The sequence below is a fragment of the Trichoplax adhaerens genome, genomic scaffold (genome assembly GCF_000150275.1).
Source record: "Trichoplax adhaerens TRIADscaffold_11 genomic scaffold, whole genome shotgun sequence".
NCBI classification, from domain to species: Eukaryota; Metazoa; Placozoa; class Uniplacotomia; order Trichoplacea; family Trichoplacidae; genus Trichoplax; species Trichoplax adhaerens.
In genome coordinates, this window is record NW_002060953.1 from 1,019,709 (window position 1) to 1,091,797 (window position 72,089).

Sequence of the window (72,089 nt, forward strand, 5' to 3'; positions counted from 1 at the left end):
GTTGAATGCAATCTCTACAAACTCATCGACATACAAATATAATGTCAATCAAAGTGTCTAATTACCCAATCAATCCGTACAATACTCTACTCTGATCAATATTTTACACCCTCACTTAAAGGCTACATCTAGCAAGTAGCTTTAAACACTGTAGTCTCTCGTCACAAAGCGGTCAAACATTCTAACATCATCATCAGTAAAGGCTATTTGACCTTCAATGACGGTGATTGCTGTCAGCTAGTGCCAGAAAAAATAAACTTGATACAATCATGACGATGTAAAACATGATTGACTGTGCTCGTAAGACGTAGTTACGGGGTACTACTGCATTGGCACAGTCATTAATAGTCAATAGCTTCCATGGCCCGATCTTTGGCCAAGCATAAATGTCCTACAGGTCAGCTGTAGGCTACATCTAATCATTGGTAGTCCAGCGAAACGCAAGCTTGTTTTACGGTAGTTGCCGAAAATGGCTCAACCGTGTCAGGGACAACTCTACCATTTTAACCTCTAAAAAAGAAGAGTCTCTTCTTACAGGGGAAAATCGTGGAGTAGTCCCTGATCGTGTGAACAAGTCCAAATTTCTTGGCGATACCAGTAATCAAGTCATGATTAGCACAACAAGGAAGCTGACGGAAGCTTATTGAATCAGGGTAGCAATCAGTCAGTTATTGGAATAAGCGAGCTTGATACAGCCATGAAGAAGCAACATTTCCTGACTATATCAGGAAGGAAGTCACTATATTATGAACACAATAAGAAAGCTTATAGAACCAGGATAGCAATCAGCTAGTTGCCGGAAAGAAGCGAACTTGATGCAATCATGAACAGCTCAAAATTGTTTTGCTGTATTCGTAATTGTTTGCACACTGTAATAAAACAAACTATCCCACCAAATAATTGTCTTACACAATATAAAATTTACAAAGAGGCTTTTATTACGGACTTTCAGAATAATTAATCATAGAGCAATAATCAATTGGAAAATTTTTTCACTCTATTACAAATAAATGATCAACACAGTTAAAGAAGCTGCTGAAATACGATAGCGTATGTAACTTGTTAAGGAATTAACTTCTTCCTTGTACTAGTAATGAATTATTATCACAATCATGGCTCTTTAGGTAAGCCTACTTGCGATAATGGCAACTGCTATTACCGAAAATAAACTCTATTGGATTGAGATGCCAAGAAGGAAACTTTTTCACAGTATTTGTAAAAAATGATCATAATCAAGAGGCATTAGGAAAGCCTATTTACAATGATAGCAATCTCCTACAGTCCGATCTAAAATCGATTGGATTGAAATACCAAGAAGTAAACTTCTTCACGATACTGCCAAATCATTGATTTAAGGAATCAATTTAGAAATTAAGCTACACATTGCCACCAATAAATTTACAAAATAGCGGAGTAATTTCTCATTATTCCTCTTTGAAGGATTCCTAGCGCATCGCTCGGAGCTTTCATTAATACTAATAATTGGTAGAATTGGTAAAATTTAAAAATGTCAATTCATCTTATTTGACTGGGAAAATTAACGGTACTTTCTAATCGTCTAATCGATCCGTTTACCTCCTCAAGGTTTATTTCTAGTATTAGTTGCACTCGAATATTTTATGAAAATCGGCGTAATAAAAATTGATACAGACTATTACTAAACGAAATACAATTACCCATTAAGCTTGATACTCAACTCATCGGTAAATAGTATTTATTTACTCCATATGAGGGTTTAACTATTACCGTTCAATCTATCATAAGTAAGCTATTGCCGGAATACTACTGATAAGTCTTCTGATCATCTAATTTTATACCTTTCGTGTACCACGTTAAGAACTAGTGCCGGGATTGCAGCCAAAGGCACCTATTGACCAGTAGTTTCGACAATAACAACGACAGACTGAATTTCGATCAGTATCCATCGCATATTAGCTTTTTGCCATTTTATATTTCATATTTAAGCTCTGATCCATGTTTTCTGTCAGCCTTTGCATTCTTTAATACCTATTTAAGTAAACATCCATACATCCACATAATGTAAATATTCAATGTTAACGTATAATTTACCGCGGAAACTTTCTGAACTTAATTGAACTGAATTTCATTTAGACCGATAGGATTATTATCATATCCTTACGTGGTAAAATTGATATTATTTTTAAATAGCGATATATCACTATTCATAGCCATTTTCTGAATGTCGATATATTAACGAGAAAAGTTAATTTATAATGATGCAAAATGGAGATTTTTCATCTTCAAGTATTAGTATGCAATACAATCTTTCTGAACTCGATTCAATTGAGATGGATTTATAACGATAGATAGATTCTCATATCCCTATACATTATAGAGTAAAGTAAATGATCAAGTTTAATATTATATTCGTTTACAACAGCAAATTTTTGAAGCTCTTCTTTTTATACGTCGTATCTTGTATGAGTAATTTAGTGAACTATTATTGCCATTTAATCTTGTTCATGATACCAAATAACTACCGTTAAGGTTATTGAAACCGATAGTTATAACTTACTACTTAAACAAAGCTATCGTCCGTGCTAAACCTTCATTTTATCCTTCTACCACCCTGTGAGGCTCGAAAGCTTGAACTAATTATCGTCCGTATACGAAAACTTAGCTGGGGAGGAGAAAGAAAATCAACCGTTCATTTATCATTCCGATGTAATATAAACTCAATCTGTAAGACTCTTATTGCTAATAACAAATGTGAACTGATTTCTTCCTTATTACTACATTCATTTCTTCCGTACCCTTATTGACTAGCGAATCACTTAATCAATGCATACTTGTTAATCACCTGTAACAAATCATCAAATCGAATTTCATTGCCAAGTGTCGTCGTCGCATACTATTTTTAACACGATGTTTATTTATCTACCTAATCCATCCTTTCTACCGACCCATTTATTTTTATTTTTTAACTTGATTTTATTATTTTCCACCAATAAACGCCTGTAAATCCTTCGGTTAGTAGCTATAATGCCTACAAGTTCAAACCTGACTACCCTAGCAGGTGGTCAGACATCAATTATTCCTTAAATTGTCGTCATCACTGGCTAATTTTATCCCAAAATTGATCTCTATATCAGTTAGAACGTACGACCAAGTTATAAAAAAAATACTACCGTCATTTGCAAGCCATACAGCTAAATTGACGTGAAGAAGAAGAAGAAGAAAAAAATAATAACACATGTCTAAGTGCAATTCATATTGGATATGTTTTGCAATTTTATTGCATTTAGTCATCATTAGCAATGCTAACAATCAATCCAGTGTTTTTAGATGGGATTGTTTAGTCTCCTTCACATCTGTAGACAGTCAGCCATGGAAAAGCTATGGAAGATTTTATTGCATTTATAAGCCGACGCATAAAATCTCACCTTATTACTACTGTCGTGATATACCTAAACCGAAGGATATCAATAGTCCTTGCTCCAATTCAACTTTATCTCATATTTTAACATCTTGGAATTCATGGCAATCTAATTCATCGCTAAATTTGCGCTATCGAACACGAACTATTCTTTATAGTAAAGTTAGTAACTTCAAGTCAAAGCCTAAATTGATGGAAATGAGCATTCTTGATCAACAGCATGAAGAAAATGCCAAGTTTACAAGATGGATAGTAGGACCGTGGTCTTCTTGTAAGCAACAATCTATTTTAAATAGTAACACGGCTACGAGTATGGCAAGATCAAGCCAGCATATGCTACCTACAACAATATCTAAAAGGTATAGAACAGTTCAATGTGTAAGCTATGATGGCCACTTTAGCCATGGTTGCTCAATTCAAGCCAGACCCCATGCAGAAGAAATTTGTGCCATTGGTAGTCAATGCCAAGTCTCTTCTTGGTCATCGTGGTCAGATTGTCAATTTAGCCATAATCCATCCAAATCGCCTCAAATAGGAATTCAATCCAGAAAACGCCATATTAATTATCTCAATCCTGATAATGGAATTTATTCGTGTCCTCCGTTGCTAGATCAACGAACTTGCAAGCTCATTCATAAGCCAAAACCGCAATGGAAAACAGGCGAATGGAGTTTATGCCAGATTCGTTGGCCTTCCTTATTAGCTGGGCAACAGCAATGTGGCAATGTCGGATGGCAATCGCGAGCAGTATGGTGCGTCAATGATCGAGGTAATATGGTTAATGAAAAATATTGCCAACATGATGGAGGACAAGAAAATAAACCAGTTTTCAATCGCTTATGTATAATCGATTGCAAGAGAGATTGCTTAGTTGGGCCTTGGTCAGAATGGTCATCATGTTGTTCACCTTATCGTTCATTTTCAAGACGCCATCGGCAAGTATTAATACCACCAAAACAAAATGGACAAGCCTGTCCACCCCTGACAGAAAGTAGAAATTGCTCAATGCGATCTTGCTATCAATGGTTTGCCGATAAATGGTCAACCTGTTTACTATCCAATGCTAATAGTCGTCCATATTGTCAAACTGGTCGTAAATTTCGTAGTGTTTATTGTATCGATCAAAATCATCGTATGGTCATGGATAGATATTGTAAATTATGGAAGCGGCCAGCTTTCAGTAAATCATGTACACTGCCATGCTTAAATGATTGCATCCTTAGTCGTTGGAGCGATTGGCAAACTGAAACATTACAACTAATACCGATAAGATTGAATTCAACCATGATGATGCTACAAGAAAATCGCCAAGTTCGTATACGTTATATCTTAGCAGATCCAGGTGTTGGTGGCAAACCATGTCCATATTCATCCCAGCTTATCGAAAGTATGACTGTTAGGCATTATTTGCCTATATGGATCACTCAGTCTTGGTCAAATTGTACTTGTTTTGCCGATGGATGTTACCAATATCGGACCGTAAATTGCTTTGATGTCTTCGAGAAGAGAATTTTACCCATGTCATTATGCCAATATCGAATGCAACCTCCATTAGAGCGAAAATGTCATGATCAACAACAAGAGCGCCCATTGCATTGCCAATTATCACCATGGAGCGATTGGTCTTCACCCCCTCCATCCTCATCAATGATCTTTTGCAAACCAAAAGCGCAAAATAAACGATTACGGGTTGTCCTACAATATCATTCTGTTGGTGGCCATCCTTGTCCAAGTAATATGACTCGTAATGGTCTTATCGTGGAATATACAAAATTGACCAATCTATCTTGTATTTCGTCTGCTTCTTCATCATCATCCATGCCGTACTCATCTTCATCCAAGCTATCATCTACAAATTTTTATACTTGGCGTACAGGATCTTGGCAAGCATGCCTATTATTAAATTTTGACCGAAGAAACCCGTTGTGTGGTGTTGGCATGCAATCTAGAATGGCCCAATGTATTCACCTAGAGAATAACAATATTGTTGCGCTTAACTATTGCTTAAAGAATCGATCATTAAAAATGCCAGAAATATTTCGAAAATGTTTCGTTCCATGCCAAGGTGATTGTAGTTTAACTCCATGGTCCGCTTGGTCGAATTGTTCACAATCTTGTTCTAATCACTGGATCAATCCAAATCGAAAGCGATATCGCACTTTTACAAATTATAATCGAGAAGAAGGTTTAAGAGTTTGCCGATATATCGATCCAAGCCACCTCGAACAGCAATCTAAATGCACCAATCGACATTGCTTTGAATACGCATGGTTACCCAGTCCCTGGTCCAGTTGTTTGCTCAAAGCTTCCAATTGCGGCCAAGGTTTACAACATCGCCATTTAACATGCCAAAGAAACGATTCAATCATTGTCGATCATCGTTGGTGCCAGCAATATGCTAAGAATAAACTCGCTATTAATCGTCGATGCTTCAAAAATTGCTCGATCGACTGCATTGTTAGTACATGGTCAGTTTGGAATCCTTGCCAACATGATTGCGGTGACAGCTTAAGAAATCGTACAAGAACTGTATTACGAGCTCCGCAATATGGTGGTCGTCCATGCCCAAGTTTATTCCAGTTAGAAATATGCCAAGAGAGACTATGCCATGATATTCGTTGGCATTATACAACTTGGAGCCAATGTCTATTTCGTAATCTATCGAAACGTTGTGGTCAAGGCTTTCAAAGCCGTAAAGTTTACTGTAGTGATCGACATGGCCATGTCTTAGATGATCAACGATGCTTATTAATAGCTGATAAACCAAATTCAGTAGAATCATGCCATATTGCATGTCCTGGTAAATGCGTTTATAGTTTATGGACTCCTTGGCAGCCTGGAAATTGCATCTTGAACTTACGACCCATTAATAATCGTACCAGTGGTAAACCACAATGTCGTACTCGAAGAATCTTAAGGCAAACCAGGAAACGCTACGAATGTTTACAACCTAATTTATTATTTCAACAGCGCTATATCGATGAAGATCAATTCTCATGGGATGCTGGCTCATGGGCTACTTGTCGAACTTATCCACGATCTCGTTGCGGTGATGGCTTACAATATCGTCCTATTTATTGCAAGAATCAAAATCAACAAATTGTTGCAACATCGTTATGCAAAACTAGACCACCTGAAGGAGTACGCGGTTGTCGAGAAGATTGCGATGTTGATTGTGCACTCTCACCATGGTCAGATTGGTCTTCTTGTTCAAAATCATGCGGATTAAAAGGCATTTCAACACGCCATCGTAGCATTCTTTTCAATGCTACAGGTATTGGAAAAGCATGCCCATCCAGTCAGCAATTACAACAACAGAAGTCTTGCAACATTCGCCCATGTGTAAATTATATCATAACTCGAAGTTCTTGGTCTGCATGTAAAACATCGCAACGTCAATGTGGTTATGGAAGAAAATCTAGGAGTATTACTTGCACACGTTATGACGGGAAGTATTTTGATCTCACCTATTGCCTTAATCAAAAGCTAACGCAATCTATGCAGGAGGTAAAGAATTTTACCAAATTAAATGAACTCATTCAGTTTATGGACATTGACGTTGAAAGAAATTGCTATATTCCATGTAAGGATGATTGTGTTATGACCAGTTGGAGCTCATTTAGTCCTTGCTATCGTAATTGTAATAGAAATGATAGTCAACCACATCGTATAAGGGTTCGCCATGTCTTAAGGCCTAGCAGATATAATGGTCAGAAATGTCCTACAAACAATATCCAGATCATAAATTGCACTCAATCACAAGCACAATGTGCACAAGTTGAGTGGCAAACTAGTCCTTGGCAGAATGGAACAAGACAAGTTTGGTGCCTAGATGTAAATACTGGATATAATGTCACAGGTTGTGATGAATTAACTAAACCTTCCACCAAAAAATCCTGTGACAGTAAATGTAATGAACCTTATAAGGAATGTCAAGAAGGTCAATGTATATGTAAGGTAAGAAAGAATAATCATCTACTTGAGTTTTTTTTTCTACATTCTCACATTGAAGAGTTTAACCTTCATTAGTCATTTCACTTGCAAAGTTTAGCTGGCGATGCTCAATAGATCTGTAGAAGTGATTAATCTAGCATAAAGGAGTTACTTCCAATGCTCTATCTACAACAAGTAAAACTTTAGAGATCGTAGAATAATCAATCCAAAATTAACAATTTAAATTTCAAAATTCCATCTTATTCAATCTAGAATGGAACTGAAGGTGATGGTCAAATCTGTTTGCCAAAATCAGGATGTTTCAATAATCATCATTGTCCAGTAGCAAATATGAAATGTGGTCCAAATCAACAATGCCAGTGTATTAACGGATACCACATGAATTGTACTTCTTCAAATCATTGCCAGTGCTTTATTGATGAAGAAGGTAAGATAAAAAGATTCTGAAGTTAAACCTAGTATCATCATGATCTTAAATCATCGAATTAAATCACGGTTAAAATTTTAATAATTCTTCTAACGTTAATATTCATAAATTTATAATCGCCATCTGATAAATCTATCTAATTATTATTCTCTGTGAGCAATAACATTTTGCCTTCTACTCTGGATAAATCGACGTTATTATCATTTATAAAGTATAATTTGTATTACTTCTTTCAAATCTATTTCGTTCTTATTTTTAAAGCAAACTTTATAATCTACTACTAGATTCTCAGGCAATCAATTGCCCTGTTGAGGAAAAAACGTCAACATCTGGAACTATCCATATATCAAAGGAACCAGCATTAGCTATTGGCTGTAAGCGGAAATTACATCTTCCAAAAGCTCATAATATTACTGTTCAAGTAGAATTTTTCAATCATCATAGTGTAATAAGTTGTGCCCAAAATTATTTAAAGTTAGTGCCTTCACGTGGTAAAGCGACCGTCTTATGTGCAAATTTAGTTGGCAGACATCAATTAGCATTTCCAGTTGACTCATTACTGGTTGATTATCATAATCGTATGAGAGCTATTCTTCCTGAGTTACCAACATTTGTCATGGAATATGCTTGGGATAAAAAATAATAAATAATGAATAGATAATCGAATAGATAAAATTGATTTTAATTAATAAAGTAAACTATGCAAAAATTTTGAAATACATAACCTTTGAACTTAAATTAACCACAAGTTTAAATTATAACTATTATTATTAGGGAAAGTAATCATTGACGCGACTGGAACTGGTTTACGAGTATATGTGTGTTTGATCTTAAATCATTTTTACAAGCCAGATTGCCAGCATATGAGTAAATACTCGCTAGTTACAGAAATCGATAGTTAATTTTTACAATCCGATGCTTATATCGAAGAAGTCATGGTTAGACTTGCCTTTGAGTAACAAGACTCTTTTATACCAACTAAATATCTATCATGCTAGTTTTATAAATTAAACTTTAATTTATATTGGCCACTTCAATTTCTTACTCTGCTATTTTTGCTGTACGAAAATACAATATATTAGCTATTTGCATTACTTGGCCATAACTTTTTCGATACGATCTGATAGTTTCATGTCGACACATGATACAGTTGTCTTATTGTATCTTTGCGTAGGATTTATTGCTTATTTTACCATGATTTTGGTGATATCTACTGAATAGAGGTATTGAAACAACCTCATTACATCTATAAGATGTATGATTATTCGCTATGATCGAATAGGATGATAATTTGCCCGAGTACAATTTCTATTTAAGAGGTAAATGGTATATTTTACTCGAAAAAGTTACATACAACTAATAAATCAATCGATTATTACCCAAACTATTAGTGTACGTCTGTGAATCGATGATGATGCAGTCATGGTCAAATCAATGACTTTATTTTAACTATTTCGCAGAATAGATTGGAGTGGGATATGACTTTACGTCTGTATAGAGATTAAACATATAGTTCAAAGCTAAGTATTTACTGTAATGAAGTGAGGAAAGTTTTGGCAAACCGATTTCTGGTGCTGAAATCTGCTTCCATCGAAGTAGCAGGTACATAAAAATGCGCCTATACTGTATTATTTCGGTAGATTACTGCCAGTTATCAATGCTTAACGTAGCCAGATAGAAAGTTCTTGCTAATCCACACTAATTTCAATATCGTCTTGTAATAATTTCAGCTAATTAAGGTAGTTATGTGTTAGGAATACAGTGATAGTATACAGTGTAAAACTTTATGTTTAATAAAGTAAGTCTTGATAAATATTAAGAACTCATACATTATACGTCCTTATGATTGAGTAGTTGAGAAAAATAAATAATTAAATAAGGCTTTCGAAAATATCGGCTACTGGTTGTAACAGAATAAAATTTCAGGCGATGAATAATATTACGGTACTTTCGTCTAATCTAGACGGTGTACGATGGAAAGAAACACCGAAAAAAATGCATTTAAGCAAGCAGGAACAAAATTTCTAGACATATACATTTATTCATCTTCGCATACAGATGACATTAAGCGTAAGGTATATAAAAGTTCAAAAAAATAATTAAATGTTATTTGCGCTACATTAATTTCTTAGTAGCAGAGTGTGCTATTATTCCAATTACATTTTCCTCATCCACATGGCGATTAAAAGTAGACATTGCCTATTATTCAATTGTTGTCTTAGTCCGATGGTCATTAATGTCTTGTTTCTAAGATTTAAAATTGACAGTAAGCTACGCTAAATACAGTAAGAAATAATAATCATAATGTCATCACAGTCTGATAAATAATGAGGATATAGACAGGAATAGCTTAATGACAATCTTATTAATCGTACATGATATAGAAGAATTTTTCTAATTATTATTTTTTAGTCCAATGATAAAAGCTATAACAGAAATGAGTTATATGCAGAAGCCAATGAAAGATTATTAACATTCATTAAGTGAAAGAGAAAAGCCGTTAGGCAAATAAATGGTTATTCTAGAGAGAAATAGTCAACAATTCATAATCTATTGCGATACCAGTCTGTGAATTGCTACAATATTTATTAAATGGTACTGTCTTTCCATTTTGTTGTCGTAGGCAAAAGAGGATAAATTAATACTTTTAATAATGCAAGAAGTCGAAGTAGATTTAAAAATAGTCAAAAATTTTCATAACAATAAGAATTTCTCGACATAAAAATCTAGTTGCTGTCTTTATTATTCCTCTAATTGGAGATTAAAATCCCATTCCATGAAATGAGATGTTGACTTGGTATCATAATTTTTTCTATGGGAATTTGGAATCATACCACATGAAATCCATTCTTAGCATCAATCTTCTTTATAGAAACGCAATGATAGAACATGAAATCAGATAAATATCTTTGCGGTATCTTTATCTTTGGTTTCATTAGACATTCCAAAAGAGATTCCCATTGCAATACATAAAATCTAGACAGTGTCCCATCAACGCGTCTACATAGTGTATATTGGAAGAATATTACATGAAATTATATTCGAGATCTAGCTGCAACACATGAAATGTGGCCAATATCTTTGTCAATTTGACTAAGAGATGACAAGAATATCACATAAAATTGTACTAGGATTTCAACTGTAGCATAAGAAATCTTAGCCTGCATCTCATCAATCTGACTAATGGATATTACAAATATTTAGTATGTAATCATAACTAAGCATTCCTATCAAATTATCAATCATTCCATCGGTAAACTACTGCAACATTACTTAAAACCCAGTTTGGCATCAACTGTTATGCTAAAGGCTTTGATATGATCAATTTGATCCCATTTCAGGTCTAAAATGCAATCATTCTTGTAATTACGTAGTAAACTTTTCTGTACTCTAGAAATGGTTTGGAGAGATCGTAGAACCGTTGCAGACTTCTAGACTGATTCAATTTCATGATTATTCCATTTACTACGATTACATACATATATGATATCAAGATGGTATAGAATACATTATATACCATAGATTAGGATTGAGGTCAATTTTCTAATACATACCACGGTAGGGCATATAATTAGAAATTAAAATGTTACAATAAACAACCGAGTAAAGAAAATGATGGATGAAAATAAATCAATTTAATAATTTTAATGTACTTTATACATGAAACAGGTAAAAGTAATGCAAGCTAAAACATAAAATCTCTACGAAAAAGTTAAATAAGCAGATTCTGGTCACCTAATAGACTAACAAATGAAAAGCTTAAATTACAAATCTGATCATGATATTATCAGAAACCATTGACGAACAGAGAAAATACAATCAATTCAAGTATAGAATTACATTATTAAGTAAAATTATCAAGGTATTTTGACTATTTTAATAGCCCAAAATAAAAAGATTGTAAATATTTCGCAGCTACTTGGCTATTGCAGCTTAGTAGTTGCTGCTGTGGAAATAACTTTCTCCTATTTGTTGGAAAAAGCTAAAACATATCACCTACATGTGATGAATTCGTTTCTCAAATCATATTAACTTATTTCTTGGCTGTTTAATTGAACAGTAAATTTTAGTTCTAATTGCATCTTTTCGATTATAAAGGCAAAAAAAAACAGAAAGGTTGAGAAGATATTATTAAAGATATGTAAACAATTTCTAGATATTTGCCCATTAAAAGGACTGCTGGCCATTTAATTGCAATTGCTGAAGTAAAAGTAAATTTTGCATGTTATTGGGATTGAATTGATCTAGTGGATTTTGATTTAATGCCTGCTGCTGAAGTAATAACGGTAAAAGTTGTTCTTGTGTTCCAATTGCAGGATTTGCTAATACGTTTAGTAATGGATTGAACTGATTAGTTTGGCCATTAGCTGGTGTATTTTGCCCTTGATTTTCGGTCTTGCTGTCTGTGGATTGATTTTCTTGATTATCATTGCCCTGCTTCTTTTGAACTTGATTTTGCAACGTATTAATCTTCTGCTGTTGTAATAAGAGCGTTTGTAGTAATTCAGTTTGTTGCTGTTTGTGTTTTTCTGTAGCTATTGCTTGTTGTATAGACTGTTCTTGCTGTTCACGTTGTTGTAGTATTAATTCTTGCAATTCTTGTTGTTGTTTTAAGGCAGCTGCTGTTTGTAGTGCAATCTCTCCTTGTTGTTGATGATGTGCAATGGCATCTTGCTGAATTAGAACTTGATCGCGTAATTGCTGAATGATAGCTGATTGCTGTATAGCCACTTGTTCAACTTGTTGCTGCTGGGAAATTGCAGCTTCTTGTAAGATAGATTGATAGTCACTTTGTTCTTGTTGTCGCTGCAACAAGGATTGATACCATAGCTGCAATTGCGCCTCTTGAAAATCAACTTGTTGCTGTGCTGCTAGCAAAGTGTATTCATTGATACTTTGATCCTGAGTAGGAGGATTGAACGTATCTACTATTGAAGGCGATGCTGATGAGGAAAATTTATTCGCACTGAGTCGATCTATTTCATCTCGCCCCGTTAGTAATCGATTGGATTCTTCCGATGTTATACTAAATCGATCATCATTATCCAAATTTTTATTTTTAGAACGACGAGTTTTCCTGGATTTTTTGCTACTCTTGGGGGTTGACGATTGATCTTAAAAAGATTAGGATGAATATTTACCCATAATTATGCTATAGCAATAGTTTTGTTAGCAATACCAATCTATTAATCAATTACATATATTTTATCATATTTCGCTGTGATCTAAAAAGATTTGCTTGCTAATCTGCTCCACATACCATTTAAAATTTAGCCCTCAATAAATAATTATCATTTTATCAATTTATACTGAGATCACTACGGTATTAGAATTTTATTTTGCTGAAATGTAAATAGTAATGATGTAAGAGCAAGGGTAGGATTACAGATATTGCTATTCGTAGAAGATACTAAATTAAGTCTTTGACTAACGGAGGATATCGATTCAACGTAGATTTATGATCACCCTTTCCATCTATCTCCTCATATTAATTAGAAATTATTAGCCTAACTTGAGATCACTACCTCGTATAAACTAAGAAGAAATGATACTAATATCATTTGTTAAGGATCTAAATCTGAAATATATTGCAAGTAAAAAGTGTTGATTCACTTTTACACTTTATTCATGTAACAAATTCTCTCAATTTATTTAAGAACTACCAATCTATCCTGAGATCGCTACATAATTTATTAAGAACAGTAACATAAAGGTATTACAGGTGCTGGTACTAGTATTTATTACGGTATTAATCTCAGATCTCAAGTGACTACGATATAGCGATTTGCTTGCAGTTAAAAAATTTTGCTTATTTTTAAATATTATTAGTAAATTGCCGATTAATTATCTGAGAACATTTCCCCTTGCAAGGTAAAGGTAAAATAGTAACGGTAGATGAATGATACTGACATTATTTTACAAATCATATTAATCTGAGGTATAAACTGCTATAATTGACGAGATAGATCCAAGCTTTGGGAGCTAGCTATCTTTGCATGAACTTTCTATTTTTAAATTAATAACGAAACTGTGATCCATACCTGATTTTGCTTTATTATTTAATACATCTTTGGAAGGAGTTTCCTTTTCACTTTCTGAATCACTCTCACTGCTAGACGATTCCTGGTCTTTTCCATTTACAGAAGTGGTTGGCTCTGAATCTTCACCTCCTTCAGAATCACTTTGGTTACTTGCAACTTTGTTCTTGCCTTTTTTACTCTTTTGCTTCTTGCCTTTTTTCGTGCTTGACTGCTTAATCTCATTTGGGCTAGACTTTATTTCTTTAACTGCCTCAATTAGATCTTTTAATAACGTAGATGTTGCTGTATCATCTTTAGTTTGATTAGTAGTAGTAAGATTCTGAACAACTGGAGGTAATGGTTGTAGTTGCTGTTGCACTTGTGGCTGCTGTAGTTGCTGTTGCACTTGTGGCTGCTGTAGTTGTTGCACTTGTGGCTGCTGTAGTTGCTGTTGCAGTTGCGCTTGCTGTAGTTGCTGTTGCAGTTGCGTTTGCTGTAGCAACTGAGCATTTTGTATTGCTCCAATTTCAGTTGATGATGGAGATGCAGTTAGTACTCGGCCTGAAAATGAATGATCTAAAACCGACGTGGGAGTGCTATTATTACTAGAGTAAGGTAAATTAGGGGAAACGGAATGATTTGCAGTTGTCCTATCTTGTAATGGATGCGCCCTCACTCCGTTTGTAATAGCTTGTGCACGGGTTGTATGAGCTGGCTCTGATGGAGGTAGAATCTACAGTATGTAGAGAAATTCAAGATTTAGGTTATAAGCAATATCCGCTAATTCTACTACTGTGCGTTGACTTGATAAAACAACAGTGAAACAATACCCTATTTGATTTTTGTAAATGGTTGGTTGGTGTCTTCGCTCTAGCTACATTAACTTTATCAGATATCATTTCGGCCTAAAATATACGAAATAATTCAATGTTATAAAGTATTCGATTCCATGAATAAATGTGAAAATTACTTAAGAAATCATGTGCCTGTATTTAAGGATAGGATAGAAGATTGCTTTAAAATTTTCATGATTATTTTCAAATGCGAAATGTAGATACAAGTAGAGAATAGCGTATCAATTTAGCAAGTTTTAATTGTTAGTTCCATTTATGACCTTATTTCTACTATATTGTATATAATATATATGTAATAAGTAACTAATATAAGCAGACAATTTGAAAATTGTATACTGTTGAGTTGGTATTGCAGTTACAGGAAGATGATGATAGAGTAATTTAGCAAGTTTTAATTCAACTCATGACCTTATTGCTATCACTCAGAATAGCTATGTAAAACTTTAGCCTAAAGAACTACTAACAGATCTATCAAGCTATGAGAATAATAGGGTACTGGTACGAGTAATGCAGATTTTAGTTAGGAAAATCAGTAAATTTTAACCATCCGTCCGACCCATTTTGGGCCTAATCGCTATTTCATGGGTAGATCTTTTAGAGATTATACCTTTTAATTACTGTATAATATTATTGCTAATGGTTAGATTAACATGAAATTTCTAAACAACGATGAGATTCAATACAGGAACGGATTTACAATTTTAGTACTCACCGGTGTTGTACTACATTGAAACATATAGATTAAACGCTGCCTATTATTATTCGGGACAAGCATAATTAATAGCAGCAAGCTATTAAAGATTTTACTGCCAGTGATATGATGGCAGGCTTCTAGACGTTCAAATTGGAGTAAATCTTGTCTCTCCTAAATGGCGGAAAAAAGAATTGAAATTAAAATCATATCAAATCGTTGCTTGTAAATATTATCAATCAAGAATGGATTCATCTTGGTTAATTTAATTTTGCAATGGTAATGTCAAACCTTGGTTGCAGCATCGTACAGAATAATATCATAGGGACATATTCTCAATTCTGTAGGTTGTATATTGAGCAAATTTCTTGCTTTTCTTTCCTAAATCGAATAAGCAAGATGAATAGATGAGCAATAATTTAAGAATGTGTGCTACTAATTTACTCAATTTACTAATTTAATGATTATTCAGTTTTCTTAATTGTAAAATAGAAGTAAGATCGCCATTTCAACAATAGAAACGGTTGTTATTTTATCAATAAACGAATTTATTTGATGGAGTTGATACTTAATTCTATGCATTTTACCTGTAGATGTTGTAGAATGTATTTTGCGGTCATAGTTTCCATTTCTTCTTCGTAAACTAATGTGCTCATCAGATACTGCGGACAACAATAGCGACCATCGATTATAATTGTTAATAGAATATACGCTTAAAGTCATTCCAATTTACTTCAGCATAAGGTAATCTGAGCTTTTTCGCATAATTTATATGGCAAACTACGATAGAAACCTTATAAGAACTCTTTAGCTGTCAATAGACTGTCGTTATAGAATAAAATGAAAGTTATCTCCAGACGAACTACTGCTTTGGTTCTCATATCGTACATTTTATGGAATAAAAATAGTAAAAGAATCTATCCGCTTACCTCAACTAAGAATGATTCTCCTCTACGTAATGCTAAAGTCGCTGATCGATGATTGCCTTGAATATTGAAGGAGTATAAGAGAAAATAGCAACACATGAATATATGCAACGGGAAGACAGAAAATTCGAATATGTTGTAATGGAGACGACCATAATATACATGGACAGAAAATAGCACAAATGTACAAGCGTTCGATGAAACTGGAAAAACTTGATAATCCATTTAGACTGTAACTAAAACGCACTATTGATAGAATTACTAATAGCAAATAAAATTACTCTCAGCTACTGTATTAGTTCTTGTAAAATTCTAAATTGAAATGATAACTCAATGTCTTTCTGACTTACCCGCATCTCGGCTGTCTCTACTGGAGGGGAGGCCCTAATTATAGTAGAAAGAAATCGGCACTTAATTCGGGAAATGGATGTAATCGCTAGATGTCTTAATTTTGCCCCATAGAATAGGTAAATAGTACTTTATGCCAGAGCTATTCTCAAAGCTAAAGGCTAGATATATTGATTATGAACGTTAAACTTTGAAAGTCAGTTTGAGTTATCATTGCCCGTCTACTTCTAGAATGGGTCAATAATACTTTATGCTAGAGCTTTTCTCAAAGTTAAAGGCTAGATGCAATGGCCATGCACGATTTATATCGTACTCTGCTTAAAGTCAATCAGAGTTCACAATTGCTCTTAGTCTATATACTTCTAGCTTAATTGCAGTATCCTTTATGTCTATCCTTTGATTCAATACTGAATAAAAACTGGACATAAAGAATCCATCAAATCTTATACTGTCAATATGCTTAATCAATGTTAAACATAAATTAAACATAGAAAGAATTTATCCATTTTTATGTCATCAATGCGTTTAATTAGTATAGAATAAAAACTAGACGTTCGCCTAAAAGATCCATTCATTTTTTACTATCAATATACTATCAAATTAATTGACGTTATTCATCTAGTGCATTTATTAGTAATGATTTTGAACTGGAATAAAAATATCATAGTAAAAATTATTTTCTTCTATTTCTACGATAATATTTGGACGTCAAGATGGAATTAATCTTTCGCTAGGATGAAAAATGCGAGAGAAGAATTTTGTTCCGTTTGAACATCAAATCTTTGCACGGATAGATGGAATTCATCTTTGGCTACAGTAAGATGAGAAACATGCAGAATGTAGGATTTTCTCTCAATTTCCATATCAAATCTACGGTATAAATGATAGAATTAATGCTTCACTATGACGGATAAACGCGAAAAATATAATTTTGCTCATCTCCTATATCAAATTAAGGGGTAATAGGGACGATATTAATCTATCACTAGGTACAAAAAAAACGTGAAAATTGTGTGATTTTGTTCAGTTTCTACGTCGAATCCATTGCATGTAAGCATAGAATTAATCTTCGACTACGATGGAAAGATGACAAGTGAATGGTTTCGTCTAACTTTTACAGTAAGTCTACCGTTTCTTAACAGGGATTTAGCGCTGCAAAATGACAAACTTAAAAAAAATAATTCGATTTTGTTCAGTTTGAACGTCCGATCTAGCGTTATTAGCATGAAATTAATATCTGGTCGTGATAAAATTATGAAATAAAAGAATTTCTTTTCAGTTTCTACGTTAAATCAAATGAATTAGCCATTGACTATGATGAAAATACGAAAAGTGAATTATTCTGTTCAGCTTCTGTATCCAATCCACAGTTTAAAATAAGAAATTTACCAATGAATACGATGAAAGCACTAAAATTAAATCGTTCTGCTCTGTATGTATCAAAATCTTTGGATATAAAGATACACGAAAATAAATCATTTGGCATCGTTTCACTACGTTTTTCATGCCTGATCTAGTTAATTCTACCGTTTGTGGCTACAAATAAGTCTTCAACTAGGATGAAAATTTCAAATAGATGATCATTTTCTTCAGTTTGGTCTGAAACTTATGCCTATCCTCTTTGACTAGGATGAATATAGCCCATCATTGAATCCTTTGTTGGGTCTATATATCCAAAGCTATAACGTTAAGGGAATTTATCTTTGACTTAGATGGTATAAAATACAAAATAATAATTTGTTCATTTCTTCCTATTCAATAGGTACTACAAAGAAATGGATTTTCATGTTGTCAAATTGATCATTTGATGTTGTCCATAACATGATCTACCCGACCGATATCATATCGATCGCGACCCCATTTAACAGCGTTAACCACAACATGGATCGTTGTGACGATGGAACAAAAATCAATATTAATTCAATTATCTTCTACACGTTTACGAGCATAACTGAGCGGTCTACGCTAAATAGACGAAGACGGATGAATAATAATTCATAAAAAAGAATACTTTACAAACTGAAGAGAATTCTTTTCAAGCAAAATTGAACATACATCTAAGCTCCGATTTCGTTGGCGTGTTTCCCATGGATCAGCAAATGAGGCTCGTACATGTTCAGATTTGTTGCTTTGAGGGGATTGATTATTTCGTGATCTAAAATAGCAATGGAATAAACATTTCAACTCACATCAATCCTCTCCTATCTACCGATCATCAACATAGTATCTGTCATGTCTATTTTAAATAGGAATAACAAGCGGATATTGATCAATTTCTCAATCATTGTTTTCAATATGAGGGCTACTTTTATCTTATTTGATTCCTAAATTAATGGAACGATTGTAAAGGAAGGAAAGGATTCGCCAAAATAAATTACCTTGCCTTATTTACTTCCTTGGGATCCAATTTATGTTTGGGTTTGCTTTTTTCATTGCCCATGTTGTTTTCCTAGATTTTGATTACTATGTCGATAAATAGAAGTAATGTGATAAGATCGTTTTGATCTGGCAAGAACCAAGATAGGAAGATAGTTAATAATTGAAGAAATGACTGAAAGATATTGCTGTAAAGTAATGAAATAGAAGACAATATCGATCATGAGCAGTCAGGAATGGATTGCTGTACTCGTATGTCTGTTTTTTTGTATTATTTCTGTAATGTTTTTCATTATCCTATTTGTAATGGTTGTAGTAATAAGTTTACTAGTCCTGTAGTCGGATGAATCGCTGGAGTTACTCTAATACAATAAATTCACTTTATTAACGATAAACTACGATCAGCAAGTTATCTAAACATCGTGTAACTTAGTCGAGTTCTACCAAGACTATAGAGAGGCAATTAAGAATAAAAAGAAATGGTGAACTAATCCTTTCAATATGGGTATCTCTATATTAACCGAGACTAACCTGTAATATATTTGATTAATAACGATCCAGGTGATATCGTTTCTAGTTTAAAACTCTTACGTCCAGTTGAAATGGCGGGTGAAATAACGATGGTAAAGTGATAAAATTTGGCGAATTTCTTTAATTAAAGAGACAATAGCTAATGTTTAGATTAGGATCCGCCCTAGTGGAGCAAGACAGAGATGGAGCGCGTTTGATTTTGTCTATTTTATATAAATGAACCTGAGTAAAATGATATTTTATGCCCGATTTACAATTGTCTTGATGTTCGTTGGCTGGATCAAAATAGAGGATGGAAAAGCCAAATAGATGGAAGAGTAATCAAGGATGATAATGATGATGAATATGTTTTCATGAAAGTTGCGTTAAAGGACAAGGACTCGGTTAATTTATTGAATAACCAGCAGACGACCCCAACTGCTTTATCATGAAATGATACTGTATCGTCAAATATTGGCATGGAGTTGGATTAGAGGCAAGTGTATCCTTCCAATCTGGATATGAATAGAATTCAATCTATTACTGCAATAACCAATTAAAAGAATGATGACGAAATCAAGGTACAGAATAGGAAGAAATAATTTACTTTTGTCCTACATTGCTGATGTCATGTTGGCTTTGTAATGTTAATCTCCTATTTTGAATCACTTTTTCTTTCCTCTCGCAACTCTGACCTATTGAGTTGATGACAGCATTGAACTGATCGATGGATTATCCTATCACATTGTGATTATATTTAATATCTTGGATACATTGGATAGGAGTTAACAATCACTATGATTCATCATCAAAACAGTGCTGATGAATGGCATTAGTAACCATATTGCCTATTTGAATGGATTGATGATTATTGAGTCGAAATCGATCAATGAGAAATGATATTCAAGTGATGAAGACGAGATGATTGAGATTCTATCTCGTCTATTATGATTGTCATAAAGATGCAGTATTGACTCTATTATAACGATATTCTAGTTCAAGATGGTATTGTTTATTTCCTTATGAATATCCAAATGATATCTAATTGCTTAATACATGAATCTAGCGGAAACAACATTAAAGCGTTGTTGTTGCAAGAACCGCCATGAGTTGAATTGAACATAGTTGCGCCAATATTGAATTTGAATCAATCCGTCATGGGTACAATTTCAATTCAAATGGAATTGTTTGAGTGATTACAATAACATTTGTTGCTTATGGGAGTGTATTCCACATTATCCTAAACGTTGAGATCATGAGTAACTAATTTAGTGTCCGATGTAGGTTTGGTAGCCATCATGCCTGTGCTGTATTTCGTAAGTTAGTACAATAGATTATCTTGGCCATGGATTAACCTTGATATGATAGTCATAGCATGCAATAACTAGTTATCATCAGATCATCTATTCTGAAACTGACTAATCATGATGAATAGATCTGTCCTGAAGCTTATTTACTTCGATAACTGGATCGTTGTATATTCTCAAAGTGACAGGATAGAATCGATGTTGACGTAGTTGGTATTCAATAAGTTGGCATTGAGTGTGTGCGTAGTTTTATTACGTTTGGTTTATCAAGCAGTTGGTGTTGAATGATGGAGTCATTCTGAATAAGGGAGACATGTTGTTAGCAAGCTAGTAATAGGATTTACTTTTTATTGAAGGGCTCAAGTTGCAAGCCTATGGAGGTTTTAGTGATATCGATTCATTTCTGATGGACGTTTAAATGGAAAGTCAAATGGTAACGATGACTGATCGAGTTAATCCATCATGATTGTAGGCAGCTGCATTGAGTCAAGGAATGATGATGGCGGAGTATTGATGCTAGCTATAATTAACGAGTATTAGTTTTATTACTAAAGACAATGCAATAAATTTGAACAGTTTGGCATCGTGCGAAACTATGCAGTAGTTCCATGATCATGGTAAGATGATGATGGATTCATTCGGTAGTGTAGTTATGCTGATTCTAGAGGATAGTATAACTCATGATTGCTTGAATATTTCCTTGCGAGATCTGTTCTGTTGACCATTGATGATGGTTGGTACTTGACGTCAAGAGTTGTTATTCTGAGTCACGCGAACGTCGAGAGGGGCTAGATACTCGTCTGTTATTATTGGCAATAGTGGAAATGCATTCAAGTTAATTATTGAAGCTCGTCATTGAACTTGATGTTGTGGCATTTTTTTAACCCACTTTCCTTCACTGTAGCATGGCTGTAGACGATTTCTCTTTCATCTAGCTCCATGCCAGTCGTTGCAATTGACCGTTAGTTTACAGCAGATTGTTAAGTTAGCTCGTGTTACTATGCAAAGGAAAAGACAGTAGCGCCACGAAAGATCAATTGGATCTGCACTCTACAGTCAAAAGTTGTGTGTAAGGAGAAGTGAAGGAGTTGATTATACTCCCTGAAAGTAGTTATCACAGCATGATAACCTACTAGCCAGCGGAACATCTACCGGATATACACTTATACAGCACAGTAGAAAGTTATGCGAGCGAGTTGATCGCTCTACACGAAAGTAGTTACTAGATAAATATTACCATGAGCCTCTAGCCCGCACAACATGTACTAGATATACAGATGGTTGGGTCAAGGAGAAGCAAGAGGGTTGATAGCGCCACACGAGAGTAGTTTTTTTTACAGAGCAAAGCACCGTCCATGTTTTAATGAAGTCGATTTCGTTATGGTGCTAATGGCAATAGGCGACCCATGTCAGTTTTATGTTGCTAAGTTACTATATATGCACCACAAGTTTTGACCGTAAGTAGAAAAGGACTACCATACAGTAGACCTGCAGGTGTAGTGGAGATAGGGATAAGTAATCTATTAGTTTAGGGTAGTAGTTCGCAAGTTAAGTTTGCGACTAGTTTTGAACATTGCAAATGGCTATGGCTATGAGATTGAAACAGTCAAAGCTGTGTGCAAGAGAAGTGAGCTAGTCCATTATTGCACCTGTGTAACAAGATTGCTCTACACGACAGTAGTAACAATACTAACTCACTACGCTTCTCCATAACCATTGCATTCCTGGCGATAAAAGGCAGCATGCAATGAGATGATTTGCCAATCTATGCGTAGCACAACCTTGCAGCCAGGCAGGGCAGGCTACCAAAGAGAGTTGGATACTTTTCCGCCATGCTACAGTCGATCGGATTTGGGTGGAAGCTTGGATGCACAAGGAAGGTCGGAAGGCTCGGAACTACGAGCTTCAGGATCCTGTACCATGGACTACAGTACAGACAGACATGGGGCTACTTTGGTCAATAAAATGGTGTGCAACACTTGACGATGGCAGTACTTTAGTTTGCCGACAGTCGATTCTAAATAGACTGATTGTTTCTAAATTAAGTAATATTGCATTCACTGTTACTAAGCTCTGCTTACGAGCAGTCAATGGACATCATGAACGTTCTTCAAATGAATACGAGTGATTTCGAAAACAGACACGCAAGATCTAGACTGAGTCACTGACTATTTTTCCACATTTTCGGCCTTATTCCATACAGTACGTTAGAATGTTTTACTGTGCTAGAAGAAGACTTCGACTCGGACAGACGGACATCTCTTACCCGATGAGGCCATACTGTCCATATGGAAAAATGGCTAGTTAGTATGGATTTTCCGAGACTATTTTCGAAATCACTGGCACTGATTTGAATAACATCGACGATCTTATGGAACTGTCCAAGCGAAAATTGTTGTCACATAATCATATAATGTAATAAGATTAATCGAAATATGACTTCATGGAACTTGCAGACAAAGTAGTTTTAGTCCAAGAATAGTTAGTCAAAGCATGGTCACTTTTCACTTCACTGTACAGTACTGTACAGTGATAGTAATTAGACCTCAATCTTTTACAGTACTCGTCACTGTAAGACAACGTACTGTAGTTTTAGTCAAAGCATTGTCACTTTTCACTGTACTGTACTGTACTGTACTGTATGATAGTAATTAGACCTCAATCTTTTACAGTACTCGTCACTGTAAGACAGCGTAGTTTTTCAAACTAGTTTTAGTCAAAGCATTGTCACTTTTCACTGTACTGTACTGTACTGTACTGTATGATAGTAATTAGACCTCAATCTTTTACAGTACTCGTCACTGTAAGACAGCGTAGTTTTTCAAACTAGTTTTAGTCAAAGCATTGTCACTTTTCACTGTATGATAGTAATTAGACCACAGTCTTTTACAGTACTCGTCACTGTAAGACAAAGACAGTGACTTGGATTTGAACTTCAGATTATGATCGGTGATTGATTACTCTACGTACATTTCGGGCAATTGCAGCAAATTGCTGCACAATTTGCCCAGACGAATTTGAATTTTGTGCGCTGGGAGTATTTGAGGACACTCTGTACTGCATAACAGTCAACCTTTTCACTGTACTGTATAGTAGGACTAGCTTTGCACTGGACACACTTGATCCAAGACTGATCTTAGAGTCCAAAATGGATGAAATGAGCATTTGTTCAAGAGGCATGTAGCCTTGCATAGAAGGGCATTTCTTGTTCTCACCTGGGCTTATAGCGACTTTCAAGACTTCTCTTTCTAGTAACTAGTACTGCAACATGATGGGGTCCGCAATTTGCGGTCTAATAGGACTAGAATACATTGGAAAGTAGCCATTTCATCAGGCTCTCCTTCCATGCGTCTTGCAAGTCCCATGAGCATAGCTATGTCATTTAATATATACCGAATATATATAATACTGTATATACCGAATAGAAGGGCATTTCTTACTCTCAGCTGGGCTTATAGCGACTTGCAAGACTTCTCTTTCTAGTAACTAGTACTGCAACATGATGGGGTTAGCAATTTGCGGTCTAATAGGACTAGAATACATTGGAAAGTAGCCATTTCATCAGGCTCTCTTCCATGCGTCTTGCTAGTCCCATGAGCATAGCTATGTCATCTAATATACCGAATAGAAGAACATTTTTTGTTCTCACCTGGGCTTATAGCGACTTGCAAGACTAATCTTTTGTAGTAACTAGTACTGCAACATGATGGGGTCCGTAATTTGCGGTCTAATGGGACTAGAATACATTGGAAAGTAGCCATTTCATCAGGCTCTCTTCCATGCGTCTTGCAAGTCCCATGAGCATAGCTATGTCATCTAATATACCGAATAGAAGAACATTTTTTGTTCTCACCTGGGCTTATAGCGACTTGCAAGACTAATCTTTTGTAGTAACTAGTACTGCAACATGATGGGGTCCGCAATTTGCGGTCTAATAGGACTAGAATATATTGGAAAGTAGCCATTTCATCAGGCTCTCTTCCATACGCCTTCTAAGTCCCCTGCCATCTACAGTACTCTATACTGCCGATTCTACAGTTTAATGTACTGGAGGGTGCTGCAATGGACATGTCCGGACGTCCGTCGACTGCCGTCGTCGACAGCCCATCATGGATCAGTAGACTACCTCGACTACTGTTGCAGGTGTGCAGGCATCATGGCTTAGTATAGCTGTTAATCTTGCAAGGTCGAGTGCGACTTGGACAGGCTCAGTCAGCGACTCCTAACCGCCATTCTTGTCCAGAATTCTGGTTAGCCTTGCAAGAGAATTTCGATCGATCGGCCATTTTTAAGCGCTATTTGGACTTGGAAATTAGTACTACAATATTGCTGAGTATGGCTAATACACCGTCGTTTGGTGGTGGTAGTGGCGGCTCAATGTTTGGAGCAGGTGGCAGTGGTTTTGGCACCGCGGCCAAGAAGAATCCTACGGCCAATATGGGTGGCTTTGGCGCTGCCAACAATCCCAACGTTAGTGGAGGCAATTTATTTACAGGCTTTGGTGGAAATCAATCCAACTTTTCAATGGGTCAAAATCAATCATCTCAGCCTTCTCAACCAGCTTTTTCATTTGGTCAACAGCAAGCATCATCGCAACCTAATACCAATACCATGCAGCAACAGCCACAGCAGCAGCAATCGACTTTTGGCGCTTTTGGCAATTTCAATCCATCGGCGAGTGGGAATAATAATAATAATAATAATCCTACTGGTACGTTGGGCTTTGGTGCACCATCAAGTACAACAGCAACTTCTTCTGCCTTTACTTTTGGCAATACAGCACCATCGATGGGTGGCAAGACATCATTATTTGGTAGTAGTAATCAACAACAGTTTGGTAATAATCAACCCCAATTTGGTAGTGGAAGTACAAGTACTACAGCAGGATTTACCTTTGGCTCCTCCAATCCGACGACAACGACCGCGCCGGGTGCTGCTGCTAACCCACAATTTTCATTGACTAACCCTTCTACGTTAACCACTGCGACTACTACTTCGGCCACAACTTCATTCTTTGCCAACGCAGCTGGTACTTCTGCTGCAACAAACAATCCATCAACTGGCTTTCAATTCAATAGCAATACTGGTAATAAGCCACTCCAATTTGGTAATTCTACCCCAGCAACATCGTCGTTGAACTTTGGTAGTTCGACAACGACCAACACCAATCCAACTGCAGCGACCACTGCCTTTAACTTTGGTACTCCAAAGACACAAACGGGTGGCGTAGGCAATATAACTTTAGGTACACCTAAAACCGGTGCTATGCCAGCGTTGACATCGCAATCAATCAATCCTGCCGCTGGATTCCAATTACAACTTGCCAGTAGCTCGACAACAGCCCCAACGCTTGCTAGTTCAGCTTCTACTGCTACAACGGGTGCTATCCAATTTCAATCTGGTGGCATGAGTGGCGGTACTACGGCGACGACAGGTAAGATTCTGCTGTCCAATGATAGACTTTACGCCCAAGTAATTGTTTACGACTGTAAAATAAGGAAGGAATAACGTTGTGGATGGAGCATTTGCTCGATTAGAAAGATACGTTGTGCACCGTAATGATAGAATAGGAGCAAATGTCTCTCTACTAGTACATAGATACCCATACACGTCAACTGTCTGATATTACTTGTGTGATCAACACTCATGATCTCAATTTGTTATTGATACATTCTAAACTATGATTTCTAGCTGCTAAGCCATCATTCTTTGCATCCACCAATACTGCGCCATCGACATCCACTCCTGCCAGTACTGCAGGATTTACATTTGGATCTCTAACCACGACTGCACCGGCTAGTACTGCGGCCACCACGGGTGGAGCTAGTAGTCAATCATCGACAGGATTGAATTTTGCTCCGACTGCATCAACAACATCTGCTCAAGCACCTCAGGGTTTCACATTTGGCAATATAACTGCTCCGACCACATCTGCTAAAACGACCAAACCGACTGTTACTTTCAATCTTCCTAACGATAAAACAACTGGTGCTAGTAGCGTGCCAACATCATCACAAGGGATTGCATTAACACCTTCAGCTCCTAATCAACAAGCAAGTGCTACGACAACAACATTACCTGGTATGTACAAAATCTATCGTTATAGCATAAACGGTGCCAATTAGCCTACGTTGAAATTGATATGATTCGTAAGCCACTGTCTTGTTTTGATAGCTTCTACCTTTCCGTCGTTTCAACCTACAATGGGTAAAACAACAGCCTCAACATCTACTTCGGATAAATTCAATTTTGGTAAGAGTTGATTAATGCTACACATTGGTTTAACGCTTTAACTTTACTAGCTACACTTTCATCATTTAATGCTACCTCTGATAAATTCAATTTTGGTAAGAGTTGATTAATGCTACACATCGGTTTAACGCTTTAACTTTACTAGCTACACTTTCATCATTTAATGCTACCTCTGATAAATTCAATTTTGGTAAGAGTTGATCAATGCTGCACATTGGTTTAACTTTACTTGCTACACTCTTTTCATTTAATGCTACCTCTGATAAACTAAATTTTGGTAAGAGTTGATCAATGCTGCACATTAGTTTAACTTTACTTGCTACACTTTCATCATTTAATGCTGCTTTGCGTACACAACTTTTCGTGTCTTGACAAGACCATTAATGTAGTAACCAGTAAGTGTAGAGGTTAATTGGTCCAAACGATTGAATAAAAGACTCTTGATCGTTTAATTATCAATAGATGATGGTGATACTCTAATAGTGTTTGTTATATTACTTCATCTATTTGATCAGGATTAACTACTACCGCAACTGCTGGTATTACAACATCAAGTGCATCAGGTAAGGTCTTGGCAGTATCATGCCTCACTAAATAATTTGCAATACACCCGGTGCAGACTTAGTCATCTATTTTGCGTTCAATTGACACTCTCAGAGTAGATTTTTATCATGAATAGAGCCAATTGTAATACCTGTATGCCATTAGATATTCGTATTGCATGGACTAGGTATAAAAGTTTCTGTAACATAAAAGAACTAGTGAAAGAGATGAAAAGGATCCTTTAATCGTTTTATGACACTGTAATAGTCAAAACGTTATCCGTAGCACTACAATGACTGCTAGTTTGTAACGGGTTCGTAGTACAGCAGAATGGAGCGAATAGATTGGTAGCTTATTATCTTTTGCATTAACCATATTACAACAAATTCATTATAACTACCAAGTGATTCGCAGTAAAGTGACTACAGATGGTAAACGAATTAATTTATATAATTGAATGAAGATAAAGCCTAAGGTGTTGGAATTAAAACAATCACCGATAACGATTAATCGTATATGTAGTAGTTTTAAAGGGCTTTCTGAACTAAAGTAGTAGAAATTCCTTACCTTGTTAACAATGAAGTAATGTAGTAGCTTTATTCGGAATGAATTTGTGTTTGTGCGTTAATGAGCTAGACTTTGTTAAATGTAAATCTATTTATAAAATATATCGTCCATGAATGAAGGCATTACTCACTCTATCTTCAATATTCAATCATATATTGCAGATAAGACCTCATTTGCTTTACCAACGACCAGTACGACATCCAATGCTGCAGCTTTAGCAACGGGTTAGTTAAATACTTGGAATTACCAATGATTGTGATGATACACTAGTGTACGTGTAGATTGATCACTGTGTTACGAAAAGTACCTGCATTGTTGAGAAATTGATTAATTAAGGACTTTTTTTCTCTTTGTAAATAGCTGACAAACAGCAGGGCAGGTAAGTCAGGCTTTGATAATATAAACTTTAATAAAAAGAGTCAATAACGTGCGACGCTACGTTACCATACTATAATTCCTATCTCTAATAATAATTATTTCATAAAAAACTTGACAGTCAAATGAAATTAACTTTTCGACAGCTGGATGATTACGTCAATAAGGTAACAGCAGTGCAATATCATTAGCAATCTATCCTATTTATATTATCTAACAACACATGATAGCATTTCCTTATGGTAATGATTGACCATGGTAAGAAACCTATTCTGATTATTTTTACATGTCATTATTGACAGTGGAGCGTAGAATTGGAGGAACAGGAAAAAGTGTTTTTGAAGCAAGCCGCTCAGGTTAACTCTTGGGATGATATCATAAGAGAAAATCAAAAAAAGGTATCAAAGCTGTGCTAATTCAAGATGATATGCCTGACAATCAGTTATCATCCCATGTATTTGCCATTTTAAAAAATTAGAACAAATAGTTATTATAAAATATTATCTTTATATTTATTTAGATCATAGATCTCAGCGACTATGTAGAAAATTTAAAAGCCGATCAAGATCGCTTAAATAGTGAACTAGACTTTATTGACACTCAACAACGGGAGCTAGAGCACTTGCTTTCTCCTTTGGAAACAACTGTCCAGCAACAATCTAGCTCGTTTGGTTCTCATCTTATTGACAAAGAAAGGGAGCAAATGTATAGCAGTGCTTGTGAACTTGATGTGCGCTTACAACAGATGTGCCACGATTTAACCGAAGTTATTGAAAAATTGAACAAGTGCTATAGTGGACAAAATAATAACCCTATGCAACAAGTCACTAAGATTCTCAATTCTCATACTGAGGCATTAAAATGGATTGATAAAAATGCTGAATTCTTAAAGAGAAAAGTGGATAATGTTGTAAGTCAATCTGAAATTAAAAGGAATGAACAAGAACACAGTTTACGACTCGTAAGTTTATAATTGCCTATATGAAGATCATTGACTGTAATGCGCTCAATTTAATCTCATCACGTAATCATTTTTACTTTTCAGGCTTTCGATTAAGACCAGATGTTAACATTTCCGGTTATGAAGAGTAGGCAACTTTATCACTTTAGACAACGGTCGCGCTTACAGTATAACTCAACATAATAATTTGAACATAATACGAACATCTTATTGCCGATGGTAGTCCTACGCATGTTTGCGACTAAACTAACTTAATCTTTTTGTAACATACTAGTATAAATCTAAAAAAAAGCAAGCAATTTTGTTGCATTATTACCAAAGAACGGTCATTGTATTGTTCCTTATTTACTACTGATGATAAACTAACATGCTGATGAAATTACAAACATTAACAAATTCAAGTTAAAAAAATAGATTTAGTAAATAATTCTTATTAACAATGAAACTTTATTAAATCTCGCAAAATTGATTGATAATGTACAGTATTATTGTACAAATAATGCGATGCCAACTATCTTTGTCAGCCATGAATGATAACTCAAAAGTGCGCCTACTGTAATAAAATTTTATTACAACAAACTTATTGCATTCTAGTAACGGAATTTTAACGTTATTAATCAACGCAGCGTTAAGGCGATCGGTTGAATAGAGATAACGATCAATTCAACTTAACATTCACATAAAATAATTCAATCGAATATGAATACATTCGTATCTATACAACTTAAGCCCACAGTTGTGACATAGGACTAATAATACATTCTGATAAATAGCTTAGACTATTGATAGCATCTACTGTTACATGGTTGAACTACTACATTGTAATTTTACTTCAGATAATAGTGTTAATAAACCATTTGTAAAATAATGATAAAAGAAAAAAATTTCCTAATTTCTTTTTGGAAATAACTCCATCTGGAAAAGCAAGCACTCCAAGTAAATTATTTTACAAGTAAATGTGAGATTACATAGAACTCGTGAATACAGGAATGTTGTACACTATCTCTGTTAGTAACATATGACCTAATACAGGCTGCTGTAGAATAAAGTACATTAATATCATAAATACAGTACTTTTGCATTTAAAGAACAAGTACTATATTCAAGTCAAATCAAAGAAATCTCTAACGGTAATTGAACACTTAATTACAATATATTCTTATAGAACAAACAATAATGATAGTTTTATGACGTGACAAGTTTTAGCATTTTATGTTACGTCAAGTTAAGTGCATTGATATAAATCGTTTCAATATTTGAAATTCGATATCACTGTTATAACCTAACCGATAAAGGTAGCCTTCAATATGATTTTAAAATAATCCATCATTTGAATAAAGTCGGCTACAACGTATTAAAGTAGTTCTATAATGAATTGTCCATTGAAGATATTTTACAGCATAGATGGGTACGTATAAACATACACATGCAAGGTACGCGCATATCCAACATTTCTCGATACAATATAAAAAGCACCGTAAGCTAGATGTAAATACAAAAATTATCAAGCATATGATACAAGGAACTGCTTTTTAATGCCAAATACAAAGTGCATGAAGTGAGCAGGTAGGCGAAAGCGAAGAATAAGCTTTGCAACTAAGGTAATAGTGTATTGCAGCATCTGCAACCAATCCTATGTAGAGAAGTACTTAGACTGGTTTCGCTATATTGCTATTTTTGCCAACATCATGGATCTATGCAAGCGTGCAAGTTATTTTATTAGGCATTAGTATGTTTAAAATTTCCTAAAGATCGTAAATATTACTAGCCACTTGCTTCACCTCTTGCACATAAACTTGAAATTCATTATATGCTTCGATTAGAAGCCGTACTTGCCCCCTCATCATAGCCATGTTCCATCCATAATTATCTTTTACCTAAAGATTAAAGTTAATACGATGAAACTTGAGAGTAAATAATTTTCCTAATTGTAGTTACTATCCAGACATTTTAGAATCAATATACGTAATCAGCAGCTACATATGATACCTTTAATAATTTCTTGTTCTTGACTCCACTCTCTTTACTAATATAGGACACCAGTTCGCCCTATTACAAACCAGAAATGATTTCATAATACCAACATACACGTGAATGATATTGTTATCAAATAGCTCAATATAAACATCAGTTTAATTACCTGCAAATTAACCGCGTCCGATATAAGCTGCTCAAGCTAATTAAACATTAAAATACAATTTTTAACATTATATCAATGACATCTATAGTATCTAAAAAATTATCACAATTATTCAGAAATGTTATACAAACCCTTTCCTGTAGAGAAGGGGCGCTATCAAGTAGAATTCTACCTTCGTCTATCATCTAACAAATAATTCGTTAGTAAATAATAAAGTAAGAATGGAGAAAAAATTTGGTCAATGAGGTATTACCGATTGGAAGGTTGAAATAGATTTTTTATATCCTTCAGGAACACCTCCAATAGCTTCTAAATGGGGATACTGCATTAAAGCAAATTCAATTAATATTTCATACATGCCGATTATTACGTCACAAGAGTAACTAATCAGCAGCTCTCTCTCCTAATATAATAACATTGAAAACATATTCTAAATGCAATAAAATAAGAGGACATAAACATTTGCATCATTTACCCCCTCATTGGATGTTATGGACAGCGAGAATGTTTGTGAAGAACCTGTCAATCTTGATGTTAAATACTTTATACATTGTTTAATATTAGAAGAAGGTGCTAAGCCACATATTTCCTGTATCGTATTTAATAAAAATTACAAAAGTGTTAATAATTTTACAATCTACGAGCATCATCTTTAAAAAAGTAAAACACTTAATTACCTTGAATTGAGCTATTGCAATTTGTACATTATCTCTGAGATCAGTACTAGTTCGCAATGGCTTTACAGCTTCCTGTTATAAGTAATAATAAAACTAATGACATTCCCAATCTCCTAAAGCGAATTATTACCCTACATCCTTTATTTTGATGCAATTGCTTATATAACCTTGAATATCTCATCAATAGACTTAATTCCGACCGTCTTTAGTTGTGCATACTAATAGTTTAATAAAGAAAACACTTAAAGCAATGAATGAAGAGTAAAAATTTAATGGTAATGACAGCATCTTTTTTGCATTTATACCTCTCTAGTTTTTTTAAGTTTCTTTATGGACATACCACGTTTGTACGACTATGTGTAGGCATAAGCAATAAATTAATCTGGTTAGCCAAATAACGTAGGATTTAAAGCAGATCATACTGGCGAAAGTTGTCAAAATATACCCCGAAGGCTCGTTTGCCAGTCATTGCGACATGTATGAATAAGGTAGCCAGCGGTATCAGTTCACCAGTATCGTCGTACAATTTTAAATGTCGATAACCTAATAGAAAACAAATTTCGGACTTCATCTCATTGAAATAAAGTGAACTAAAGAAAAGTTTTTAATTTCAATTTCATGATAAAACTATTCTAGCACATTACCTAATTTTACACAAGTTAATGGAATCGAATATTGCCCAATAAAGTCATCACCAATATGCTCATCGTCTTTTACCAAAAATCTCAAGATGGCCAATTCGGGTAAGTTAATCAGGAATTCATACGATTCATCAAATACCGGGTTAAATCCTGTTAACCACAGGTTAATGCAATACGTTACCACATTATTATATAATAGTAGTACCATTATATCATACATCTTTCACATACTGCATACTTTACTCCAAAAATGATTTGGTAACGTACCGTTATTTGCAATTGTCTTACTACGCTCTTCCGCACAATCAATCGGGATTCCATTGATTTGTAAAATTACATAGGGATCTACTGCATTGACTTTCGAACCTGATCCTCGTGGCTTTGGTAAATTTTGGCCACTAATGATCTACGGTAAATTAATGCCAACAATTTGTTTAAATTTAAAATTTAGAACGACTTTCATTAACTGTACTACGAACTTTCATTGTAACTAACCCTAATATGTAAAATTTGTGGATCCACTCCTGGAATAGATTCCTTACTTGATGGATTAAAATAAGAATAATCTATACGAAAAAATCAGAGATTTTGCGTTTATACCTTGATAATAACGACTTCTAAGTAAATAGTACACATAATAATGTACTACTCTTATAATGAATAAGTCTAAACAATAAAAATAGATTTACCTTCACGTAAAGCTGGCGGCTTCAGAACGTATCCACAGCCACCATTTTCAGTAAATTTTCCAGTATGAAGGTCCATCATTTCTCCGCGTGTTTGATAATTCATGGCCACTACAATTCAATAAGATAAAGTTGTTACTTTGCAATTTTTAAAAAATTTTGAGCACCGTTAAATCAATTTTGGGGGATGAACAGTATCATCCAAAATAACCTAATTGGCAACCGCAATTCCATAAATCTTGCGGATTGTAATTGCTAGAGTCGACGCGTTTAGTAGCTGGATAAATCCTGCTCAAGTAATTCTTATTAAAATTAACAAATTCATCCGGAGACGCTTGATTAAGCTTCAATGCCGATACTTCTTCAAATGATGAAGTTTCATAATAATTTCCTAATCATAAAAAATGTTTAATTACATGAAGTACGCGCATACTGCTAAAAATTCTGAGCTATAGGATTTGCCGTCAACGCATATAACGGTCAGGCTATCTTTTTTAGTTATTTTTCTTAAAGTATAAAGAAACACTTGCGAGGTAACGAATAATATCGAAATATCACTGTTAATCGATAAAGACTTACTGTTATTTTCTTTAGCTTCCTGAAAGCCATTGAATGTAATACACTTAAGATTGATTAAGTCCGATAATTGCTTAATCAATTTCACCTGCTTCTTGTTTTGATTAGCGTTATCCTTCAAGTATTAAAATAATAATTGTAAAGTTACTAATATATGTTATGTTGAAACATATTGTAAAATATCAACATCACAAGCGGCTTATTAGATTTTATCAAAGTATAGAATTCTACGCTTATATGCTGTAAATGCGGCGAAGTAGTAATGCAGTAAATAGTTAATGCTATACATGTACTGTATGATGTTCTTACCTTTTTAGCTTTCTTCTTTTCACCATTTTCTGGGGCATGGCCCGAACATTCTTCATCAGATACGAATCCTTCCATCTCTTTACAATCAACTGGTAATTTTTTGCCCTAATTTTATAGAATAATTGACAATATCAGTCGAAACGCCACATTTGTAGCCCAGAAAAATTTCAAATCCTGAGAAATTTATTTCACCTTCAGAATAATCTTTCTTCGTAAACGCCTAGGTGAAGTCAGTAATTTTTGATTTTCGTTGATAAAATGATTGCATAGCTTATCTGTAATTTAGGATATATAATCAAGTATTAATTCTTAAATTCCTATTTTGCCTGAAATCGTCATTGATATATTAAAGGCTAACTCTCATACTGTTAGTATTACTAACCGCCTAAGATTTCTTTTAAATAATGGGCAATTATACGTTGCTGCTTCGTAGAGCAGTGATTTTGAATCCATAGTATTACCGGATACCTTATTCCCGCAAATTGAATAACCCAGCAAAGCTTAGACTACAACTAACAGATTCGCTAACTTAAGCTTTAATTAAAATAAAATTTAATATTAATATTGGACTTGAATTAAAGATTAATATTATTTGGTTTCTATTGTTTATAAACATACTCGGATGCGACAAAAGCGTATTCATTAATAGCCTGTATCACAGACTTGAACGTAATCTTTGTTGTTAATGACTGCCCATGGTATATTACAGGTTCATTATTAGGACCATCCCAGCAATCCACTATGGTTTTGTAATTTAATATAAACATTATTTCGTAATTGATCAATGGATTAACGATAGTAAAATTTATTAGTACTATATAACATACTTTCAACGCAACGACATCCAGACAAAAGGGCACTTTTATAGGCCTCAACGCTTGAAGGGCCAGTTAACTGGTCTTCCAATAGATCTCTAATACAGGTATTAGATAAGTAGCAACGTTAATATCTCAGCATTTTACTTTTAATAGAAAAATGATAAAGATTGCACTCACGTATTATGCGAAGAGGCAATAAAATAATGAGACAATGGTTGGTCCATATCTTCACAAACGTTTAAATGTTTCGAGTCAAATAATTCTTGTTCCAATAAATACTTTATGAAGCCATCTATACCAAGAAAACCCTCACGTCGCCCTCTACGTGTTGGTTCATACTTCTTTACCAATCCTAAACAATCTTCTTTGCTTAATTTTGAAACCTATTACATATATCAGAATATTTAGTGGTTTTTTGTAATTTTCTAAATTTTGCTTCAGCTTGTTTTCAATTAAGAAATGCGTGATATTTTGCGCAATTAATTATACATTGGAAAACACGCACCCCCTGTTCTGATTCTAGAAATGCCATTAGATCATCAACGGTCAAGAAATCTCCAATATTAGCGTATCTGTTTTGAATAACAATATATCATATTTGCACGCATTAGGTAAGATGTAAAATTTTAATATTTGTACACATTTACGTATTCAAAACTAATTTTCTTCCAATAGCCGTTTAGGCTAATTTCTTTACCATAATATTTCTTAATATCTTAATTATAAACGTCTATCATCATTTCTGCTAGATGCCCTTACCGAACCAAGATAAAATACACTTCAGGTCTAGTAGTTATCTCTTTAAAAAAATTTAAAAATTGTGCTCTGTTCATGGTACCATCGGCTGCGCTACATTCCTGTATATAATACAGACACAATAATAAATTTGGCTTCGAATTTTCACTAACAATCATGAGGTGATAATTTCATAGCAAGTAAATAGAACGATAGCATTTCTTGCCATGACTGAGTACTTAAATGATACGCATTTTTTAGCATATCACAGTAAAAAGAATAGGGAATTTCATATTAAATGTAAATTACTTCCAGTAATATCTTGGGATATCCATAGACTTAATTTATAGAAAGGTATATCTTTAATAAAAGTAGCCCAAATATAGACAGAAATTTTTTTATTCTTACCTTATGTTTCGAAAGAATTTGTTCTAGATTGATATGAGGTGACATTTGTTTAACAAGACCCATAACCTGTTCCTCCATCAGAAAGCCGGACCCACGAACGGCTTGGAAATCAAATTTTTCTTTTATCCATGTAATATTAGTTAAGCAAATTATGATATTGTACGAGTCATTATTTTAAGTTATAGTTACATAAGAGTATCAGCTGCAAGTAGTGATATAGAAAATTCTAGAAAAATTTTATAATAACAGTTTTATAATTTTAAATGAACAAGTTTACTCGGTATCGCTTAAATTATGTATAGTCGGGATATGAATCACGGATAACTTGACGATCATCAACGCTGTCTTTACCTGAACCAACAATACAGATGTGATAAGAATATTAGTTAAATAGCAACAGAATAATTGATGTTATTTTACTAGAGTATCTAAGGAATTACTGTGTTATACGAAAAATAAATACAAGAAGGCTTCGAGATTCTGCTATGCAAGATTTCTTAGTTAAGATAGCTAAGATAAGATACTTACCAGATCTTTTACGATTACTAATAAGGCATCTCAAACCAGTTATCCACACATTGGCCTCATCTGGACTGCTAGCCACTAAATCTAACGATTCATACTTATCTCCATAGATAATTGAAAAGGAGCAATCTTCGCTATAGTCCTCCTTGACTAACTGACGAAATATATCTGTCGTCTGACCCTTGAAAACTTCTCGAATATCGGAAATTTTTACTGCGAACATAGAAATCATTTCATTATTGAGTGATACGGCGACCACTTATGTAAAACATTGCTAACAGTTATTCGAATAGGGAGTGGAGTATTCTATTCATTTATTCGTCCTTTATTTTCATTTAAAGAAGCGTTATGCCTCTATTCAGATAATAGCGAAAGGCTAACTTTTACGTGTCGAGCACTATTGTGAAATTCTATCCTATATCACATAGAATGATTCTCCATACTGTAGACTCACGTACTCTGTTGGTTGCTAAATATTATTCAATATTACGATTTGTCGATAATGCTACGCTCAATTACATGGGAGGTAAGCTAAAACTAATTATGTTATAATAATTATAACATACACAATCAGTGTTGGCAAATTATAAGGGACACAAAATTAGCCAGTTGTATAATTCGGCGGATAATAAGCTTATTCTTATAAAGTATTAATTTTAAATTAATTAAGTCGTTACTACAGCATTTACTGATGCGTAATAATTTAAATCAAATGGCCAGCAACTGTACTATATCGCGAAGAAAACGCTCTACTTTGGCATCACAAGTCAGTAATAACAGTGTCATAATATGCTGCTGCTTTAATGCAAGCTATGAAATTTATAAGATTTGTAAGGTGAATTGATAGCTGATTTTGATTTGTACGCGTATAGCAGCAGCAAATAGAATTTTCTGCTAAATAGCTTTAAAAGTATTCCTTGAGATCGAGATAATTATTGCAGCAATAGCCAAAAGATCGAAAAAAATAATACTAGTAATATAATAACAGTAATAATACTAGTAATATTGTTAATATGAATGAAACGAGGAATACTAATAATATTGATAATAATAAGTTATATGAATTATATACTATTAATTGTCAGATATTTTGATAGTAAATCATTAATATAATCAGATCCTTACTTCAAAAATTTTCATTAATTAATTAAAATAAATAAAAACAAATTGTACACTCAGAAGGAAACAGTGTAGATCAATGAGAAGGAATCAAAGCGTTAATCACATGCGATAATTACAGAGCTTTATATGTACGGATGTTCCATGCCTTATTAGCAAGCTATTTTAGAACTGAGGTGGCGTTAATTAATTCAATTATTCTTCTTTCGTGCACCAGATAGCTAAAAAATACTATTTATCATACGTATAATATAATTGATTCGATATTAATATGCGTAAAGCAGAAATTCTAGAATGAATACACTACAGTACCTCGTAAGATAATTAGGATATGTTGAAAGCATCGATTTCTCTCATAAGTCTATCGTAGTTTGCTTGCTAATTATGTCGTAAACATATCTGTTCTTTAATCATCTTACATCAATAACAATGGGGGTTAACGTCTCAAAACAGGTGTAGTTAGTGAAAAGGGCGATACAAAAGCTACAACTAGAAACAATACTAGTGGATAAAATTGTAGACAACACTCTTTTATCCACCAACCCCATTAACAATGGCTTGGCATCCATTATCAATTCAGGTCTTATGTACAATGGATCAAAAAATGGATAGGTGATATTGTTAATTTAAATAAATTATATTAATGAACATGGTATAATCTTGAATCGTCTATAAAATATAATAAAGAGCGGATAGCAATACTAAGAGGATGCTTAGTATGTTTTCGATAATCATATCAATTCCTTCTGATTATGCATAATAATACTGCTTAACTTCATAGTCAATTTTAACTTCTAATATATGGGATCATAACACATAATTGCATCGATTTTCTATTGATCGTAGAGAAATATGACGACGATTGAACAACAATTTTATTAGCAAAGATGTGACATATTTTGGTCATCAATCTACAATACTCGTATACATATAAGTAAATCTATTAATTGTATAATAAAGGATTGAGACCTCTATTACATACTGTGTATGCACACTACATACAGTAAGCTTCTCTAGCATTGGTATTAACGTAATAAATTATAAAGGGACTCAATAAGTTCTTCATCTGTGAAAACGCTCGTGCATTGATTTGTAATCAAGTATTTGTATTTAGCATGGTCTAATGCAAAAAAGTAATTAAATCAGCAGTATGTAATATTCAATTTTATAGTTAGAGTAATGAAGAAGCTAGCTGGTTTTAGAAGTAGAACTTAAACAGTCGTATCAACTTTTGTTGCTTCCAATATTTCAGATGTAAAGATAATTATAATTATTGATGTGAAATAGTAACGCAAATAGATTAATTATCAGAGCATAGGATAGTAATATGTTAAAAGACAACCTTCTCTATCTGATAGCACTATTGTTTCCATATAAATATATGTGCACAGTACGCTATGCTACTCCAAATGCATCACTATTAATTACAATTAAATTCAAGCCTAAAATACTAGTCTTGTCAATGAGTGAGTACACTGAAATATGCTACTCAATAAACAAGTATACAAAGTCTGACGATCATTGTGTTCTAATAATATTTCATAATGATCTACCCACTTTACCGATAACTATTTACAGGCTAGTATAGCTTTAGATATACTGTACATACAAACATACGCGTATATTATAATTTAGTGCAAGTATTTTAAAACACGATATAATTTGCGTAAAAGAGTTTGGAAGGATTAGCCTAACAAATTTATAAGTTATTGAAGTAATTTAAATGCATTATATCAGTTACTTTTATATGATTTCATTACTGTTCAAAGGAATAATATACTGACAACGCAAATGACATTGCATAAATATAATCCAATAACTTTCTTGAGTAATGCAGTAGCGTGGACAATATGTCATCTAATCAAGCTGACCGATAGTAATCATTTCATCAATACTGTTGCATGATGTTGACCAATTGTGTGATTAATTATAATTCTTAGTTAAGCGTAATTAAGATTACTTTCAATCTGTAGCACTACGTACGACAGTAAACCGTAGAGAGTTGATTGACTGCACAAGATGCTTAATGTAAAGACATACTTACTGTATTTAATACATATAGTACAAATAAAAAACATTGAAATATTCTACTTTGTGCCGATTGGCCAAATCGATCTAAGTTTTAGATGTTCTATTACTCGCAGACAAACTCTACATAAGATTCATATTTGTATATATTATATATGTATGCTATTGGTAAATTACTTACATGGGTTCTGGTGATAGCGAATAATGGTAATAAACTGTCAAAATATATTAAACTGTTCCTTCATGTTGACCCGTATTGCTGTTTACGAGTATGTTACAGTATATGAATGTCGAGTTTGAATCTACATTATACAGTTAGATATAACACTGAGAATTGAAAATTAGCATGAATATGGGCTATTACATTGTACTATCGGTTGCATAAACAAACTAATATGTTACGGCCATATTTTCGTCATAATTATAAATGTCGGCAATGAAAAGCATAATATTCTATTCAGCCTCATTTTATCCGCTGTTATCACTTTCACTTAATAAATAGCAATATGATAGCAATGACATCGCTGTAGAAATCATTACATAAAATAACGATATGACCTAAAAAAAAAGATATGAGAAAGTAACTACTCCGATCGTAACTACATACGCGTACTGGAAGAAAATCAATTAAATATGGTAGACGATACGGCGGTAATGTTTTTGTTGGCTAAGCTGCCGTAAGGAATAATATAAAGCGCAAAATAATTTAGAATGAGTAATGCGAATAATATACAATTTCCATTACACACTGCTGTAGGTATATATATAGTTTAATGGGATCTTTAAATAAATTACCCCTTAATCAATACAATCAGACAATGTTCAACTTTAATCCCTAAAAGCAACTTAGTCAATTTAAACGATATCGTAGGTAGACAATTAAAATGATAATAATGCTTTCAAGTTAGCAAAAATAGCCTCAAAGGGAGAAATCCTATTATGGAATAAAACTATGTATTCTCTGGTGCACTAAATCTATTTTTTAAATGCAAAGAACTTCGGCCATGAGAAGTGCTATTCTATAGCGAGTTAAGAATACAAATAAAACAAATAATAAGACTTCCTATTCTTTTGCTATGTGTGCGATCTTTAGACAGCCGTGTTTAGGGTGTAAAATATTTCAACTTTTGAAGCAGGAAGAGTGTCTTTCAAATGATGGACGATACTGATAGGAATTATAGTCATGGCATGCATTAAGGAAACAGCTAACTTGACGATGTCAAGACACCAAACACATATCCGATCCACAACAGATCGACTGGAGGATTTAGTACTATATAGGGTACACATATTAACTATTGAAAACGACTATACAACATTAGGAACTGCAATTCTTTCTACAAAAGGTACCACAGAATGACTTGCAAGGTAAATACTATACTTCAATCAAATACAATTAGCAATAAACATCATCAAAACGGTTGCTATCGACATACGTGTACATTGTACACTGTATAGGTAAGTCATTGATGATGATGATTCAAGCTATAAATCTGTATAATAAGTTCGTTATACAGCATAAGAGAAAGCATAGACAAGGGCAACACGGTATAATATAGTCATGAGTGATGGGAGAGAGAGAGAGAGATGAAATCGGTCTTTTCTAACAGTCTATTATCATATAATAAAAAATTAAAAAATTGTTATTAGTTTATGAGTTGTATGCTTCTATAACGTTATTACTGTACCCATGCAAAACTTCTCTTTGATGAATTGGAAATGACAGTAGGCCGTGTTAGCGAAATGTAATAAATTGAATAAATCCATGAAATCATTGGCAATGTGATTCTACTTCTAATTATTAAGCTTAGGAACATTGATGAAATTGTCATCGCATAAAATTGTAATTATTAAGCTTAGGAACATTGATGAAATTGTCATCGCATAAAATTGTAATTATTAAGCTTAGGAACATTGATGAAATTGTCATATGAGTTTTAGAATGAAAGATGAAATTATCATCCTATAAAGTTGTAATTATTAAGCTTAGGAACATTGATGAAATTGTCATATGAGTTTTAGAATGAAAGATGAAATTGCCATCCTATAAAATTGTAATTATTAAGCTTGGGAACATTGATGAAATTGTCATATGAGTTTTAGAATGAAAGATGAAATTGCCATCCTATAAAATTGTAATTATTAAGCTTAGGAACATTGATGAAATTGTCATATGAGTTTTAGAATGAAAGATGAAATTGCCATCCTATAAAATTGTAATTATTAAGCTTAGGAACATTGATGAAATTGTCATATGAGTTTTAGAATGAAAGATGAAATTGCCATCCTATAAAATTGTAATTATTAAGCTTAGGAACATTGATGAAATTGTCATATGAGTTTTAGAATGAAAGATGAAATTGCCATCCTATAAAATTGTAATTATTAAGCTTAGGAACATTGATGAAATTGTCATATGAGTTTTAGAATGAAAGATGAAATTGCCATCCTATAAAATTGTAATTATTAAGCTTAGGAACATTGATGAAATTGTCATATGAGTTTTAGAATGAAAAATGAAATTGTCATCCCATAATTCAGTAAACCGTATTTTAAGCAGCTATTCCATCTACCGAATCATGACTGCATGGTAACTACCTCTGGTTACTGAACAGTGTACTACGCTTATACAGTATGATCAATGTCATTGGTGTACAATGCATTTCGAATATTACAAGTTTAATCCAGAGAAGATGAAAGAAAAAAACCAAAACGGTCGGTCGATATTATTAAAATTATTACGAATCGGTCGATAAAATTGATGGCATTTCTAGGCATACTAAAGTGGTGAAAAGGATACTAATCCTTAATACCCACCATACCGTAATTTGCAAGGTATGATAATTCGGTAGTTTATTAACAGTATGATAATTACGGTAGTTTATTAACAATCAATCAATCATACAATTATGGATGAGGAAAACAGTCATCGTCCAAGTACGATAAAAGCTCAACAGTAACGTTAATATCATTCTTTTCTTATTACACTAGATTACTATACGTTTCTCTCTCTCTGTATATTATAAACTGATAGACGGGTATCGAGGTTTATCCATGGCTATCGGTGGTTTATTTTATGATTGTATTTATTGCGTTGCAATGGCGATCATCTGTCACTATTCTAATTTAAATTAGTATTGCAGTGGATATTAGCAGAGTATGTTGAAGGATTATCATACTGAAGGAAATAGAAATGAAGAAAGATGTCTTTTGGATGAGGAAAACAGAGATGAAGGGAAAATGGCGATACGCATTGAAGAGTGTGAGAGTGAATTAAAGAAAAATAGAGAGGAAAGAGAACATCAATATATTTCAAAAAATAAAATATCATTCAAGCACTGTTTAGTTTGCATTCATTAGTAGACAAAACAGAGACAAAAAAACACAACTTCATACCATTTGATAAAGGAAAGTACACAATTTTGACTGTGATAGACAATATGTTGACGAGATATCGTAGTTTATGTCAATCGCTTACTATGTCAACATTCATAACGTTATTGAGTAAGTTAGTTAGTGACTTTATTACTTACTAAATGCTTTTTCAGCTTTCTTGGTACTCGGTTTCCAAGTTAATGATGACATTTCTTGATCCAGTACAAAAGTACGCTTGTAATGTCGCGTTACTGAACGAATTTTAATCATATCGGTGCCAGCTTGCATTGCTCTTATACAATCGCCAGCTGTACGTGTCAAGATAGCCATTTGCAAAAAGCGGCACATAAAGAAGGAGAAAAGGAGAAAAGTTGAGCCAACATCGTACTCTACTCTACTCGTTTACAACATAGCAAAAATAAACTATCGTTTTGTGATCGATTAGTCAGACTGTACAACACTATATTTATGAGTACTGTCAAGTAGATGAGTTGTTTTTGCAAACCGCTATAGAACATCTGTGGACTAAAATGCATCTATCATACTATCCATGCACTGTATGGAAGAGGCGGCCGTATTGAAATCAAACTTTGGTAGAATTGTACTTGAAATTATGGTAGCGACAGCAATCCTACTTTTGAACCGAAATGGAAAGGACTTGTAAGAATGGGAATGGAAAACCTCTTGTAGCAATACGGTCGTACAAATGAGTATACTGCCGTAGAGTGGTGGTGAATAAATCTAGTAGCGATGGCAAAACATGATTCCTGTACTATATGTTAAAAGTGGCCAAGGACATTTTCAACTTTACTCTAGTTTGTAGTCGCGTCTTGCTGAATGCGTTGGAGAATACAGTAGTCATGTACTGCCGCCTCCTTGAAAAGATTCGATCGGATAATTATGGATCATTATGTGTTGTCCGTGTCAATGCAACACTAAATAAAAGCAAAGTCGATGTTGATTACCAAATTGTACAGTACACTAACAGTGAACAAATCTACTGTACAATCCTGACTACGAATATTGGAAGAGTAAAATTGTAAAGATTGTACAATTATGCCGTTGTATAGTATAGAAGAAAAAGTCATGAATTTATTTGTCAACAAGGGAAAAGTTGGGGGAAAAAAAAATTGGAACGCTTGCAACAAAAGCTACTCATAATCACGATTGTAACTTAATTTCTCTTCAATCGTTAACAGTAGGCCAATGAGATAAAATTGAATGTTTAAAATTAAGATCGGTTGATCGACTATTGTGCAGGATAGAAGGAAAAATTAAAAAATGATGGTTGTGACATGAAGGATAAATCAAAAGACAAAAATGGCAATCATGGAAAGCGTTGAAAGTGAATGGATAAAAGGCATACCGCTGGCAATGGCTTTTTCATCACTGGATGAACTAAAGGAGACATGCTTTTGCATTCGTGATCTATTTCCACTGGCTAAACTGCTACGTCGCGGCATTTTATTAGGGTACTCATCGTTGATATTATTTAAACTATTTCCTTGAATTTGGACTGCGCTAAGACTTCTTGTTCGACGACCAATTCCATCGACATCGGCGTATTGATCAGGACTTAAACTTCGTGCTGGATGATCACTTGATTGCTCATCGCTACGTTGATGTTTCTCTCGTAATTGGCCATTAAAACTGTCTCCATTCGATTTGAGTTGTTCACTCTCTTCAATAACACTCAAGTCACTCACACCGCCCATACGAGGCTTGTCATCGTCTCCTTTACTTTCTTGGTGATCCATGATGGCGACTTTCAATTCAATTGGATGTATTTTGATTCAGTTTTTCAATAACTTAATCAATACGCAAAGGATAGGCGGCTTGACAAGATCGATCCAATGCTTTCAACAACAGTTATTTTCAGTCATACAAGGATAGGAGGGGGATAGCGCCAATTGAATCAGGCAATTTGACGAAACGCGTTGACTTGACCAAGTGGAGTTGAATAAAGTTCAACGAGGAATCACTACGATGCGATACGTCGTGCCAGTCGACTGAGAAGCCCCTACAAATGGATAGTCAACAATTCCAGCAACTTTTTAATACTACTTGTACTCATGATAATATATAGAATCAATCATTGGATGATCTACGGTAGTGAAAGCGTGGACGGCGGCCTATCCGTCTGCATGTGTACATTGTACACTCTACTGTTTCATGGTGTCTATCTACAGTATCCATTCTGGCGAGACAGACATGGACTAGTTGTAGTCTTGGTATTCAATGAAATGAAATCGCACTTACATTGATCAAAACAAATAGAAAAGTTCGCAATAGCTAGAATGAAAATCAATGGTATATATCTACTGTATACTGTATATATACAATCCATATTACGTACTTTTTCTTTCAAGACAGACCTTTCTGTGTAACTTTACAATCAATGAGAAGGGCAAGAAGAAGACTTCCGTTGTCGCTTGTATTTTGTCCAATTGAAGCGCTGGCCTATTACAGTAATCAGATTGAAAAAGAATGGAAATATTATCCACAATTACTAGTGTGTAATCTTGAATATTGATTGATTGGATAACGTCATGCAGATTCAATCCAAGGAAATAAGAGTCTGCAGCTCGTCCTGCAAAAATAAATTGCCAACACTGATTGCTAGCATGATACATGTACAACTGGTATACGAGAATCGATCAACGTCCATGATGTGAAATGGATGGATTGACACAATCGCCATGGCCATCTTACTACGCCTAGGCGTTGTGGCCTACGACAACTATTTGCGTCTGCATCTTGGACTGTCCATCGATACCGTTGGTCGATTGTGTACATTAGGAAATAAAAACTTGTATGGTTGACACACACATCAATTGCAAAATGATCTGAGTCCGCTTCCCTGTACTTTGAAATTGGCAAGGAAATCAACTGCAGATGATGTCAAGAAAGGCATGGAAACGATGGAAACATCGACTATGCACTCAGACTACTGTCATGTTTGTTGATTGGGAAAAAAAAAAAAAAAAAAAAAAAAAAAAGTGGCATTTTTCAACTGCATTGCACATTGGATCGTTCCTTTTCTAGTAGAGTAGGTGGATTGCATGATGGAGGGTGTCGTAGCAAGGCTTAACCTCGTGTTTATGTTACCCCGAGAAAGAGAGTAGCAGAACCTTGTCAAAAAGTACCTACGCCAATATCCAATCAAGATCCTGATGGGCAACATGGATTACCTCCAATGAAGATGGAAAGAAACGCTTTCTATACGGCCAGATGAGGGAATAAACAATGGTGCAAAAGTAATGATGGACATTGCCAATGTCAAATGGAGTAAATCATTTTACAACAACATCATCATCATCAAGTTCAATTGACCATCAAGCGATGATGATTGCATGATGCCTCCTACCTCTTGCAATAGCCGCTGTTCTAATCGAGTGGTAGGCTGTTGTCTTGCACTTTAAATTCATTAATTAAAATAAATAAGTAGTTTAAAAAGTTGCCAATTCGTCAACTGCTTGTCCGCAGACGACAAGGGGGATGTTATTGTTTACAGTGGAATGATCGACGTCGTGGTGCAAGTAGTCAGTAACGTGCTGTGAACTCAAGTGTCATCAATTCACGACCAATAGTCAGTCAATCGATTAAGCAGCACGAGTACTGTTTAAGTCATGAATGCGTCATTGCATGTACAGTACCAATCAGTCTCCGTACAGTATATTTCTTCTAGTACTGTCTACATCCATTGTAGACTACAGTGTACAGTCACTTTTCATCACCCGACTTGATACTGAAGACTGTACAGTACGACGTCCTTGAATGAACGCATGTACTGTACTGTACTGTACGAACCAGTCACCATACAGTACAGTACAGTACAGTATATTTCTTCTAGTGCTGTCTACATCCATTGTAGACTACAGTGTACAGTGTACAGTCACTTTTCATCACCCGATTTGATACTGAAGACTGTACAGTACGACGGTCCTTGAATAAACGCATGTACATTGTACAGTACATCCATTGTAGACTACAGTGTACAGTCACTTTTCATCACCCGATTTGATACTGAAGACCGTACAGTACGACGGTCCTTGAATAAACGCATGTACAGTACTGTACTGTACGAACCAGTCACCATACAGTACAGTACAGTACAGTACAGTACTGTACTGTATATTTCTTCTAGTACTGTCTACATCCATTGTAGACTACAGTGTACAGTCACTTTTCATCACCCGACTTGATACTGAAGACTGTACGACGTCCTTGAATGAACGCATGTACCGTACTGTACGAACCAGTCACCATATAGTACAGTACAGTACAGTATATTTCTTCTAGTGCTGTCTACAGTACATCCATTGTAGACTACAGTGTACAGTGCACAGTCACTTTTCATCACCCGATTTGATACTGAAGACTGTACAGTACGACGGTCCTTGAATAAACGCATGTACTGTACTGTACGAACCAGTCACCATACAGTACAGTACTGTACTGTACTGTATATTTCTTCTAGTACTGTCTACAGTATAGTACATTGTATTGTACAGTGTACAGTGTACAGTATGCAGTCACTTTTCATCACCCGACTTCATATAGGACAGTACTGTACATACAGTACTGTACAGTGCGACGTCCTTGAATGAACGCATGATTGCATGTACTGTACTGTACTGTACAACCTACGGTGGCCGAGAAGGGCCACTGTACTGTACAGTGTACAGTACTTTGGGAAATGTCACGCGTACAGTACTGGAAAGTCTTGCAGGTACTGGAAATGAATGCGTGTACTGGAAAGTCATTGCGCGTACATGAATGCTTTTACGCGTACTGGAAATCATTGGCACGTACAGGAAAGCTTTAAACGTAAAGGCAGGGACTACTCCACCAAAAATGAATTTCATTTTGGTGGAGTAGTCCTTGGTATTGCTTACGTAATAATGTATGAGCTACTTACTTATTATTATTATTATTATCTAAAAAGCCAAATCCAGCGTTGTCCTATTTTACTCGTAGAATTCACCATCATCGACAATGTAATTGTGCTGAACTGTTAATGATGTTGTCACCATACAGATATTTATTCTTCTACTGCTTACATACAGTACAGCAATGTACAGTTGTACACTACAGTGTACAAGGTACAGTATGTAGTCACTTTTCATCACCCGACTTCATACTGTACACTGTACGACGTCCTTGAATGAACGCCTGATTACATGTACGAACACTGGTTCAGTCATCATACTGTACAGCATATTTATTCTTCTAGTACTGCCTACATCCATTGTATACTACAGTGTATAGTGTACAATATGCAGTCACTTTTCATCACCCGGCTTCATACTGTACACTGTACAGTACACTGCTTTTCATCACGGTTTCATACTGAACCTTACTGGAAGCAGTACAGTGTACAGTGTACAGTAAGCAGTCACTTTTCATCTCCCGAATTCATACTGTACACTGTACAATACTGTACTAGACGACGCGCCTCCTTTCTACTGTACTGTACTGGATGTACTGTATTGCAAATTTGCAATCGTACAGTGCTGTATGCATGATTTGACTCTTCTACCCTAGTTTTCCACCCTGGATGAAGAGTCAGTGACTCACGTCGACACAAGGCACAATTTTGATGGAGTACTCAATGAGTAGTCCCTGCCTAGTACTAGTACTGTACAGTGTGCACTGTGCACTGAGTGTGCAGTAGCCATTTAAATATCAAACCATGCAATGCCACCTCATTGTGTACAGTACTGTAGTACAGTACACTGTACCGTAAAGTGTACTCAGTACTGTACGACGAGATCGCATACAGTACTGTACAGTGTACAGCGCCCGCTTTGTAAATGGGCGATACTACTAGATATTCCATACAGCACTGCAAACGCCATACTCTACCTTACCTTTTTCCGGCTATTCAATTTTATCTATGACTAGCTCAAGAGAAGAGAAAAAAAAAATTTAAGTGCGCCCGATGGGGGACTTGAACCCACGACCCTCAGATTAAAAGTCTGATGCTCTACCGACTGAGCTAACCGGGCAGTACTTACGTATTCTAATTCGTATTTTTATTTAAACAGACTATACACTGTTGTACAGTCAAATACAGTTCAATCGACAATGACGATTGTTCCAACTCAATTTGTTGCGGCAGTTGTTGCTTTCCAACTACGCCAGGGAGTCGATGATAGTGAATGAGGATATGAATAATATTTCATAAATCTTGGCAGTCCATCACTGGTCTGGACTTTACAGTCTTTCTTCCTTGCATTGAAGTATCTGCACGGCTTGCCTCCAAGTTAGCAGACCAGTATGCTATGGTAGAGTACGTTACAAAAATCATCGTATCGATGATCGATTCATTAAAACACTAGAGTACGTGCAGCGACTTCTAAGAGCATCACTTATTCCTCTTACAAATCCTTGGTATGTACGTATAGGCTAGCAAACTCTCCAACAATCAACTAACCATCATCATCGTACCCATGACAGAGTAATAAAACACCACAGTACGTCTATGCTAATGACTATTCAACATCTATCGTTATCCTACGATTCGTACCCATGGCTGAGTAAAGCGCCACAGTGCGTGAATGCTAGTTACTAAATCGCCCATAGTAGAGTAAAACACCAAAGTACGTGTAAGCTAGTGACCATTCAACAATTGAACATTCATAACCGCTACAGGATATCTTATTACAGTATAAAGTATAGAAGTCACTCCATGCTCCATACAACGGACATAAACAAGCATAACTCAATAGTTGCTAGTACTTACTAAATCTACTAATCACTTTCCTGAACTTAACGCAGCTGGTGAATTAAACTACAGGAAACGTCATTACAACGCTATTGAGAATATATAATTACACTAGTAGACCGTTTATTCTACAAAATTGGAATGATTCATTACAAACAAAGTATCAGAAATAATCGGTATTACATTAAGGAATACGAACAGGTCGTTTGATATTTGTAGTAATAAAATTTTTGAACAGAGACTGTATCAATTTAAAGGCGAGACAAATATTTATTCAGTAGTATAGCTTAACGACTTCATTTTAAATGTAAGTTCAGAAATCAGGTCGTAACTTCAATTCAATTGTACAGTCCTAAGCAATATTAATTCGTGTCAAAGTGAATGAGATCATTCCTTTACGGACATTTTCTCTCAACGCAGTTTTTTCCACCATCGTCATATTCTTGTTTCGATATCCACATTTGCTGAAAGGAACCCTATCAGAAGAAAGAATATTTCAAAACAGTCAATTACATTCAATTTAGAGGCTAATTTGAAATACAATGGTATAATTACGTACCAAAGATGCTAATATCGATCCACCAATCCAGGCACCACAGCGTCGTTCTAATGAACCGTTAGCACTAACGACTTTTGTTCGTAAACCCTGCAGTAAAGCAAATAATGAATAATTTTCGTACAGAAATCCTACAATACACATCGCCAGCCCAAAAATATTAGCCACTGTTAAGCTCTTTAGAAGTTCAATACTAACCGGAGGAACTTTGTTTTGCAACTCTCTAGATAACCTATCGCAAAATCCTCGCAGTAAGGAATTACCTCCAGTAACAACGACGGAGCTGTATAAATTCTATAATCCAAAATTACAGGTACAGCTATCGCTATTGCTTCCAACATAACTGAGTCAAACTATTACGCTCAAATATTACAAATTTTACCGGTCTGATATCGATATCGCAAATTCCTACACTCGTTAGTATAAGTTGAGAAATTCCCAGTAAGTTCGTGCAATCCATTCCCTGTATATTGCAAATCATTGCAATGGTAATTATTTACGTTTACAAAATAATCGATTGGTATTGCCAACACTATCATCATTACTGAATTTCAGTAACAAATTTTACCTTGACAGTTGATGGATCGAATAAACCCTCTGCTAATTTAAATCTATCTACCCCGTAAGAATTATTGTACCCATCAGGAAATTCATAATGCATCGATGGAATACTTCCTGCATTGCTGGTAGCATTAAAGAATAGCCTTAGTTTGATTATATCCACAATGCAGATATCTATATTAATGTACGTACATTTCATGAAAATTTGAATCCAAAACTTCCAAAACCGAGGCTTTAAAGTCGTGTAGAGTATTCTAGATATAGAGAAAATGATTCAATGACGACATTAAAGAATTAATAGTAAATGATTACACAACACGTAAACACTACGGCCTCAATGGGGGCATCATGTTTAAAATTCCTACCTTGACCATATAATTATGGTAAGATTGAGTTATTTTTGCCGGTAAATTTGCCCTCTTTGTATAAATAGATGGCTCTCCTTTACCCACTGGGGTCTAATAAAGAACAAGATGCATACCCATTCATCAGCGTAATAAGGAAACTAATGTATTATTTTTGACTATCTCTAGTTGGGCTTCCGTGTTACAACATCAAGAGCAGTACTACCTTGCTACCAACTAAATAAGTAGGAACAATTTCAACATTCTTGTCGGCTAAATAAGACCTTTAGAACAAAAATACACCAGATATAAGTGATATTAGAATCAATTCAAACATCTTAAAAGTGATTCAACTTTTATATTACTAACCTGCACTGAGCCGTAACAAAATCTCCACCCAAAGGAGATTTTACTATGCCTAAAGGTAAGATTAAATTGAAGGAAGATATTATAAAAATACACAATTTCCACAAAAGTGTTTACAGCTTAAAAGAATGAATACAATATGTAGATGATATCGTGAAATGACTTTTATACGCGTAAATCCGAATCTTACCTTGTTGTAAAACATAACCATCATAAATTGGAATGGCGGAAGTATGATGCGCTCCTGAATCAAGGATTATACCAGTGTAGCGACCATTGGCAAAGCTACATGTAGAACATAAACATAATATGATATATACAGTACCAATCTACATATTGGCTAAATACTGTCGAGAAACTTTGTGATATTATATAGTGTTAGGATTTTGTAGATACTGCACCCCGCTAATACTGGACTCTTGCAAAGGTAAAATGCTGGCACATTGTACGTTTCAAACATAAGCTCGCACAGTTTCTCTCGCTTCCCTCGTTCGTTCCACTAATAAAATCATGAAACAGTAACAAGTTATTTTATGAAGTTTCATTTATTTTGTCGACGCCATTTAGAATGTGGCACGTCTACAAAACTTACAGCAGGTTCCGTCATCAAAATAGGATGCACCGAAGGATCGGAGCGAATGTGATTGGCAAAGGTATGGTCAAAAAGTTCTTTAAATAGATCCCAATCATCAACTAACAAGAGATTCAAGTGAAATCGATTTCAGCAAGAGAACTTAATCCTATCATGGCGTAATAGGATACGTGAGTGGAGAAAAATGAAAATTACATCAAGGCGGCGTTTTTAACTTTTAATACATAAAAAGAGACCAGTTGATATTACAATGCAACTCTTATTACCTCCAGTTTCAGTTAATGACCTAGTACATCAACGTATGATACAGTAGCACGATCTTAAACTGAGCTAAAACACCGTAGGGTTGATTGCAGACTAGTTTCATAATTAATCTAAACTATGAATGAGCTCAGTCATGCATGCATGCAATTCAAATTCTAATCCTTAACCACTTCAGTTACTAACGTTCGATTTCACTCTTTAATGCTGTCGTAATTTTAATGCAAGCAATAGAAATGACCAATTTTGTTACGATCGATTAGAATTTGTGACATCTACACGGCATCGAAACTGAAAGATTCTTGCACAGTAGGCAATAGGATCTTATGCTCATCACTCATGCAATGCCATGGCAGTGTGCACCGAACATGATAGCATTATTGTCGTTTTCCTCTACGATAATAATTTTAAACTAAAGATACACAACTTTCGAGGTGATTCTATTAGCAAAATTGGCCTATATTTACTCATTCCATCCTTTAAAGGGCTAATCATTTCCATCCTTTCTTTAGGCGATGATAGAAAATTATAACCAATATAATATTTCCTTTTGGAAGCTACTGATGTCGGACCATCTGCAGTATCCATGGCATTGTCATCCTCGAAGTTACCATCGGTCGTACAACCCACATATGAAGGAAAGTCGGCCTAATATTCAGATCACCAAAAACGTCGATATATACCCAATCGATATACAAGCAATCATGGAAAGTAACAAGTAATACCTTTGGTGTATCTTCACCGGCGAAACCAGCACGAACAGTTGTATTACCAATGTCCAAGACAATGGCGCCAACTTCATCTAAAATCCACAATCAACATGACTTTATTCGTCAATTTACTTGCAAGAAAAACCATCGAATCTTCCATCAAGACATCAACGACTGATTTCAACATCAACAGTTACAATCCACTAAAGTAAAATATTGCTAGAATATCATTTTTTACGCACCTCCACCGTAAACACCGCCACTCATTTTGAATTGATGACTAAATTGCACAACCTAGAAGATTTGATGTCTGCTAACCCAACAACACAAGCTATCATACACAGGGATGCCAACAAAGTGTAAGGTCTGGACGCCTGGGAAGGACGGATGTCCTAGGTTGGCTTCAACAGTGGCTTTTCCCCAAAAAAGGCGGCTAAAGGGACTGTCGTGAAGTCCAATAGACTTCAATATGACCGCAATAGTCTCTACAGCGTCAGTATAGTACAGAACTATACAATACCGTCTACCACGACAGTATGTATCTTTCGCCAGGTATGCAATCCTTGTTCACGTTCGATTTCGCCGTTTTGCAGCTCTCTAGCTTACAGAATTTAGTCACTTGTAGCTGGATCTACTCTTTCATCAACTTAATTGATTAGTTAATATTGATTATCAAAAGATGCACGCACTACAGAGCATGTATACTAAGTTGTACACTGCAAAATTCAGTTTTTTCACGAGGTATGCAATCCTTGTTCACGGTCGATTTCGCCGTTTTGCAGCTCTCTAGCTTACAGAATTTAGTCACTTGTAGCTGGATCTACTCTTTCATCAACTTAATTGATTAGTTAATATTGATTATCAAAAGATGCACGCACTACAGAGCATGTATACTAAGTTGTACACTGCAAAATTCAGTTCTTTCACGAGGTATGCAATCCTTGTTCACGGTCGATTTCGCCGTTTTGCAGCTCTCTAGCTTACAGAATTTAGTCACTTGTAGCTGGATCTACTCTTTCATCAACTTAATTGATTAGTTAATATTGATTATCAAAAGATGCACGCACTACAGAGCATGTATACTAAGTTGTACACTGCAAAATTCAGTTCTTTCACGAGGTATGCAATCCTTGTTCACGGTCGATTTCGCCGTTTTGCAGCTCTCTAGCTTACAGAATTTAGTCACTTGTAGCTGGATCTACTCTTTCATCAACTTAATTGATTAGTTAATATTGATTATCAAAAGATGCACGCACTACAGAGCATGTATACTAAGTTGTACACTGCAAAATTCAGTTCTTTCACGAGGTATGCAATCCTTGTTCACGGTCGATTTCGCCGTTTTGCAGCTCTCTAGCTTACAGAATTTAGTCACTTGTAGCTGGATCTACTCTTTCATCAACTTAATTGATTAGTTAAGGTTAATATTGATTATCAAAAGATGCACGCACTACAGAGCATGTATACTAAGTTGTACACTGCAAAATTCAGTTCTTTCACGAGGTATGCAATCCTTGTTCACGGTCGATTTCGCCGTTTTGCAGCTCTCTAGCTTACAGAATTTAGTCACTTGTAGCTGGATCTACTCTTTCATCAACTTAATTGATTAGTTAATATTGATTATCAAAAGATGCACGCACTACAGAGCATGTATACTAAGTTGTACACTGTACAGTTCAGTTCTTTCAGGAGGTATGCAATCCTAATTCACGGTCGATCTCGTCGCTTTGCAGCTTACTGTACTGTTCAGTTCTTTCGCGAGGTATGCAATCCTTGTTCACGGTCGATTTCGCCGTATTGCAGCTCCCTAGCTTACTGCATTTAGTCACTTGTAGCTGGATCTACTCTTTCATCAACTTAATTGATTAGTTAATATTGATTATCAAAAGATGCACGCACTACAGAGCATGTATACTAAGTTGTACACTGCAAAATTCAGTTCTTTCACGAGGTATGCAATCCTTGTTCACGGTCGATCTCGTCGCTTTGCAGCTCTCTAGCTTACTGCATTTAGTCACTTGTAGCTAGATCTACTCTTTCATCAACTTAATTGATTAGTTAATATTGATTATCAAAAGATGCACGCACTACAGAGCATGTATACTAAGTTGTACACTGTACAGTTCAGTTCTTTCAGGAGGTATGCAATCCTAATTCACGGTCGATCTCGTCGCTTTGCAGCTTACTGTACTGTTCAGTTCTTTCGCGAGGTATGCAATCCTTGTTCACGGTCGATTTCGCCGTATTGCAGCTCCCTAGCTTACAGCATTTAGTCACTTGTAGCTGGATCTACTCTTTCATCAACTTAATTGATTAGTTAATATTGATTATCAAAAGATGCACACACTACAGAGCATGTATACTAAGTTGTACGCTGTACTGTTCAGTTCTTTCACGAGGTATGCAATCCTTGTTCACGGTCGATCTCGTCGGTTTGCAGCTCTCTGGGTTACAGTATTTAGTTACTTGCAGTTAGATCGATTCTTTCATGAACTTAATTAATTGATTAATTATTATTATCAAAAGATACACACACTACAGAGCATGTATACTAAGTTGTACACTGTACAGTTCAGTTCTTTCACGAGGTATGCAATCCTTGTTCACGGTCGATCTCGTCGGTTTGCAGCTCTCTGGGTTACAGTATTTAGTTACTTGCAGTTAGATCGATTCTTTCATGAACTTAATTAATTGATTAATTATTATTATCAAAAGATGCACACACTACAGAGCATGTTTACTAAGTTGTACACTGTACTGTTCAGTTCTTTCGCGAGGTATGCAATCCTTGTTCACGGTCGATCTCGCCGTTTTGCAGCTCTGTTTGTTCATTTCACGACCGAAAGCATCTTCCATATTTGTAAGAACATAAATTAAATCATACTATCAATTGCAGTATTTTAATTTCTCTCTACTGATCTGTGCCAACAATATTTTGCATGCTCAAAGATTGATTACCAGTAATGTTTATCAAATGACATTGCCATTTTAAGACTAAATCTAGTCACTTTTGAATTCATTCTATCATATATCATTTCAGAACGTTATTATTTGAAATAAAGCTGATTATGAAAATTAGCTATCAAATCCAAAGAATTGACTATGTAGAAACAAAAAAATAATTTTTCATACTACTTATACATGTCTATTTTTCTCGTGGAAGAGGCATAATAAAGGTATCTAGACCTTACGACTATTTTAAAAATTTTCAGGGATTTATCATCCGGGTATCTTGTTCATATAGGTTGTGGTAATTTAATTGAGCTACCCAGGCTTCAAAAACTGTAAGTCAATCATGGTGAAATGTTACCATTTAGCGGTTGCATTTTGCTTTACAGCGAAATGCACATAACAAAACAATCAAATACATGCTCTGAAAATTGAATCTCTAATATTTGCGTTTGTGTAGAGACTTTTAGAACTAGTACTAAAACTTTAATCTTAGTGAGTACCGTACAATTAACATACCATTAATTAGGCCTGCTGTTAGCAATATATTCAAAAATTTGCCTGTTGAGTAACGCAAACATTATTTATTAAAGATTTGGAAATAGTATATGTTACAATCTGGTAATTAGAATCTCATTCATTTGAATTAAAATGACTATATTGTTAAAACAATTTTGTAGCTTGCTGAAAAATTGCATAATTTGTACTATTTGCGATCAAGCATTCTCAGCGCTACACAGCCTTACTCATCTGTAAATATATCGTTTTGATCCATTTAGAATTTGTTACTATTGAAGATACATTTATCATGTGATAGTAAAGGCTTCACTATAAATAATGAGACAATACTTTAAAATATAAACATTTATGCAATTACAACTACAGTATATTAAAATACATTATTCTAATCTAGAATCTGTTGTAAGGGTTCTTCACATTTACCTTTTCTAATTATTGATATGCCTTATATCGGTAAAATTATAGTTATTAAGGCTATTTAAATCTACCCTTCCTTGCTATTTATTTTCTTACACTGGTATTGTTAAGTTTAGAATCACATGGAACTTATAATTACAAAACATAGACCGGAGAATAAAAATTTATAAATTTTTAAGATGCGGTAGTCGAATAGTTGAAAAACTAGGAAAACGAATTTCAAACTATAGTCTATAATCTGTTGTTGCTCTTTACTGCTATTTATTCAGCACTTGCAAAATTGCAGAGACCTTTCATCAATAAAATTGAACATTTTACCAATGCGACGTTTTATGGATTAACCTCCTTGCAAAATTTGTAAGAATCAAAGCCGTAGGATGAAACTCTGAAATGATCTGAAATATGCTACAATTTTGGAATTTCGTTTTCTACACTTTATTTAATGGATAATTAACATTTCCAGATATTGACGCAAAGTTATATCAAGAAAATTACTGCTGATATTATATCACTAATATTTGCTATAATACTTGCTAATATGTATATCTGGAAACATAAAGAACAATGCGTTACAGCATTTACCGATAGGCGTATTTATGAGCCTTCCTGCTTTGAAAAATTTGTAAATACAGCAATAAAATAAAATATTTGCTTAGTTCATTCCATCTTTTTATTTATTTACCTAGCAGATAAATACATAATAATAAATTTTTACATAATCTTAATTCTATTGCAGTTTATTAATTTAAACTAGAAATCTTGAAAACAACCGATTTCAAGCTATAGATAAAAAAATATGCAACAGCCCTAGTAGATTGAAACCCATGCAAGTTTAATTTGTATTTCTATTATATGTATCCCTATAACATTAAAAAGTAAATTAATAACCCTAATACTAATACTATTAAATTATCGAAATTATTCGTAAATTTTAATTATATCAGTCATTGTCTAGAACTAACGGTGTAAAAGCCTTTGCAGGAATTTCTGTCTTCGCGATCAGGTAACAGAACAGTAGTCTTGAAAATTATAGATGAATTATTCTATGACAGAGTACTCTGAGGTCATTATAATAAAAGAAAGACAGGGAGATACATCATATGTTGTTAAAGGCATTGTCGCTAATTATTTACTATCAAAAATTTATAATCAAGCGGTATTGTCAAACTAAACAGAATTTATGCCTTTTAAGAAAATACCGTAACTAATCAGTATTGACGAAAAACTTCTAAAAATTGTGAAAAATAGCATACAAATATTTAAATGAGTGATTAAACCATAGCTTGATTATTTTCAATTTCTTGATTAGTTTCAAAGATCATTGAGTTAAAATAAAATCGAAACATTGGATTGTAGAGCTCTTAGAAACTGTCAAAATAGTTTATAGGCCTTGTAAGTTATTATTAAAACTTAAGTGTGGATGGACTACTCATCACGTTAATATGCTCTCTATTCTTGTATAAAGAATAATTTTAAAACTTTATCGAATTAAGATACCGTACAGAACATTATGCTATGAACTTTGTGATGAAATCATGGTTACACTCGAGGATTTAATTCAAAGTCAATCTTCAATTTTAACTATTGAAAGCATTACACAAATAGCCCAGGATGCTATAAAAGCTGTAATATCATTGCAATTATTCTTTATTGTCCATGGCGACATCTCGATGGATAATATATTCATTGCTTTTTCTAGCAAGGTAAAATAGCAATTTTTAAACGTAGACTGTCACAAAAGTAATCTTCGTGACGTGTATATTATTTCTATGTTACCTTCTACAGTATATATGTTTCGATACCAGTAATGCTTACGGTCTCCTTAATTATAACTTTAGCAGTTAACAGTTGATGTGCTAGCAATCCTTAATTTAGGATAAGATAGACTAAAATAGTAATTGCCAGCTAGTTTAACTAGATTGTATCAATCACCTTGAAGGATTTTAAGGTTGAAGGTACAATTTCTAAGTTTAGATGAAATACCTTCATAGCATAGCTAAATATATGTTAGCTGAACTTTTATTAAGAATTGGTCAATTTAATAGGATTAGATGGTATTTAATCCGTACATATCTACCTAGAAATACCAACTGATTGCTATTCCAAACTACAGTAGTGAAGGTTGGAAAACACTCAAAACTTGTTGCAAGTTAGAGCTATTCCTAACTCGTAAAGTAGACATTGTCTCGGAAACACTTTTATAAGGCATCATAGCAAAATTCACAAGTGCATTTATCTATTCGATCAAAAATGACCATTCTTATTAATATCTACAAATTTAAAGTACTAAAGATATGGGCTATCTTTGAAGATATAACGTTCCTAACATAGCAAACATATGGATGACAAATTCTGATTAGGTATAGACTCTACAAGAGACGTTAGCATCTTTTCTCTACTGCAGTTAAGATTTTTCACTGCTCGGCTGATTATTAAGTCGACAAGATAAATAGAACGATTTCTATCGTTTGTATTATGATTTTATATATCAAGCAAAGCTAATATTTGACCTATGACTCTGTCAGAGTACGGCAGTATTAACATAAACTGGCATTTGTAGGATTCTATTTTCTTTACTATAAGGAAAGATTTAGAGACATAGTTACTCCTATAAATTCATGATTATTTCTAATCTTATCATAAGAAATGTTCATAATGGAGAATTTTTGAATCTGTATTGGAATACTAAAATATAAAATTCTGAATTCTTAAAATTTTGATTGATGTAAACTAGTAGAAACTATCAGATACGTATAGCATACAACGTTACTAGCCACCAGTATTGTTTTTCTACCAAAGGCTTATGAAGAATGATAAATATATATTTAACCACTACCATAGAATTAAGTTAAGCTAAATCAAGAAGTTCTAAACTACTCACTTCAGATTTATGCAGTATTATCGCTCTTGTTGCGATAATATAAAGCTATTCTATATTTTTATAAGATTCTGGTAATATTTAATCCAAATATTACAGAGGACCACTTCAAAAGAAATCGCCAAATAGTCAGCTTTAGATGTAATTTAAATATGTACTTGCTACTTAATGATGATTGCAAAACTAGATCGATATAAATAATTATACAATTATTTACCGAATTGTGCTATGCAAGCATAGTTTCTAGCTGATAGCTATGATCAAGTTGTACTTAAGAATTTAAATGTTAAGGGTGACGTAAGGTCTTGATATTCTTTGATTGAACATTTATAACACATTGTCAACTCTTATAAATCAAGATCATTTTTTTTAATATATTAATAAATTGCTTATTGTAAAGACTACTTAATGATATAGTAACGGAAATAAAATAATTAATGGTTAATAGGAAAAGAAAATTAAGGCGTTACTAGGCAATTTCTCATCCGCACAAGTCTTTCAAAATCATATCATTAAATTTCCTGAAGTATCAATTTCATATGGACGGATATTATCACCCTGGAGCACTTATGTGATGGCTTGATAGAATTTTGTCAACTCAGGATCGATGATCAAGACTGCCATTTATCGAGAGAGCAATTGTCTAATTAGTGGCTTGCAGCTCAAGAATGGGTAATATACATGATAGTCATTTTTGCAATAATCATTAACTTATTTTCTGTGGGTAAAAATCGCAGTTTGCCGGTTTTATTTTAGCGTATGTGTCTGGACTCAAATTAATTTAATATTATCCTCTTACCTTTAAATTTAGCTTCAAAATTTAAAATCCAACTGTCTAGACAGAAAACTAAATGGCATGAAATGTATTGATGACCATCTTGCACCTTATCCCAAATCAGTATCCACTATTTAATACTCGTAGTCCCTAGATGATGCTTGCGCTAAAGGATAACTTAAGGATATTGGCTCGTAAGTGAAAGATCAGTAATAACTATAGTAAAATTATATTACTTTATTGAAATCATGAATAAATGCGTTAACAAGATCATTTGCCACTTATTCGAAAATAAATTGCAGCTGCTCCATGTTTTAGGATATCTCTCAAATATGATGTGCCCTAAATGTATTAATTTGCCTTGTTTGAAAATTTTCATTAAATCATATCAATTTCAGCATTCTATAGGCTGAAGTAATGCAGTTTAAAGTACAAGTAATTCGACTTTACCCATAATTTATAGTACAGCTAGTCAGCTTGCCTTAATATATTAGCTTAATCTTATTTAATTCAACCGCTTAATCAAATTCGCCTTTCTAATTCATTGACAAGATTAATGCCGAGTAAGATTCTGCAAATTAATTTATGGAAGTACTCATGTTCATTTCAGAATCGATTTAATGACGAGGTCACTGGATTAATTCATTAGCGGAATTAGCGTGACTTTTGTGGTGGCATCCTATCTCAATTCTAAAAGTCACTTTCTGTTGTTAGTTTTCCAAGCTGTTATTCGTTAATTCTAACAATTTTAATAGATGATTATTTACCCAGACCAATAGACTTGCAATTGATTCCCGCAATTTACCAATAAATGAAGTTTGCTCGTCATTGTAGAAGTCATATCATGATTAATGCAAAGAAAAGGATAATATCAGTTTATTTCATCATTGCATCATTAAAAGCAGTATTTTTCATAGGATATGATCATGTAAAATAAGTTTGATCATTAATTTGCTAAGATTTCAACATTATTTTGGGCATTGCCTAACAATGAGATCTTACCATAACACTTCTTCTATGATTATCATTTATTACAGTCTGACTAAAAATAGTCATTTGAGTAGTTATATGCAGATTTTCAAAATGAAAATTACATCATTGGAAACAACATTATCCATCGTATACAATGATATAAATAGGATTAATTATTCGATTTTAACTTAATAATTGTTATACAGATGTTGTAATAAAGTCGACTATACTTTATTCCGCTCTGCTTCTACAGCTCACAATAAAGTTAGTCAACTGAATGCAGATAAAAATCTGCTTTATTACAGTTTATAAAAGTTCTAGACTCGTGTAAGCAGGTCTAAAAAATAACAAAATATTCAGCATTTACTCCAACTCGTTACAGATGTTCAAGATTAAAGTTATACCTTTAGAATCAGCGTCTTGCACTTGCTAACATTTCAATATTATTTCGGGTACTGTTCAGCTTGGAGACTTGTTCCTTACGTCCTAAATTTCGTTTGTTTAGTTATGATTAAACGTCTCATTTCCACTATACGGTAATATAATAAAAGTAATAGGTAAATTTTAATAACAGTCGTGCAGATGTTGACGATGACTTTCATATAATTAGAACCAGCATTTTTCACTGTATGTGATAACATAAATAAGTGTAATAATTTGCTAGGATATCAACACTACTTCAGGCATTATTCGATTTTAGGTTTTCTAATGCACTTATGCCATAAATTTCATTCGTCCTATTCTAAATAAAGATCTTCACTTGTATAACTGTAATGTAGTTCTTCAAGATGACAGTTGTATCATTGGAAATAGCAGCAAGCTGCCATGTATATGTTATACACAGATCATGATATTGATAGGAGCAGTAATCGATTTTAATGGATGTGATGCAGATACTCAAAGATAACAGTGATCTCATTAGCGACAGCATATTTCCCGGTATACTGTACATCTGTTGCCATATATAAGAGTAACAATTTGCTAAAATTTCAACATTATTTCAAGTATTGTCCGACTTTGGGGCTTGTCCATAACTTCTTGGTACGGCCCAACGTTCAATATTGTCTACCCCTCTATTCCTTTTCTATCTATTTTAATCGTTTGTCACTATGAAGTTTTGTAACAATTTCATTAGCACTATTGTCATTATATCATTATCATGTAAAGAAGATTGAATTAACGTCATGCATTTATTAAGAATCAATGCAATTATTATCATATTGACAAAAGAAGAATCCATGAAGAAGAATGGTAACTATGTTATTATTGAAATCGGATCTAATTAGTTCATTGATGGAAATAATATCATGTTAATTGATTTTTATCGCTTAATTTACTTGTAATCTTATCCTACTGTTTATGAGATATTGAAATAGCTACTTGGCTAATCTACTACAATTAGGACTCTTGTTCCAGTATGGTAACTTACTGGAATAGAAACGAAAATGGACGCCTTCCAGCAGGACACCACCAGCGTTTACGGATAACATGATTGCATCAATGCTATTGTTATTCCAGTGGGTGATGGGTGATGTATTTTCTACCTGGTTTCTAACCATATTATTCACTTTAGGTTGGGTCTTTCTTTTTTATAGTTATTTGCAAACGCCATCATGACTGCATAGCCCTATATATCTACTATTCACTTGATGAGGACAGTGGTGTAGTTGGAAGATGAATTATTGCTAGTCTTACCGGTACATCTATACACTAGTTTACATCACTATTTTAGCCAGTTCAACTATAACAATTAACAATTACCACGATAACGGGTTAAATATCCTTGGCTGAAAAGGATACTTAACTACAAGTAATAATAATAAAAGTAATTTAGATATATTTTAAATGATTACAAGATCAATTTAATTTTATCTTTCATCCATTCTAATATTGGTTAACGATTTGACTCCAAGTAAAGTCAAGAATTGGACGCGTACTGGACTTCCTTTAGAGAAAAATCTCCATTGGAGTCCAGTCAGTCAACAAAGTGACTACCTGTTGGATAACATTTTAACTAGCAAGGAGGAATAAACAACCATAGAAATTTGCTTGAAGACGTTGAAAAACGATTTCGTAGACTTTAACAAGGTACCCACTAATACATTAACATGGTTATCGAGAAAGATATTATACGCCATATATTTCTAAAGCCAGATGGCTCTGGTTTAAATGAAGAGTTAACCGCAGAACAATTGCAACAACTTCATATATCATTACGCCATGAGAAATTAAGTATACCACAAGTTGAGGCATCCATCGAATATGTCTGTTCTGGAACTACATGCCATCCTGATGAATTGTTTGATGTACTCCATGAAATGGATCGTCGATTTTTTTTAGCTCGAGATTTGCGTTGGGAATTTTCTTTGATGGATACGGAGAGAAGAGGGACTATTTCAGTCATGGAGGGGCGCTTTTTATGCCAAGGTACACATAAAGAATTATTTTCCCCAAGACGATGGAACCGATTAATCAACAGAAGGCCATTACCTACCGCTGCTGTCAGTTTCGAAGAAATCGAAGTCGAGTTATGCAATATACCAACGCCAGAAATGGTACTGATGGACAAATTAGAGGAAGAGAGAGAATTACTAGGTAAAATCCAGGCGGGTAACTACGCCAATAACTTCTATCTTTCATCTTCTTTTATTCCTACTATCTATCTCGGGTTGTAACTTGTAAGCGACTCTTATTTAAAATCACTGTTCCAATTCATATTTCCATCTTCCGTACTAATTGATTTCTTATATCCATCAACGTTTGCATGTTCAAGCGACTGTAATTAATATATATTGGTCCTCTTCCGTATTATAATATTTCTTCACATCTATCTTGGCTTGTAAGATACCGTTATTAAAAATTACAGTTGTTACTCCTATTTTACATCTTCCTTTTTACTTTTATTCCAGAAATCCTCTAACGTTCCGTTTTTAAACGAACGATTATAACATTATACGGATCGTAAATTAACACTTACCTGTCCATGAGACTGTTATTAAAATCTCCTTTGTCATTCTTATTTTGCGTCCTCCGTGTTATTTTATTCTTCACATCCATTCATATTTGCATGTTTAAGCGACTATCTTTGAAAATCACCGTTGTCATTCCTATTCTCCATCCTCCGTGTTATTTTATTCTTCACGTCCATTTATATTTGCATGTTTAAGCGACTATCATTGAAAATCACCGCTGTCATTCCTATTCTCCATCCTCTGTGTTATTTTATTCTTCACATCCATTCATGTTTGCATGTTTAAGCGACTATCATTGAAAATCACCGTTGCCATTCCTATTTTCCATCCTCTGTCCTATTTTATTCTTTACATCCATTCATGTTTGCATGTTTAAGCGACAATCATTGAAAATCACCGTTGTCATTCCTATTTCCCATCCTCCGTATTATTTTATTCTTCATATCCATTTATCCTTGCATATCCAACCTGTCCAAGCGACTGTTATATATTGACGTTCCGTGTATTTTATTCTTCACACCCTTCAGTACCTGAATGTCTAAGCGACTGTTTATTAAAAATCGCCGTTGTCATTCCTATTTTTTATGTTCCGTGTTATTTTATTCCTCACGTCCATCGACACTTGTTATGTCCAAACGGCTGTTTTGAAATACACAGTTGTAATTGATTTTTCAATCGTATTAATCGATTCAATAGCGTAGACACTTTGAAAAGAAGGATCAATTAGGCCTGGTTGGATAAATCTCTTTCCTTATGCACAGTAGTTTATGGATAAAATAGTTATACGCTATCTGCAAGCTGGACATCATTGATGAGGACGGCGCATTTTTTTCTTAACCAGCTTTCGCAGGAATAGGCTTGTTGTCATCGATATCCATTCGTATTTTCTTGATATCAGTCTCTGCCTACTTCAGTGGAAAGTGAAATGGAAGATATAAATCTGTTGACTTTCATACTGATTTATTGATAACTTAAATCATTCTTTTTATATACGGATCAAGAGAAAATATTTCCATTAAATGATCCAATATTGGGTCATTTAGAGATTTTCTCAATGCATTTTTCGTCGTGATGAACATTTATAGAACGGTAGAATTACTGTACGTTAATGGTTAACTTTAATTACGAATTCGTAAAAGACAATCGGCCAATAATAATTAATTTGTCAAGCTGCTTCCTACTGATTCTGATTACTATGATTCCTTTCTGTTCTTGTCCTTTAGAACGTGCTCGCCAGCAGGAGGCAAGAGGGAAATCGGCCATCAGAAAGCGTACCAAATCAGGTAGAGTAATTCATTGGATTCCATTTTTGTCATACGCAACAAGGGAAACCTACAGTAGATCTGATCAATTAGGAAAACTCAATTTCTACTGTAGTTATCTAATCCACAATAAGCCAATAACGAACACATCAGAGTTCGGTTCCCTTAATTAATTTTATCACAAGAGTAAAAAATGTAATGATTGCTGACAATTTTGAGTGACATACCATATACTTTATGACTCTAAATTCAGACTTTTACTGTCTTCATCCTTCTACATTACCCTCAATATCTGATTTAAATTTGAGTATATTGCCACGGTATAAATTGCTGCCCATGTTGTGCTTTTGCTCTTCTTATCCTATCTATCCTTACCCACAAAATCTTACTTGTTGGCTCCAAATGAAAGTGGCTTGTCGCAGAGTAAATTACTCGAATTGTTCCCATTTTACTATTCTATTCCATCCTAAAAATGTGAAAAAAACACAGTATATGCTTTCAATTTTGAGTGGCTGGCCATAGTGAAAATAACTCTAAATGGCCAAGGTAGCTCGTCCTTTCCTACGCAAGTAGCATCACATTATCCACCTTAATTTGAGAGGCTTGCCATAGAGAAAATAGCCCTGAATGTTCAACTCTTGCTCATCTCGTCCATTCCTATAAAAGTCAAAGCACAGTGTTGGCCTTCATTTTAAGCGGTTTGCAGATTTTGCAAGTCTTGTCCTACAAAAGTTATAACACAGTAGTAGCCTTCATTTTGAGTCTCTCTCAAATTTTGCTCGCTCTTTCCTACAAAAGTAAAATCAGAGTATTTGCTTCAATATTGGGTGGCTTGCCACAGTAAAAATGACTGTCAGCCATCAGTTCCCGCTCGCCCTTTCCTGCAGAAGTAAAATCAGAGTATTTGCTTCAATATTGAGTGGTTTGCCACAGTAAAATGACTGTCCGCGTTCAGCTCTTGTTCGCCCTTTCCTATAAAAGTAAAATCATAGTATTTGCTTCAATATTGAGTGGTTTGCCATAGTAAGAATGTCCGTCAGCTTTCAGTTCGCCACAGTAAAAATGACTGTTAGCCTTCAGCTCTTGCTTGCTCTTTCCTAAGAAGTAAAATCACAGTATTTGCTTCAATAATGGGTGGTTTGCCACAGTAAGAATATCTGTCAGCTTTCAGCTCTTGCTTGCTCTTTCCTATAAAAGTAAAATCATAGTATTTGCTTCAATATTGAGTGGCTTGCCAAAGTAAAAATGACTGTCCGTGTTCAACTCTTGCTCGCCCTTTCCTACAAAAGTAAAATCAAAGTATTCGCTTCAATATTGAGTGGCTTGCTACAGTAAAAATGGCTGTCTGTGTTTAGCTCTTGCTCGCTCTTTCCTATAAAAGTAAAATCACAGTATTTGCTTCAATATTGAGTGGCTTGCCAAAGTAAAAATGACTGTCCGTGTTCAACTCTTGCTCGCCCTTTTCCTGCAGTAAAAATGGCTGTCAATGTTCAACTCTTGCTTGTCCTCTTCTACAAAGTAAAAGGAAAGTTTCTGCTTTAATGTTGAGGAGTTTGCCATCATAAAAATGACTATCCATATTCAACTCCGGCTCAGCCTTTCCTACAAAGTAAAATTATAGTTTCAGCTTTCAATAATTATTAATGAACGGTATGCCAATTGCAATAGTAACTGTCAATGTTCAACTTTTTGCTCGTCCTTTTCCACAGATACAAAATAGTTAGTCGTAGCTTTCAAGGTTAGCTGTTGCCATCCATGAGTCTATTTGGTCAGCTATCGTATTTTATCCCGGTATACCACTAAATGCCCTATCCTGTAAGATGATCTCTATCATCATCGACTCCATTAAAAAGTCATTATTCACCTTGTAGTTATTCCAGCTGATGGCAGTAGTAGAAATGTATGTCAAAGGTTGCGTCGTACTATTGGAAGTAAGCTTTCATTGTGGGACGTAGATTAATCCTTTCTATTTCATCAAGTCATTGTAGATCATGTTATAAATGATGGCTATAATGGCCATGTTAGCACCTTGACCAGTACTTTCTGACATGATAATAATATAGTAGCCTGGCTGGATCATTTCTAAACTTATGTTCATATCCAATGGAACGCCAAGTGCTCAACAACTTCAGCAGACATGTATTATTAACTTCTCTTTCAATCCTACTATTTTCACCTTGTAGGTAGTTTTGGAGAGGCATTGGAGGAAGATCGATATAAAGTCGATGCTGTCGATGCTTCTACTGTTTCTACTGCTGCTGCTGCTGCTGCCGTTAGTATCCAATCCGGTAGTCAATTAAAGAAGCCAAAAATTCAAGTTACTCCATCGGAAATTATTCGTAAAGCCGACGCTGAAGCACGCTCGGTTAAAATGCAATCCAATGATGAAGTCGATACCATTAGGCGTAAAGCCAAATTAGCTGCCAAAAGTGTTCTTTCCAAGTGTGATCAAGAGATTGATAAATTACAAGATCGTTATGATCGTAGAATCGCTATTATTGAAGGTAGAGCTGATGATAGGATTGCTAGGGTGATCAGAGTTGCACAACAAGAAGCCAACGAAGCTCGAGCTGCTGGTAAGATGAAAGAAGCTAAAAAAATTATGGAAACAGCTGAAATTGAAATTAACAATTTACGAGCTAAAGTGGATTTAGAAATTACTGAGTTAAAGCGTGAACATAACGACACCATTGCTGAAATGAAACGCCAAGCGGAACACGAAGCCAATCAAATTACCACCGAAGCAGAATTGGATGCCATTAAAATCCTAACTACTGCTCAAAGTCAATATACCTCTATCGTTATGGGAAGTAAAGCGGAAGCGGTACTCTTGCAAACCGATCCAGACAGCAAGCAAACTGCTTCTAGTAAGCCATCTTCTAAGGTGGAAAATAAGAAAGGAGCACAACCATCCGAACCAGCAGATACATTATTGTCCCGTGCTGAAGGGAAAGCAGCAGCTATTGAATTACAAAAAAATGGCGAGGCTGAGGTAGCCTTAATTCAAGCTGGTGGTGAAGAAAATATTATACGCAAGAGAGCCATAAGTCGATTACGTGAAGAAGAAATTAAAAAATCCAGTTGCTCTGAAAGTGTTAACCTGTTAAAGAAGGAAGCCGATGCTATTATGGCTAGAGCGAAAGCTTCCGCTGCTGAAGCTATAGTTAATTCTGAACGAGAATCGGAAAGATCCAAAGGCTATGGCGATGTTACTACAGCGGTAAAAATGACTGCTAATGGCACAATTGAAGAGGCAAGAGTGTTAGCTGAAGGCAAAAGTAGAGCACAACAGTTAAAAACCGATGCCAATATTGCAGCCATTACCATTGAAGCCGAAGAAAAAGCGGCGACAGTTTTAATCAAAGCTGAAGAAGAAGCGCAAATTATTTATAAAAAGGCAAGAGGAGAAGCAGATTCTATTCGATTGAAAGCAGAAGGTAAAGCGGAATCGATCAAAATTATTGCTGAAGCTCAAGCGGAGATTGCTGAAAAAAATGGCGATCCAGCCAAAGCGGAACAAATTCGAGCTTCTGCTCGAGCGGAAACAGCTCAAGTATTAGCACAAGGCAATGCTGAAGCCGCTAAATTGTTAGCTAAAGCTAACATTGAAGCCAAGAAAGTAGAAACCAGGGCTAAACTAGAGCATGCTAAATTGCTTTCTGATGTTCAAATTAAATCCATGAAACTGAAAGAAAATGCCGAAATACGATCGAAAGAACTAATTCACGATAGCGAAGTTGCTACTTTAACCATGAAATTGGAAGCAGATGCTAAAGTAGCTGAAATTAAAAAGGATTTTGTCTACGCTAGTCGATGTAAGGCAGAAAGTAAAGCACAAAGTAAAATTATGGCGATTAATGTTGAAAAAGAGTTGAAAGAATATCAAGCTAAAAATGCCATCAAATTAGTAGAATTAGAAGGTCAAAATCAACATGATCAAGTCATGATTAGTGTCGAAGGCGAAGCGAGTATCATTATTGCTGAAGCGAAAGGAGAAGCGGAAGCCATACGTGAAATTGCCAATGCTAATGCAAATATGGTTTTAGCTCAAGCTGAAAAAGAAGCCAACGATGCTCGAGCTGCTGGCAATGAAGCGAAAGCTAAAAAGATACTTGCTGAAGCTAATTATCAAGCTGAGATATTGAAAGCAGAAGCTGAAATTCAAGCTGTTCAAATATTAAGTGATGCCAAAATAAAAGCCAATCAATTACGCTCTGAAAAAGAAGCAGAAATTATCAAGCAATGCTACGAAAATGAAGCACGAGTTATAGGTGAAAATTTTACAAGTTTAGATGCTACTGGTGAGAAAGCAGGTAAAGTAAAAAGCGATGCAATTTTATTGAAAGCAGAAGAGAAATCGACATTTGTTGCTGTCAAAGCTGAACGAGAAGCGAAAGCTGCTGAAAATGATGGTGATCTCATTCGAGCTGCAGAACTTCGAGCAGAAGCTTGCACAAGTACTCATACCATTAAAGCAACTGCTCAAGCTGATGCCACCTTAGCTGAAGCTGAAGAGAAAGCCGAAGCTATTACAGCTCAAAGTGAAAGCGATGCTATGGCTGCTATTCGAAAATCAATCGGTGAAGCAGAATCAATCCTTGCTACTACTCGTGCTCAAGCTGAAAATGTTCGAATCGATTATAAACGAAAATCCAATGAAATATTACAAAAAGCAAAGATACAATCGCAAAAGTTACGCACTGAAGGGAAAGAAAAAGCTGCTGATGAATGCTTACGACGAGGTGAAGCAGAAGCAGCTAAAGTTGCAGCTGAAGGTGAAGCAAAATGTGGAAAAATTAATGCTGAAGGTGCTGCTAAAGCCGATAAAGCTAAAATTGCTGGTGAGGAAAAAGCTGTTCAAATTAAAACTGCTGCTAAAGCCAAAGTTACCGAAATGATGCTAGATGCAAAAGCCAATGCCAACAAAGTTAAAGAAGAAGCCAAAGCGACAGCTGTTCGCGAATCCAATACTATCTTAGCTCGAGGCTATCGTAAATCGCGCGATGAAGTTAAAGCTGTTGCTTTACAAGCTGAAGCAAATAAGGAATATTCTAAACAGATGGAAAAAGCGCAATCAACGACAGCAAAATTACTTGCACAAAAAGATATTGAAGTAAAAGCAGTCAATGTTCAAGGAGAAGCTGAAATGGAAAGATTGAAAACTACTGCAGAAGCGGTTAGCGTTAAATCGCATGCTAAAGCTGCTGCAATCACTGCTATCATGGACGCAGCAGCCGATACAGCGGTTAAAAAAATCAACCAAAAGAATGACCAAGTTATCCTACAGTCTGAAATGAAAGGGAGAGAAGATGCTGCTCGCTTATTAAAAGATGGTATTACTGAAGCAACAAGGATGATTATTGATGGTGAAGAGAAAGCTCAACGTTTAAAAACTAAAGTAGCTATTGAAGCTGTCCGAGCTAGAGTATCTGCTGAAAGTGAAATATTACAATATACAGCGGATAAAGCTGAAGAGAAACGTGAAGGGATTCAACAATCGATTAAACAATTGACAGCACAAGCTGAACAAGAAATCAAGAAAGTCCTTACATCTGGTAATGAAGTTCGTGCTAATGCTATTCGAGAAGATTTAGCAACAAAAATTGAAGTGATGGAACTAGAAGGACAAGTACTGACCAAACATTTAAGTGAACGTGCTAAAATGGAAGCGGAACGTATC

At 34.7% G+C, this 72,089-nt stretch overlaps 6 protein-coding genes across 6 annotated transcripts in view; 3 read left to right on the plus strand and 3 right to left on the minus strand.

The window, feature by feature from the left end:
• Positions 1–3,214: 3,214 nt before the first annotated feature.
• TRIADDRAFT_59505 (uncharacterized protein) lies at positions 3,215–8,421 on the plus strand (the record flags this gene model as incomplete). Its single annotated transcript, XM_002115465.1, has 3 exons — positions 3,215–7,354; positions 7,604–7,778; positions 8,063–8,421. The coding sequence occupies 3 exons, from the start codon at positions 3,215–3,217 to the stop codon at positions 8,419–8,421; spliced, it is 4,674 nt and encodes a 1,557-aa protein (XP_002115501.1).
• Positions 8,422–11,945: 3,524 nt separating this feature from the next.
• TRIADDRAFT_59506 (uncharacterized protein) lies at positions 11,946–19,057 on the minus strand (the record flags this gene model as incomplete). The annotated part of the gene is made up of 10 exons (XM_002115578.1): positions 11,946–12,892; positions 13,820–14,531; positions 14,629–14,703; positions 15,365–15,517; positions 15,635–15,724; positions 15,931–16,005; positions 16,273–16,328; positions 16,620–16,653; positions 18,673–18,772; positions 18,996–19,057. 10 exons carry the CDS (start codon positions 19,055–19,057, stop codon positions 11,946–11,948), a joined length of 2,304 nt encoding a protein of 767 aa, XP_002115614.1.
• A 9,789-nt stretch (positions 19,058–28,846) lies between these two features.
• Positions 28,847–29,520, plus strand: TRIADDRAFT_29876 (uncharacterized protein; the record flags this gene model as incomplete). Its single annotated transcript, XM_002115466.1, has 2 exons — positions 28,847–28,945; positions 29,068–29,520. Coding segments are annotated over 2 exons (552 nt in total), but the record flags the coding sequence as incomplete, so codon positions are not given.
• Positions 29,521–31,886: 2,366 nt separating this feature from the next.
• TRIADDRAFT_29799 (uncharacterized protein) lies at positions 31,887–45,260 on the minus strand (the record flags this gene model as incomplete). Its single annotated transcript, XM_002115579.1, has 24 exons — positions 31,887–31,970; positions 32,124–32,237; positions 32,326–32,397; positions 32,493–32,543; positions 32,631–32,678; positions 32,771–32,868; positions 32,970–33,116; positions 33,234–33,372; positions 33,462–33,532; positions 33,656–33,763; positions 33,864–34,043; positions 34,232–34,343; positions 34,538–34,642; positions 34,730–34,812; positions 34,920–35,005; positions 35,156–35,276; positions 35,365–35,450; positions 35,533–35,738; positions 35,861–35,927; positions 36,115–36,204; positions 36,479–36,599; positions 36,949–37,236; positions 43,704–43,853; positions 44,912–45,260. The coding sequence occupies 24 exons, from the start codon at positions 45,258–45,260 to the stop codon at positions 31,887–31,889; spliced, it is 2,976 nt and encodes a 991-aa protein (XP_002115615.1).
• Positions 45,261–50,670: 5,410 nt separating this feature from the next.
• Positions 50,671–53,932, minus strand: TRIADDRAFT_29808 (uncharacterized protein; the record flags this gene model as incomplete). Its single annotated transcript, XM_002115580.1, has 15 exons — positions 50,671–50,751; positions 50,835–50,921; positions 51,030–51,125; positions 51,214–51,294; positions 51,400–51,514; positions 51,585–51,646; positions 51,758–51,850; positions 51,963–52,020; positions 52,106–52,154; positions 52,293–52,387; positions 52,504–52,601; positions 52,695–52,795; positions 53,423–53,603; positions 53,681–53,757; positions 53,908–53,932. 15 exons carry the CDS (start codon positions 53,930–53,932, stop codon positions 50,671–50,673), a joined length of 1,299 nt encoding a protein of 432 aa, XP_002115616.1.
• Positions 53,933–64,283: 10,351 nt separating this feature from the next.
• TRIADDRAFT_59511 (uncharacterized protein) overlaps positions 64,284–72,089 on the plus strand; it is a gene marked incomplete at both ends in the record, with an annotated part of 24,111 nt that continues 16,305 nt past the window's right edge. Inside the window, 4 exons of the mRNA XM_002115467.1 lie at positions 64,284–64,770; positions 66,371–66,430; positions 68,281–68,340; positions 68,593–72,089. The exon at positions 68,593–72,089 is cut by the window's right edge and continues 1,549 nt beyond it. Of these exons, the coding sequence (XP_002115503.1) occupies positions 64,284–64,770; positions 66,371–66,430; positions 68,281–68,340; positions 68,593–72,089 (4,104 nt within the window). The remainder of the gene's footprint in view (positions 64,771–66,370; positions 66,431–68,280; positions 68,341–68,592) is intronic.